General features: G+C 41.0%; 1 long non-coding RNA gene across 2 annotated transcripts; it reads left to right on the top strand.

The window, feature by feature from the left end:
* The first annotated feature begins 26,220 nt into the window (after positions 1-26,220).
* LOC119704253 lies at positions 26,221-56,197 on the top strand. Of its 2 annotated transcripts, none has more exons than XR_005257889.1 (3): positions 26,221-26,448; positions 54,784-54,924; positions 55,071-56,197. It is a non-coding gene; the product is annotated as an uncharacterized LOC119704253 (long non-coding RNA). The 2 variants fall into 2 exon arrangements; XR_005257888.1 differs by lacking the exon at positions 26,221-26,448 and adding an exon at positions 54,478-54,645.
* The last annotated feature ends 15,892 nt before the right edge of the window (positions 56,198-72,089 follow it).

Genomic DNA, 72,089 nt, shown 5'->3' with positions numbered 1-72,089 from the left:
CTTTGGATAGCTTTATCTAATTTAGGAGAATTGGAAAGAAGGGAAGATAGAAGCTGCTGACCCTATGTGTAAGAAGCAGGCCTGATTTCTTTGTACTGAGTCCTGCCAGTTGCACTAGGAATTAATGCATAACAGAGATTACATAATAATACAGACACTTGTAGTATTGCATATTGAGGGGCTTCTCTTTTGAATTTAAATATAGGCCAGCTATAGTGGTTAGCCAGTTTTCTATTTGTCCTTTCAGTTTGCTCACCTTAGGGATGAATGTTGTACAGTAGCCATCCTGCTTTAATTACTGATCCATCACTCTTCATTTTCAAGTTCTTTCTTAAAAATAACTTTTGAAAAATTACCATTATTCCATGGTCAATTTAACCAGAGTAGTAGGTAGTTTCCTCATTGCTGACAGCCAGTGTATAGGCTGTGAATGCTAAAGCCAGAAAAAACCCATCTTTTCTATGGAAAAGTCTGTCCTAAAGACTGTTGAAATTAAAGGTTTCAGTAATTTCCCACCCCTTTAGGTCCTGTTCTGATAGTGTGGGCAATGGTCTCCAGTAGATGAGCCCTGGCCCTCAGTAAGGATGGAATAAATTATGTTCATGGCTCAGGATAAAGCTTCCCTGCTCTCTCCATGTCTGTCCCAGGCACTGCAGCTTGCTACCAGCTGCCACTGGGCCTTGGCACATCAATGAGTGTGGTTCTTCCACCCCTGCTCTCAGCTACCTGTATTTGTGGGCACTGGGAGTATGCAGAGCACATCTGCCTTGTGTCTGGCTCCTTTGGAGCACAGGTAGAGCAGACACTGAGCTGTTTGTGCCTATCCTCATACTCAACTTCTGCAATTTATTCTGTTTACACCATTATGTTGAAGTTTGATATCCTCTGAAAAAACCCAGGATTTAGTTAAGTCTCCTCTACTTTCCCCCTCTTCTTCCCTTTTCCTCCCTCCCTCTTTCCAAACAAGTAATTTCTTAAGACAGATTCAGATAGACTGGAAGCCTTAGAACAGCTTATATAAGTCTAAGTGAATGACTTCACTCCTTCACTTTCCCAAGGGAACAAACTGATAAAGGAATATGTTTCAGTGTTTTATTGCACTGGTCATTCGCATTAATGATGTGTTTTTCCTCTGCGTAAACCTAATGGTTCCCATGGTGCTTTTTCCTGGTGTTCTTGGCAGAAATTTCCTCCCTCTGCTGCTGTCCAAGTTGTGATCATACTGAGTTGTTGTGCTCTTCTCTAGGAGAGAGCTATATCTGCATTGTGCATGTGCAGTCTGCTAAGACATAGTGGAAACTTACAGGAAGAAAAAGACAACATAGATTTAAGACTTATTAGAACTAAAGTTTCCAAGATGTGATGCAACAGTGGACCAGCGTGTTGAAGCAGGACTAATTTTGTGACTGGAACAGAGTAAAAAGAAAACATGCAGTGTGTATATTGTTCTGGTTCCAGCAGATAGTTCACAGACATAAATGCTGGGACCAAAAATAGTCAAGTCAATCTCAGTGTTACTTTATTTAGCCACCAACTGTGCTACCTTTCCTTTTACTGCGCCCTTGCACTGAAAGGCAGCAATTTCGCTTCCAGCCGAGCTGTATTTTGCTATGTGTTCCAAGTTTCCTGGGATAAAACCATCACTTTTCAGTTGTGCACTGCTTGCTGTAGCAATGAGTGCTGTAGCTCTTGCTGCATGGCTCTATTCATGCAGGTGCCAGCTTCTCCAGTGCACATGGTGTACTTTGTCCACCTGCTTTTGGCCCCTAAACCCATATGCATCTAGCAGTCAGTTTTCTCAGCTTCATTCTAGCCTCACTACATTCCTCCTGAAAATTTGTCATGTGACAGAAAAGAAGCAAAAATTAAGTATTTCTAGCAGAGAACAAGGAAACTTATTAAAAAAATGCTCCTGGAAGTCAGTTATTCTGAGAATTTTGCTTGCTTTTCCCTCCTACATATGGATTTGGAAAATAATTAAAGCCATCTTCATAAAGCATCTTTCTACAACATGGTTTCACCCAATGATATGAGGTACCATTGAATAACATTTGGTCACACATCTAGCCAGAAAGGCATTGACTGTTATTTTTGTCTTAAAAAAATACATACTGTGAATTGTTTAAGTGTTTGGGAATTTTTGTTTACTTCTGTCCAGTTTTATAAAATCTAGTTATTTGTGTTTAATTGCACTATTTTTCATTTTAAGTAATACCACTTAAAAAGATGAAGCAATAATCATTGAGAAAGTAATTTTAATGGGAGTTTCTAGCCTTAGGGGACTTAGTGGTTAGTGTTTGCTATATAATTAAGCATTTGGGACATACCAGGTTTCATTTGAAAAAACACTTTGTACCTTCTCTAATTATTTTAAGAAGAAAACTTGCAGTTTTGAGATCCATCCTGCTCTATCAAGCAAGGTAAAGCCAAAGCTATGCTCTTGTCTGGTTTCACATTTGAAGTGATTTTTTTTTTTTTTAGCCATTTTGAATCCAAACATATGTTTTAATAGGCTGAGGAACAGGAAATCCATATGGGTCTTCAGCAATCCTATAAATACTGATATCCTCTGAATAGAATGTCTGTTCCCGTGTCTGGGAGACAAAGATAGAGAAAGATCATTTTATTGCTTGAGTATTTTTCTTTTTCTGGTTTCTATTTTCCTGATTGAAATCAATATTTCAGGGCTAATGGATGAGGATGTCTGCTGTTGCTGCCTAAAATGCTGACCTTGGCAATCAATATATTCCGTTTGGAGCATTTGTGATGTCAATTACTATGATAATACTTCAGAATTTACTGCCTGCAAAATGTCTGGGTTCTTGGGTTGGAGTTCCCCTGCAGCCTTATCTCTCCCTCTTTCTCTCTTTCCATGCTCTGCAACTGCTGGGGACTCTCAAGCCTCATGCACACCTCTGCTAAGCAATTATTTTGCCAGGACTGGGTGAATAATGGTGTGTGTTTTGTGCTCTAATTTGTTGATCACTTTGGAAACACAGAGGAACAAGCAAGCTAAAGACAGTATAGGAACTCAGTGCTTTTGCTACCAGTCCAGTCATTCATCAGTGCTCTCCAAAAAAAACCTACAAACCCCTCCACAAACCAAAACCCCAGAAAAAGGGAAGAAAAGCTGAGATTTTTTTAAATCCTGGTAAAATAGCCCTATGAATGGCTTGAGACTAAAGAGAGAATCTTTCAATACATATGGGCTTGTCCTAGCTAGTGATATCTCAGGTATGCCCTGAGCTGCCTGGGTTTTATGGCCTTGCTGGGGATATCACTCTCATGGGATGACCATCCCTCCCATGGCCTCTGCTGATGTTTCTTGGTGCTGACGTGGATCATGTTGGCAGCTGTGAGTCACACTCAGCAGCTGCATTGGTGTGCTCTGAAGGTGCCCAGACAGAACAGAGTAACAGGCAGACTCCAGGGAAATATTTGCTAGCTGATGCATTCAGGGAAAATAAATGTTGACACAAGAGCAGCCTACATTCCTGCTTCTACCTGCTATGGGTTACCTTTGCCTGGGACTGGTGCAGTGGGATGGAGTTCAGACCCTACTCAGAGCTACTCTCTACCATAAGACCTCTTCAGAGCTCCAACTGTTTCTTCTGCTATACTTGTAATAATCCTAGGAGACTTTGTTGTATTTTTTCTGAAAATCCACAATCTGTACTTAATTCTTTGATTTTTTTTCCTTTTCTTTCTTTTTTTCCTCCTATGGCTTTATTTTTCAGTTTCCATCTTTTAGTCTGTTGCTCACTACTGGCATGCCTGGGTAGATCTGTTAGCTTTGAGTCCCCTGCAGTACATGAAGATGTTATTCCCCTTTGAAATGGATGTTTATAGACTTTTTGTTTGTTTGTTTGTTTTGCATGACTAAAGAGTAAAATGTCTCCAATTCCATGGTTTTTTCATAGGTTGTCAGCCCTAGACTGAGCAAATAACGCAAAGAGAGAGCTTTTGGATCTCCTTCAGGCCCAAGTGGTCACATACACAATGAATCCTGTGCAGTCTGGAAAGAAGAAAAAGGTGGTTTCTTATAATGACATTTCTGCAGGTTGCTCCAGGACTCATTGTTAGCTGTTCTCTGAGCTAGGGAAAAATTCCTAGCTGATTCCTAGCTTTTTCCATGCTGATAGAGACGTCCCTGCCAGTGCTGGCTGTATGAAATAGTCAGGTGTGTCAAAGGATAAGAGAAAGCATACACAACCAAAGCCTACAAAACCCTGGAGCTTATTCACCTTTGTTCCTGGACCTTCATACTTACTTGATTTGAGGCTACCTCATCACCGTATTGCATGTGATTTGCACAGTTCATTAATTAATAACCCAAAATTATATTAAGAAACCATGAGTGCACTGTTAACTAATAGTTCTGTCAAGTTCTTACTGAAGTCTTCAGAGATAACACCCAAGGGGCAGAACTTAGATTAAATCCATTCATATCAACTGCCATTACCTAAAAGGTATGACTTAACTGATGAGTGGTAATTGGTTATGAACCGTTGTGACCAGACCTTAATTTGGCAGAGAAAAAGAAGCTCTGAATTCTGCTGACCTGGAAGACCTTAATAAATACTGTCAAAGACTTCAGAGCACAGTCTTCAGCTTCACCTGATATTTTGTGTGTGTATCTGAGCTCCAACAGTGAGAAAGCTCTGAAAGGCAAAAGAATTTATTTAAATATTGTAGGAAGAGAAGTTTAATGTGTGCTTGTGTGGGAACATAACAGATGCTAACATCTGAACAAAAAACGATCTGGATAGCAGCAACCAGATATAAAACTATCACAAGGTTTGTAGGACAACTGGCTAGCCAAGGATATCTGTGCTTTCACTAGAAGTCTTTTACTTTCTGATCACTGTTGCAGATACAAGCAAAATCACAGGCAAACCCTGAATGACAGTCCCATTTCTGCAAATTGAGAGTAGTAATTGGAAACTGTTCTCCTGGAAAAGCATTTAAATCCTAGTGAATCAAATAAATATTTTTACCTTTTTGAAGTTTTTTGCTTGACTAGAGAATGAATGCCCTCTCTCTCCCCCTCTGAATGCCTGTCATTTAAAAAGGTGATGACTACAGACTGTGGTTTTAGTGTATGTTTGTGTAGATCACTGCAGTACAAGATTTAAAGCAGAGTGACAGTGTCCGCTGAGTGGACAGTCACTTTGCTCTATTGAACATACATGCTGAAGATATAATTTAAAATATTGATGATACATCCTTTTCACTGTCTCCACATTTATGCATTTTTGAATAGTCATACAAAAAATAGACAAGTTTGCTCATCAATGTTTTTTATTCTTTTTACACGTTTGCAGCCATTGTCATAGATGGAATCAGTCCCAGTGTTCTCTCAGGTGATCTTTTAGATCTAGTTGCTTGAAGTATTAGAAAATATGGGTGCCAAACCTGTGTTTTAGTCTAAAGACATTATCTTGCTACAGCTGCCTTCACAGATTTGAAATTCAACACACCTGTGAATTTTCCCATTTTACATTGTCCCAAATATAACTTTTTCTTGATACTATCAAATTAAACAACACCAACAAAAACAATCCCAATTTTTAAATTAAGTTACTACATAAACAAAGGCATTCAATTTCTCAGTGATTTGAAAGACCTTAATGATTTCAAGATTCAAGATTTTAAATGGCTTACCCACTGCTTCCTTAAATATTAGAACTGAGTGCCAGATCTTGGTCAGGTCCTGAAAGTATTTGTTATTCATAAAGGCATGTTGCTATTAAGATGAATCTGGTTGTTATATGTTTTAATTCCCAGAGTAAGAAGTCTGTGTACCAGTACAATGTGACTGAGCCTTCATTCTTGCAGACTGAGCCTTCATTCTTGCAGACTGTACTGTAAACAGTGGTATTTCACACAATCACAGACTCATAAAATGGTGTGAATTGGAAGGAGCCTTGGAGATCACCTAATTCCAATCTCCCTGCCATTGGCAGGACACCTTTAACTGAACCAGTTTGCTCAAAGCTCCATCTAACCTGGCCTTGAACACTTCCAGAGACAGGGCATCCACAATTTCTCTGGGCAATCTGTTCCTGTGTCCCTCCATCCTCACTGTAAAAAAAAAAATGTACCTAATATCTAAGTCTACCCCCTTTCAGTTTGTCACTGTTGCCCCTTGTCCTGTCACTACCAGCCTTAGTAAAATGTCTCTCTTTATCTTTTTATAAAAAACCCTTCAGGAATTTGAAGGCTGCTATGAGGTATCCCCAGAGCCTTCTCTTCTTCAGGCTGAACAACCCCAACTCTCTCAGGCTGTTCTCATAGAAGAGGTGTTCCAGCCCTCTGAGCATCTTTGTGGCCCTCCTCTGGACTCACTCCAGCAGGTCCAGGTCCTTCCTGTGTCAGGGACCCCAGAACTGAAAGCAGCACTGCAGGCAGGGTGTCACAAGAGCAGAGTAGATATGCAGAGCCACCTCCCCCGGCCTGCTGGCCACGCTGCTTTTGATGCAGCTCAGGATATTTTTGGGTTCTTGGGTTGCAACCACATGTTGCTACCTGATGTTGAGCTTTTCTTCAACTGATAACCCCATGTCCTTCTTCTCAGGGCTGCTCTCAATCCATTTCAGTAGTAAAAAAATAAACTGGAGAAGAGCTAGAAAGCAGCATGAATAATTTCTGGCAATTGTATTATGAACTGAGCCGACTTAAATATTTTTGAGTCAGTAGGATTAGCTAAGTTGAAATATTTATCTCCTCTTACTTTGATTTACCACCCCTCACATTGCAGAGTGAATTTCATTTGCTCTGTAAGCATAATTTTGTTTGATTGGGCAAATACATCTTAACACTGCCACAGTGATTGCTCATAAGGCATTATATTGCTTGCTTGTTTTTTTGAAAGTGCATACAGATGCCATTTAACACTTCACAAAATAGATGTTATGAACACAAAATAAATATCAATCCTTCTCTCAATGACCTAGTCATCTCAACATGTGGTGAGAGATGAAAGGCAGTGAGAGGCACAGAAAAGGAGAAGGGACAGATGAAGCAGTGTGTTAAGTGAGTAGGTAGCTGCAACTGCACTGGTTCAGGCTTATCAGAGGGAAGAAGAAGAAGTGAAGAGGGTTGGCACAGTCCCCCCATTAACTCTGCCTAGAGCTACTTGTAAGCCAGTCCCACGAGAGAGAAGACACTGCAGCATCGTTTTTCTGCCTGTCAGCAGCTCAACCATGCCTGACTGTGAACCAGCGCTTCACAGATTTTGCAATAAGAAATATTGCATCCATTGTTTCTGACCAAAGTCTAGATTAGCCTGGACATGAGTGACACTATGTAGAGCAAGAAAGGATTTTTCTGTAGCTAATGCTGCTTTTCCAGTAGTGGAAGTAAAGGAGAGCTAGGAATGTGAACGAGGTTATCTGTATTTTTAGTGTCTCATGAAGCAGTCCTCCTGAAGCAAGGGTCTGACTTCCACACTGAGTTGATGAAGGCAAACAGGTTCCCCTTTGCAGGAACCCAGCCTGCTGTAGGTTGTGAGTTCTTTGTTACAAAAAGAATGAAGAAATCCCATGGCTTTGGCACCCTTCTCTAGCTCTTGATTGGAAAAACTGATACTGTTATAGCTAACTTCTGAAGTGAAAAAGAATTAAAATGAAGGCACATGTGGTATGTTCAGAGATGTCCAAATTACTTCTAAATGTAGTGTTTCCTGAGCAAGGACCCCCAGAACTCAGGAGCCTTCTCCATTCCTTACCCATACCTTACCCTTTAAAGAATGAGTCTTTAATATAGGTCATATTCTCCAGCTGAGTACTAGAGAGGAGAAAGGTTTGGTGATTTGAGTTTGTGGGATCTGCAACTTATGGGAGAAATTTCTATTAGCTCAAAAGAGCTACAATTTTGACACTTAACTCTTGAAAATACTTTTTAAAATTAGTCATACCTCTCTTTCAGAGTGAATACAGGCTAATCCATGAAGATGTGAATGGTATATTTAGCTGTGTGGTGAATGTACTTATCTCTATTAAGTGCTCAGTGCATCCACATTTCTAAATTCTTGATTACCAAAGCAAAGATACTGGAATGATATGTTTCTAGTACACAGTTAGGTCTGATTCATCTTGATGGATGAATAAGATCCAGTCTGCCTGTTAATGGATGCTTTCCCTAGCAGAGCCATTGGAGAAGAGTAATGCATTACTGAGGATTTTCACTTGTAGGTACATTCTGTAATTGCACAGCTACTAAGAAAGATAATTGCTGGTTTCCAGATGTTACCACTGCGGTCAGGGCCACTTACTGTTTAAATTTAATCCTCCTCTGAACCTTCCTTTTCATTAATTAAAAATTATGAAAGTAGTTTCTGCATTTAACTGCACCAAGAAAGACAAACAAAACATGTTTTAAAAGCCTGTTTGGCACTATGACAGTGTAGTGAGGGCAGCTACCTAACAAAGCCTTCTTAGTGAACACTCAGGAAACTCACACGCTAGAGGAGAAAGCAGAACTGAGATTGCTGTACTTTTTACATGATTCACAAATAACAATCTAAAGAGCAAAAAAAAAAAAGCACACTTCATCATTCCAGCAGTGTTCGCCCTGACCAGAACAGACAGGTTTTCAGCTTCTACCTCCATGGTGGGTCTCCGGAAAATGAAGACTGAGAGGCATTCTGCAAAGTCATGCGGAGGAAGTGCTCCCGGTTCACTGTGCTCCCTCGCACCCTGACGGCACTCTCTGTGTGAGCATTTGCAAGAATAGACCATATGTTAATGACTTACTCACTAACCTCAAAGCCAAACCCACATGCTAGAAACCACAGCTATTACCTTTCTTTTGTGCACTGTGCTATTGCCTGTACAAACCCCATAATTTCAGAAAATGTCAGGTGCAACTATTATATCAAGATGCGAACTGTGGAAAGTCAGCTCATACATTTACCAGAAAGCCATTAGGAGAAAACGTGTATGTACTGAACTCAAGATAAAAATAATGTATAAATATATCCACAAGCCAAAAATATGATGTTCTATTAAGATGAAAGATGCTTGGAAAACATTAAGAATAACAAAGCAGATTCTTTCCTACCATAAAAAGCTTTGCTCAGCACAGGAGGGCTTCAGGACTGCTGGAAAATATGAGAAAGGTAAACACAGAACAATGATATCACCCAGACATTTTGAAACAGAGATTTTGTGTTTCAGACTACGTAATTGGGCTGCATATTGGATTTGTTTAAGTACTGTAAAGCTAACATATCTGTACGGTAGGTGAATAATCAGGTACTTTTGTATCTTCCAGTGCTTTTTAAATTTTCTTTTGTCATTCCCTCATCTCTTTTCTTGCAATAGCTTTGATAGTTCCCCACATACACTGCTTCCTTACCCCGCTGTTAGCCATGAAAGGAATTGACAGGTCCCCTCTCTCAGGCTTGTTACGCTCTTGAAGCTTGCTGCATCCTGCATGTAGCATGTTTCTGATTATGCCGGCAGCGCAGACATTTGAGCTCACAGCTGCTGCAGTGCTGCCAGATCAATATACTCACAGAGCACAGCGAGCCTTTTGTGTAGGTTCAGAAATCAAATTTCACTTGTCTATAGGGCAATCTGTAAAGTAAAATCTCCTAACAGGCAGTTGTCCTCTTGGAGCTTCACTGAGAAATGCATTTATCAGTGTATTTAACAAGGCGCTAAGAAGTTCTCAAGGCTGAGTGACAAGAGGGGGCTTCCTTGCTTGAGATCAGTGCCACCTCTGCCTCTCCCCCACTCCACCCCAGACTCCATCGTGGTAAGGCACTGCATATGTTTCTGCTTAGACTTGTCTGTAAAAAATCAAACTCTTAAAAGACGCATCAGCTGCGGACATAAACCTGTCAGAAAACAATTATCAGCTGTATCTCTTTGTGATCTTATTAAGTCACTTGGGTCTTGATAACCTTGCAGATGCCCTCTGCAGTGGAAATAATCAAGGCAGAGATAATGCAATTTATTGATAAAGCAAGGAATCTGACTGGGTCAGCTTGAAGCTCACTCAGCTGTTTGTTTGCAGGGGGTGGAGGCTGACTATTCCTAATTTCTGTGGGTTTGTTTTTGGGGAGGGTGTGGGGTTGTATGCCTGATAAGACCGAATTTGTATTTTTTTCCTTCCATTTGATACAGACAAGCTCATTTTTTCCCCTCTCCAGCTACACTGAGCATTTAGCTTTAGAGCTAATATTCAGGAACTGCCAGATCAACAGACAAGAAAAAGAAAGGGGAGTGGGTTGCAGGGAAGGATCAGCCACAGAATGTTGTGGAGAGCAAATTAAAACCTAATCTTCTCCCAGACCTTTGTCCTGCCACTTGCCTGGAAATGGTTGTGTTAAGGGTGAATCTTGCAGGACTGCTAATGAGTTGTGTTGGACTTTGGATCTGCAAGGTCATGAGAACATAAATCCATACAAACTGAGACACAAAGAAAAGAGAATTGCATGCAGAGGATGTAGTGACCATTTTAGCAATTTGGGCTCATCTTTATCTGTACTTTTTAACTCACTTGTAAATTATTTTCTTAGGGGTTGGATTTGGAGATTCAAATTTTAAAAATTTCACCTCATGTTAAAATTCAGCCCAATAACTCATTTTTCCACAGGGGAAACTGTTACTCCAGAGGAAGAGAGATTGAAGATAGAGAAAATTGCAGAACTTTACTTCTGAGGGAATGGCTGGTCTCAGCAAAAATGTGAAAGTATGGCCTACATTAACTTTTCAGCAATCCTTTTCATTTTGTTTTTGTTTTGAAGAGCAGACTTTTTAAAAAAAGCTACTTTACAGAGTGGTTTCTAAAAACCCTTAAAGGAAAAAAACATTAGGTTGAGTGGCAGGATCTAGCACTGGCTTGGAAGGGCCCATGGAGAGGAGACCCATGTCCTTCACGGGTCATGTGAAGGCTGTCTCAGCTTAGTCTTGCTCCAACATGGCTGAAGCAAGTGTGTGTGAATATGGCTGAAGGAGAGGTTCCCCATGAAAGAAGGTGAAAACTTAAAAGTTTAACGTGAGACTATACAAATGTTTTTAATCAAGGACAACAAATTTAGTATGGCTTCAACAAGAGTTGAACTTTGAAGTATATATATTCAGTAAGGTGAATCCATTTTTATCATTTCAATGCAAACATTTTTACATATTTTGTAAAAGATGTCTGATGGTTCTGCTTCCTTAGGTTATAGTAAGGTGTCTTGGTTAAGATTAGTTGTCTCAATCTACACTACTCTCACTACAGTCTGATGATTCAAAACAGACAGTAGTTAGAGATACTCTTCAGAGATGCTATCTTGAATGTAGTCAGGTGATCACTTCCTCAGAAATCACTGCACTTCCTTTGAGTAATCATTAGAATTTTTTTCACGTTGGAACAGTATCACCTTTCGTCTGGTTTCTACTCTGTAATGAAGACTTGTACATACAGATATTTATACATAATAGCACAGCATTTCTCATCACGTCTGTAAATTCAGAGCCAATCTGTGGAAGTCAAACAGAGATTTGTTGGATCCTGTTAAGTGGATGATGTTATATGAAAACAGATGGCTCTGTACCAAAATCAAGGATTATTTCCAAATGCAAAGAGTGAGGGTCTCAACTCCCAAAGCAAATGCTTTCTGATAAATCAAACCATGCCGGAGCTTGAACTGTTCACACTGTCTCCAGACTCATGGTCTGGTTTGGAATAGGAGCCAAATGAAGACTGGAGGATTGTGGTCAGTTTGTAGCCACATAGAAACAGGACATCTTGGTCTTGAAGGGTTGACAGTCCTGCATATTAATTGCTGGGGCTGCATGGAATGGAAACCAACAGAAGCCATTGTAAAGCATTCCACCATTAAAAAAACAAACCAAAATAACACATACCTTGGTCTGTACATTTCATTTAATGTGTTGATTTCATTAATCTGCTGAGAATTGCTTTATTTTTAGATGGTTAATCTGAACAACAAGGCTAAATACCATGTAGCAGTTAAGAGAAAATGGAGTCAAAGCATTCAATTATTTATGACCAAAAAAAAAAAATCTAAGACCATTCTCCCTTTTTCTCCAATAAAGCTTGGATCTGAAGCAGAAAATTCCCTTAACTCCTGCATGAACACTAATATTTTGTCACAGTTTGAACAGGTCTTGCAAAATTTTATTTGTTGCTGATGAAGAATATTAGGAGATATGGACAACAGCTTTATGAAAGCAAAGTAGAAGCATGGGTCAAAAATAGAAGGGAAAAATAGGGGACAGAAAAAGCAGTATGTGACTGAAAGCAAAGAGAACAACAGCAGGCAAAGTGTTTTGTATCCCCAAGAAATTCTGGAGGATTTGGCCTCTTGCAAGTCTCTCAGTGCTTGATGGGGATTGCAGAGCAAGCTGCACAGCGAGGCCTTGGGGTAAATAAAATTACAACATGAGCAAAATGTTTTCATTTCTCATGCATGAGAAGTAAAAAGGTGTTGATGATGATAAGGCAGGAACCTTGGGTAGTGCCCCTCTCCAGACATGGGCCATTGGTGAGAGGGATACACATTCTGAAGCCTGGATAGTTTTGATGCATCGATGTAGTTGTGGTTTGCCTGATGTCTCACACTTTCTACAGTAAAGATATAACTATATTTTTCCTTTTTTTTTTCTCTTTTACATTGCAGCTTCTGATGATTATGCAAGAAAGCAGAACTATGATGGTCATATCCTGCATGTTTTCTCCCCCTTTCCAAGCCTCTTTGTTTGCTTTTTGCTATGTACTTTCAATGATACATCCCATCTGTATTGCATGATCCAAGATAATACTTAGTGTCATTAGACATCAAGATGGGACACATCAAAGCTTGTTATCAGTGTGTGTGCCAAGGGTCTTAATCTTCTCCTTCAGAGTTCCAAATAATTTCTTATTTAAGTTTTAGTTAAGCATGCTAGGAACTATATTTCCATGTTAGGCCTGATCCTGCACCCAAGCAAGCTTTCTTAAAACAAATTCAGGGACCTTTGTACCAAATATACCATGACTGGGCTGAAGGTCAAGTGAGCAGCTCTTTCTTCCTGAATCACTCAGTTGCATCTCAGCCACCCTGACTGTGTTCCAGTCGTGTCCATTGTCCTGGTACTCTTCCTCTGTAAGGAAGGGGTATTCTCAGGGCCCATGTAGGGCAAATTTATATTGCTGAGCTGTAGGAAAACCAGCTAGTGCAGAGGCGATGGACAGAGCCGGTCATACAAAAGCATTCTTTACACATCATCTGGTTCTTGTGTCCTGTATCTGAGTTTGAAACCATGGTATTTTTAACTATGGCTCACCAAATCTGTTTTACTGCTGATAGTCTGTGGTTGGTAAATTTTATGAGTCTAATCAGTCTGGGAGCTATATGCAAAGTAAAGCTAAGCCAATAGTATCTAATTTCTGCATAGAATAGGAATAGATAAGGTAAGGAGACTTTGTCATGTCCAAAAGCACGTAAACTCATCTGACATTACAGGCCCAGTCATTGCACACACACACACACACAAACCAGGACTTCCTGCTTTTGTGTTCTGTTTCCCATGTAGTTTGTTTATTGCAGTCATTGTTTTCTTTAGTCAGGTGGACACATCGTGCTGGGGCCCTACAACAAAAATCAGTTGTCTCATTGCATCTGCAGAAATGTCTGAGCTCAATCCGGAGACCCCCAAAGGGCTTCAGTGTGGTCACACAGAGCAACAACAGAGAAATCTCCCCCGCTGCGTCCTGTTGAGGATTATACCCTCCTGCGGATGCCCTGGTAATCTCATAATCCCTAACCTATGACTTGCCTCTGATCTCCTCTCACTCCAAATTATTTCGACTTCAAGTAAGAGGAAGTTTAGAGAAGAAGAATAATTATGAAAAGCCATTTCCATTAAGCTCCTAAAGCATTTTTGGCCAGTTTAACAGAGCAGTTAATGAGAGCAGTAGAAAAGGCCTTGGGAGGTAGCGTAGATGTCTTTAATCCTTCTGCACACTTTTCCTTATCTCCACCACATCTGCTGAAGCAAACAGGCAAACAAGATGTGTTTCCAGTATTCACTTAACACTTTATATGCTGCAATTAAAAAAAAAAGCAGAGAAATGCTTTGTTTTTTCATTGATTTAACAGTTTTAACTGATGTAATATATATTAAACTTTCTACACACACACACACACACACACACACACAGAGAGAGAGAGAGAGAGAGACTTGTAAGTGTTAGGCTTGGTTACTACTAAAAAGAAGATCTAGTAGATCAATTTTTTTCCTTAAAAAATGGGTTATTCTGTTATAGCCCTGAAGTAAGCCTTTTACACTACAGTGAGGAGATGGTGGAATAGCCTTTCTGGTTCTGCCTTTTTATGCATTTCAAAGCTAATCCCAAATTAAAATACCCCAGAGTGTAAAAATGACTGGCTTCGGTTTTTTATTATTTACAAAGAGATGTAATTGTAGTTTTCTTTTATTTTGTTATTGACAAAGCTGTAGAATATGGATTATTCTGCTCTGTGTATCTATTTTTACATGGCTCCTATGTAAAGTAATATTTTAAAGAGCTTTTTCTGTCTTGTTTTTAAATTGTAATATTTAAAATATTTGCCATTTTCAAAGCAGTTCCCTTCTTCATCTCTCCCCCAAAATATTGCACTTGTTTTTGTTCTACTGGGAGTTTTTATTAATATGAAAAAGAGAAGAAAAATATGCGCATTCCAGAAATAATATTTTTATTCTTACTGAAAAGCTACAAATAAGCAAGAATTGTAAAAACAAACTTGTGAGAACATTTTATAGAAGAAACATCACATGGTAGAGATTTTTTTTCAGCCTTGCTGAAATGAGGGAATATAGCTTTTTGTGAGAGAAGTACAGTTGGAATTCATTACCACACATTATTGAGTGGTGCCCTTTCTCCTTCAAAGCTATTTGCTATTTGAACTGCATGTTTTTGGTGTGACAGTTGCTTTTTACTCTAAATTCAGCTCAGTGTTGTGATCTGAACTGTGGCCTCAAGGTGTTGCAGTTAGATAATTTGCAACAGGTAAAATGACAAATATCCATGATTATGTCCCACATTTTTTTACAAGGCTATCAATACTGCTCTTTGAAAACTGTCCCAGCTGCCTGTCTGTAGAAGGCAGATTTAGCCCTTCTGGAATGAGGTTCTTGCAATATTTCATATAATGATTTGTGCAAAAAACTGTACAAATATTAAAAACGGGAGTATGTTTTGTTATTTTAACAATCCAAAATAATAAATATCATAATGACTAAAAATGTAATTCATTTAATGGTGTCACATTCTTTTAAAGTCACTGGTACTCTGGATTATGTCCCATCCTTGCTGTTACATTAGAACAGTGATACAAAAATGCACCATTGACTTTGCAGGAAAATATAATTAAAGGAGAGTGCTTTATCTTTTTCATTCCTTTGACCTCTTCCTTCCAGCCATAACTAGTTTTACTGTAGTTATATTCTCCTTCTCCTAAAGCAAAAGTAATTAATCTACTTTCAAGATTTGCACTGCCTCATATTACAAAAAGTACTTGATTTTGCTTTGAATGGCCTAGTCATTGTGTGATTGAAAAATGATCTGAAACACTTTATCAAAGATCAAACAAATGCAAACCGCAGTAACCATTAGCTAACTGTTTGGCCTAGGCTGAGTCACCCACTCATGTCCTGGGCTCCTGAGCTCAGTATGTCCCCTGGAGTGGGGCACCCCCAGCTTTAATTAGACTGCAATATGTCTTTATCACCAAGTTTGAGTTAAATAATAGATAGGTGTGGTGATGTCCTTGCTATTTTGCTGCTGTGGTAAAGAGTGGGCTTTTTGAAAGCACTGAGTAAATGAAGAGGAACTGTCAATCTAGAGGAGATGGTTGGTGATGGATGTGTAAGAAGTGCCTCCTTCTTGAAATAGTGTAAGAAGTGCCTCCTTCTCCTTCCAGCTTGTGGTTTCACACCTCTAAAATGGCAGTGTGCTCTCTCACAGCTAGAGATGGTCAGGGAATACTGCACTAATGTAAGCAAGTGGCAAGGAGGTGATCGACTGATGATCATGTGCTCCAGTTCATGAACCCCTCAGATAAGCACTGTCCCCTCCAATCCTCCTCTTTATTCCTTTTACAGCCCAGAGGCTAAGAAAAATATTAGAACTTTCTAGTTAAGAAAGCAAAACCAAAAGCAAACCCAAACAACCAAAACCAAAAACCAAAACCCACCTAATGTGATTGAGTGGCACCCAGAGAAAGCTCCATGTTCCCTTCCTCTACGGATGAATCCTCCTTGGAATCAATACCCTTATTACAAGATTTTAAACCAGTTTCAGTCACTGAGAAGAGTAATTGATGGGGATGTGGGATCACAAACCAGCAGGAAAACACTTTGTAGGAAGCAGAAACAAGCAAGCTTAGAGGGGCTTCTGCGTAAAATTTCCCAAACTCAGAGCTAATTCTGATGGAGCAGAAAGGAGGTAACTGTGGGGAAAAAGTCCTCAAAATAAGTAAACTCTTTCAACTCTTCACTCTTTGCACTTCAGTATGAGGCTTTTATTAATTAACTGGGGTGATGATGGTGATTGGGGGAGGGGAGAGGGGCAAGGCAGTGGTATTTCAGTACGAAATTTAAATGAAGAAGTTCTGCCTTGAGACCAAGAGCTTAAGATGAATGCAATTCGCAAGCTCAGTTACTACTATGACTATACATATATATATACACACATATATATATCTCCTATTATTCTTGCTCATTATTTCAGCTCTGGTGCGCCTAACTCTAGCTGAACACTAACCAGTTTGCTGTCCTGGGACCTCAAGGACAGACATGTGAGTTCCATCTTCTCTTGGTCCACTGGTCTTTGTCTCAGCCTTGGCACCTCTGAGACACTTCTTAGATAACATATGGATATCTGTTATCTCTTCACAGAAATGGGGCTAAGTGGCCCCTAGGCTGTCCTAAGCTTCCAGACACCACAGTGATTTAAACACACTGAATTCCTTAAATCGAGCCCACAGCATCTTGGATTTATATGTTACTCTTCAATAATACAGGACAGATGAAAGTTAACAGATGCCTAAGATGTATATAGGTTTCTAAATACAATTATCCTCCAGTTCAGTTAGCACAGGAAGGATACAGAACTAGACAAAATAATAAACACACATGCCTCTGCTTACTTCCCCCGATTTTGGGTTTTTGTTGGGTTTTTTTTTTTGTATTTCAGAATCTTTTTGTCTTTACTCTCTGAACTGTCTGGGATTTGGGGTAGTAGCTGTTCTTTAGATCGTCTTCTGAATATTCTTGAATCTCTAGTCTTTACACAGCCATTTTTCTTTTTCCTTGGCTAATTCTACTTTGAAAGAAGCAATACCTTCTCTCCTGAAAAAAAAAAAAAAGTAGTCCTAAGGTTTGAAATCACTTTTAGTTAAAGGGTTGCAATATGACATCTAATTCCTTTGTTTTGCCTTGGGAAGAAATTCCAGTGCTCTGAGCTCCAGCTCCCTAAAAACAAGATGGACAAAACTTACCCCCAGCTAACTTTACTTTTTACATTTCCCCACCTAGTTTCATTTTAATGAGGGTTTCTCAGGGTAATGTGTCAGCGTGCCATTGAATTTCAGCTAAGTATAGCAGCAGAAAGACAGTAATGAAGGCACTCAGCACTGCAGTCACACTGGAGCTTGAAATCTCGCAGAGAACCTCCTAAATTAAATTACAGTCCATAAGGTCCACGTCATAGAAGTAAATCACCACAGAATATGCTGAGTTGGAAAGCATCCATCAGGATCATCAAGTCCAACTCCTGGCACGACACCCCAAGAATCACACCATGTGCCTGAGAGCATTGTCCAAATGCTTCTTGAACTCCTTCAGGGAGTTCCTTGTCTGGGAACCTGTGCTAGTGTCCACCCACCCTCTGGGTACAGAACCTTTTTCTGATCTCTCACCTAAACCTCCCCTGACACAACTTCATGCTGTTTCCTTGAGTCATGGGTCACCACAGAGAAGAAATGAGTTCCTGCCCCTCCTCTTCCCCTCATGAGGATGTCGAAGACCACAATGAGGTCTCCCCTAAGTCTCGTCCAGGCTGAATGGACCAAGTGACTTCAGCTGCTCCTCATATGGCTTCCCCTCCAGACACTTCACCATCCTTGTGACCCTCTTTGGGCCACTCTCTAATAGCTTAATTTGGTTTTTTTTTTCATTGTGATGCTGAAAACAGCAGACAGGACTCAAGGTGAGGCTATACTAGTGCAGAGCAGAGCGGGACAATCCCCTCCCTGTTGATGCTGTGCCTGATCACCATCAGTGCACAACTTTCCACTGCATCATTCCCTCTTCTCACACACACACACAACAGGCAGGTAACATCTTCAGATGTTTTCTGTGCTTGTGTGCTTTCCAAGGTGCTACAACATCACCTTGGAAATCTTATCAATGCTGTCATGAATGCAGTTTAATTTTTTATTATTCTAAAGCAAGTATCTTCCTTAGTGACATGGATATTCAATAGTTCTGGTTTTCACTCTGTTATGTAAACTATTTTAGGTGGTAATTTTCTCATCTGAGTCACTCAGTATAGAAGATAAGAGGCTTCCTCTTTCCTGTCCTTTGACCTACCATTGATATCTATTTCAAATTCTATCTCATACTTTGTAAAGGGTTTTGATTTATTTATGGCATTTATTCTGTGATCTTTCCATCTTTCTAACAATTAATGTCAGGGTGAAATCTATCATGGTGTTGGGAACCTGCAGCCTTGGGCCCAGTGTGAAGGCAGGGGAGAGTGTGGTGCAGGAAACATCCTTCCCATGCTTATGCTGGGAGTGAGCTTAGGATGTGACTGTGTGTCTCCAGCTCAGTGCCTGCAGGGAGAGGCTCAGAAGTCACTGACTTTCCTCACAGTCCCATCCAAGGTTAGATACAAACCACAGCCCTCTCTGGGACCATCAGCTCCTTTGTGCTGGTGCCCCAGCTGCTGATGCCACACTCGACAAAAGGGATGGAGAGTAGATCAGTCCTTCTGCTGCAGGGCTGTCAGGAGGCAGGAGGTGGATGTGGCCTTTTCTGCTCTTCAAAATTTCCCTATCATGTAAAATCACTGTGTTATTTTCTCCAGGCTACCTTGTCTGCCCTTGCTGAAAGAGATTGTGCTTGGCCAACCAATGGTGTACATGCCTGGTATATACTGATCCCTTTTTTAGCATAAGTTTCATTCTGGATGCATGAAGACCTGCTGGGCCTAAGAGAGGGCTTAATAAAATCAGATGTGGATTCCCCAAAGCTGGAGAGATACTGACCTCATCCACCCTCTTGCCCAAAAGTTAACCTTGGAGTGTGAACAGGGGAAACAGGAGCCAACAGACCAGCTGACTACTGATCACTGCTTCAGTGAATAAGTAAGGAGTACTAGAAAGGCCATCAAGAAATATCCCCTTGTGTATCCCACAGCCCATTGTTTAGGCCTAGCTGTTTGTAGAGGGGTTATAGTAATCTTCACTGTCTGATTAAAACATAAGCTCCCACAAAACAGGTGATATTTCTAACCCTGAGGATATATTAGGATGAGACCTCCTCTCTCTTGTTCTGTTTTGCCTATTTCTCTTTGGAAACATAACCAAGCAGTCAATATGTTTTGTTTTGGAACCGATATTTCTTTCCATTTCTTCAGGCTACAATGAGTTGAAAATGATTTAAATTCTCAGTAGTGACTTCATAGGAACTCTGAGAAACAGATGAAAATGGCATATTTTATCACTTGCCTTTTTTAAATTTTGAGAAGCCTCACATGATGACACCAGGGCACCACAGGGACTGGGGACCTCCTGGGAGCACCAGAGACTCCCCATGTCAGGGCAGGATCTGGCAGCTAGGGTCCATCTGACCCCCCAGCCAGGAGCTGGGATGCTGGGAGACACTGGGGCAGCCCCAGCCCCGGACACTGGGCCCCTCCCTGGGGAACAGGATGGGCCAAGGCTGGGATGGATTGTTGGTCCATGGATGGACTGCTCATCAGGACCAGGCCTGGTGGTGGCAGTGAGGGGAGACACTGCCCTGGGATGGGCGCGTGACTGCTCCCAGCATCCTGACCTGCAATGTGCTCATCTGATGCTGTGCTGTCAGAGCATGACTGGCAGCAAATTGCAGATACAGAAGTAGTGGGTTTTCCCCATTTCAGGTTAAGACCAGATATGGATCAGAGCCTTGCACGTCCTGTATTGCGTTATGTCCTGAGCAAATTTAGTGCTGGCTGTGGGCCAGGAAGTAATTTTCCAGCCATTTTTCCAGCTGCACACTGGAGTGCCTTGAATGTAGCCTTTATACTCCTCTAACATCAGGCCCTGAAACAAAAGCTGTGTGTGCTCTACAAAGACGTTTTGTTATAACTGGGTGGATTGTATTTACAATTGGGATTACAGTACATGGGACTCAAGATCCAGAAATAGAAATGAGAAAACCTCTTTCTGATGATATTGAATAAAATATCCCACATAGGATTTGTTGTATACATACATAGTCATCATGTGGCTTACTGGGAAAGCTGAGGGTTTAGTCTTGTAAGGGTCCTTGCATATCTACAATTATGCCAATGAGGTTGTTTCAATATAGTACAAAAAATGCTATGCATGTTACTTTTAGAGCTGCCATAGAAGTACTAGATATTCTGTCATCTCAATACTTACTTTCGTTTCACAACAGGACAAAATAAAGATATTTCCAAACCTTCCTAGGAATGGAAATTATAAAATTCTTAGGAAAAAATATTATAAAAAAAACCTGGAGGTCATTGAAATGTTTTCTTTTGCCTATTCAAAGCACAACAATGGTTTGTGTTTATTCATTTCAACACTGAACTGCAGATCATGACTGTGTATCATCTTGAGGGAGCTGTAGTACCAAATCTCATTCATTCCCACATTGTGAGCAGGGTCCTTGGCTTGAGTCCATCTTCTGTAATGCCTTCTGAATCCCAGGGCTTCCAAGATAAATCCTACAGTTTTGTTCAGAAAGACGTCATGTGTGTTACAAAAGGGGGAAAAAAAAAGTAAGCCAACTTCAGCAAAAGCACAAGAGAAAGGAAGTCCACAGCTATTGACCATAAAAGTCCTGAAGTCCTAACTCTTTAGGAAAAAGTGACTATGCATGTGCTTATTCATGCCAGCTCAAAAAAACCACCCAAACTCAGATAAATCTTTGGAGTAATTCAGACCACAAAGACATTCTGATTGTATCCAACCACTCAAAAATAAAATATGAGATTCTGATTTTTATGGACCTGATGAAAAAGTAGTTCTGCATCATACACCTCTTTAAGAAGCATCCAATACAAAAAGATGTCAGAAGAGATTTACAGCCATTACTTCTGTCCAGGATTTCTGACAGGAAAATGAATTAAATGTTTTTAAATGCAGGAGAGGGGCCTCAGCTCTGGGCAAGCATCCTCCTCTGTTCCTGCCTCTCCCTATACTGCCATTGGTGCTCCTTTTTTGCTGCTTTCAGTTGGAGGCTGCTGCCTGTCATGGTGGAAGGGTGCCTGGCCAAATTACTCTAATTCCTATATAGGAACATATGTTTAAATATATTTAAATAACCTGAGTGATTTTCAGTGAAGCAGGTGAGAAAATCTTAGATGGTAGTGGGACTGGCAAATGGGATGGCTGGTGGATTGCATGGAGAGGCAGTAGTGAGCAGCTAAGAGCAGGGTTTGAAACTTCTTCCACTGGCACAGGGGCAGCTGGGAGGAAATCACATTTCACTTAAGTGCAAGGTGTGTTTGTGCTCATGTGATCCACAGTTTTAAAAGTTCTGCTTTTCTATCTTATGTTACCAATAGGTAAAATAGGATGGCCTGAATAAAATATGTATTTGCAAAAAAGACATGGTGCTCTTCTGTAGGCATTTTGTAGGGGCTTTTTGGGGGGTTGTGTGGTTTCTGTATCTTTGTTTGATTTTTTTTGTGTGTTTTGGCTTATTTTTTTTTTTAAATATGTTGCTGACTGTAGTTGGCAAATGCAGAATTAAGACAGAAACTTCAGGTGTCTTAGGCTAAATCTTCTGAATGGGGTCTCACACACAAAGGTGAAAAACTCCACTCTGCAAACCAGAACATTTTGAATTCAAATCAGTCTGCAGATGCAGACTACATTTTCTGAATATATTTTATTAAATACATGCATATCAATTATTTTTGCAGCATCAGGCTCTTGCATAATGAAGCAGCCTGGCATTTATATCAATGAATGTTATTTTCTTGCAGAGTGAGCTTCTGGTAAGTATAGGTATTCAGGTGATCTCTTGCAATTTGGAGGCCTGCATAATCCTAATATTTATTAGTGTGCCACTGTCTGATGAAAATGTTCCTTATATGGATAAGACACTTACCAGGAATGTATACTTTTAATGACTGCAGTACTCTGACAAATACCAGTTGCATTTGAGTTTTCAGACCCACAGGGCTGTCTAGAAACTTTCAAGGTATTCACTGTAATTCCAAGTTGATAGGGAAGAAGAAGCAAAAGATTCTTTAAGGTCTCAATTTGACCTAAAAAACCTCAGAAATTCAACATCAGATTATTTAAACTAGATTGTGTGGTTATCACTGATGGTAACGTACACTTTACCATCAAATTCTGGGAATTTTAGTATTCTGTATGAGCCAGAAACATTGGAAAATATTATAATGAGTGCCTTGAGATCACAGAAATTACAAAGCTGGTAAGTACTGTAACTTAAAAGAGTTTCAGAAGAGTGTACCTTCCTAACCAGGTCTCTGTTTTTTCACCTGATTTCTTCAGTGCAGCCTTCATTGTTATATGAAGGCATTTTTTTCTGCTTCCCAACATAACCCTATAATCTGCATCTTGTGGTCTATTTTGCCTCATTCTGATACATATTTATACTCATGACTAGAAAACTATCAGGAAGATTGGGACAGTTCCTGACTCTGAGGACCAATGACTCCAAAAATCCATGGATTACTATTTTTGCTTAGGTGTCTTCTGCCTGCAGTGATTTGGGTTGCTGCTTTATTCCAGCCCTATGAAAGACAGCGTATTCCTTTTTATGTTCCACGCAGCAATTGACCATGGTTTTGATTTGTGGGTTTTCTCCTTTTTTTCCCTTCAAACGTAAACTATTACTGGGTGTACAAAAATGAATAGCTGGAAATATTGTTAGCCTTGTAGGCAGCTGTGTGTTTCTGTCACTAGAGCAATGCCTTGGGATTGAGGCAGTGCCAGGGCTCCTGCTTAGGGGAGAATCTGCTGCCTGGCCTCTCCCCGCCCTACAGGCTTCAGCCTCCTCTACTCCTTCTTTTGTCTATATTGGGTATAAGTTCTTTGAGGTAGGGGCTGCTTTTCACTAAATATTTGGACAAGATATAGCATAATGCAATCTAGAGATTTTTTTTGGAACCTCCAGGAACATAATCATGTAAACAAGACTGTTTTATATGCATCAGGATTTTATCATTTAGCTATTTACTGGCACGCCCCAGTGTGGGGCTGAAATGCAATTTTCCTTAGGCTGTAAGCATGCTGCAGAGTCCCTGTGACAAATCGTTCAGGAGCTGGAGCTTTTCCCCTCCACAGAAGAAATATTGAGCTAAAATGAAGGCCAGTAAATGCTTAATTGCTGATACTAAACCGTCTTTCATACATCTACTGTGAACATGAAGCATATTGGATGGAGCTGCTGTCTGGCGCATTTTCATAATATGTGAAACTGGTAAGGCAGAAACAGATGGAAGAATTGCAGTGGGAGAATTGCTCTATTCCCTAATTAACTTGAGAACAATGCAGAAGAATAGCAATATTCAGGTTTTGTGGAAGACCACCAGGTCAATATTCCCCCAGATAGAAGACAGATAGCTAGGACATGCAAATTACTAACCAGGATATACATATATATCCAGGCTTGTATTAACCATTCATATTTATCAGGAGAAGCTTATAAAGCAGCTGTCATTATGGTTCTTTCCTCCATCAGATATTCTGCTCTATTGCATTGTATAATGTGATTTTGCATATCAGCACAATGCCAGGCATAGAGCTGGAGGAAATTACTCTCTTTTCCAAGGATTTTCTGAAAAACGTGGTTTTGTGAAAAAAGTTATGAATTGAAGGTGAAGAGGATCATTACTTTTTGTTATTAAAAATGGATCTAAACCAAGAAAATGGCCGAATGTCTCTTTGGACCAAGTTTATCTTTATCTGGGAGAGCTAGAATAAAATCCTTTTTGTACCTTTAAAACCACACCTCTGGACAATTCAATTGTGTAAACCTGCATGTACAGACGTTTATTCTCCTGTGGCTATAATCTGCTTTGTGCACTTGATTAGAGGTGCAGCTGGCCAGGAACTTGCATTCTGGTGCCTCACACCTTGCACAGTCCTTCAGCTGGAGCAGAGCTGGGGACAGGGGGACGCAGCCTGGGGCTGGGGTTTCTTCACAGCACCCAGGCCACATCACCTGAACGCTCCTGCCAGCAGCCTGCGGTGCTATTCTCGCCTGCTTCTGGCTGAAAAAGCTGAGCATGACTAAAGCTAAAAAGACTGCAATGGAAGGGGAGCAATCTCACATCTATGCTATGGTTTGGCGGCTAAAATCCTTTTCTCAGAGGTAGGGAATGTGAGTCCAAACTGCCACAGGCAGAGAATAAGATGCACCTGGATCTCTTAATCCTGGGCAGAAAGTATGAACAAGGTACTGAACAAGGTTACAGCTATTGTCCAACAGCTTTCTGCACTTAAACCTTCTACTCCTTTGTATTTCTTTTTTCAAATTCTTTTCAAAAGCAATAAGGGGATTTTTTTTTTTTATTGCATGGAAAACCTTCAAATCCACCTTCTATTTCTTGCTTTATTTGGCAAGAAAAAAGAAATATTTAATTAATTTTGTCCAAATCAAAATTCTTTACTTGTGTATTTTTTTCTGGCTCTACATCTATAAACCCAAATATTTTGTCAGTCCCAACCTCAGCAAACGTGAGAGCATGGGTTTAGTACTATCCTCTTTCTAAAGGATTTCCTCTGGTCAAGCTGCTGTATGAGACCCACTGAAGTAAGATTCTACTCTTTGTGTGATATATAAGGAGACTCTGTGATGCATAAATCAAGCTTTCTGAAAGTTGGGTGAGCAGCACAGTGAGCCCAGATGCTCCATTTTGGCCCTCCTAAAACCAGTGCAGTGAGAAAATTTAGTGGAAAAAAGGAGAAGTATTCCATGCAATTATTTTTCTCCTCTATTTTAGAAAAAAAAAGCTATTCTCTTGACACGGCAGAAGGGTACTTGTTTTTTAAATTTCTCTCTCTGCTCCCCATCCCCCAGAATGACATACAAACTCACTTTTAAACAAATCCTGACCCTATTTTCTGGAATTGGCTTTATGGCATTAGAGCAATTCTGCTGTTTTCAAGGGTTAATTAGCTGTAGTCTATGGAGCAATTGCTGATAATCTCTGATGAGCTCTTTGCATCATATGCTTGGGAGTGGTGGACCAACTGTACAATGGAAGAGAGCTCAGAAGGCAAGTGATGGGCTCATGAATCTTGGGGAAGAATGCAGGGAGTGACCACAGTTATGGCACCTCAGTGAGTTCATCTCAACACAAACAAAACAGCTTTTGTTTTGATAACTTCCTGGATCAGTTGAGTGGATCAGCTGCTACACTGAGTTTTCTCTGAGTTAATCAAAAAAAGTGTGAATGTCTTCTTGAGTTTGCAAGATCAGCGTGGGGAAAGGGTATACATGGCTCAGCACAGAGTAGGAAAACTGAATGGTCAATAAAATGAACTTCAAAGAACTGGCTTCCACCTGTGCATCCTTCCCTGTGACTGAGGATGACAAACATGATGAAGGAGTCCACAGGGAGACTGGAAATGGTAATGATACGTGTATTGTGATCCAGTTGTGTGTTGCAATTACCATTTTGTGCTTGTATTCTGATTCAGCACATTGTTGTATCCCTCTGCTAAATCAAAATCCTAACATCAAAATCTTCAGCTATTAAAAGTACTATTAAACATTAAACCCTCTCTGTGCCTAATTTTAAAAATAGACTGAGCAGAGAATATTGCACTTTGATGCTGTGTCTTGGTTCTCCTCCTTATTTTTCGCTGCTCAACCAAGCTTGCAAGAACTGAAAAGCCTGTTTGTTGTTTTCCCACTATTGCTTCCTCAAGGAAGTTACTGGAAAGGTCAGAAAAATTTTTGCACTGAGGAATTGCAGTGTGCACCATACCAGCTCTGCACAAGGACACGACCTACTGTAAGAGAGGTTCTAAAATGTCAATTATTCCAGCTACTCTATTACCGTACCTGAGACTGCACTGCCATGGTGTCTTTGAGAGGAAGGACAATCTTCATCAATGATCACCCAGCTTCTTCCTGGAGTGAGCTATCTTACTGGAGGAAGAATGGGCTGAAGGAGCTCTTCTTCACCTAGCTGCTGTTGACATGTCTGGCCACACATGTGAGAATTGATTCAACTTTCATTCTTCTGTGAAATTTTCATGGCTATTCTAATGAATGAAAATTACTGCATATTTTTTAAATCTTGACAGTTCCTTTGCACCAGTAACTTCCTGAATCAATCACTTCTACTTCTTTATTAATTTTATACTATAAGATTTTGGAATAGGAATATTAAAATCTAATTAATAAATCTAATAAATCTAAAATCTAATTAATAATAAATTAAATCAGGTAAGCTTCAAAGGTAGGAAAAGCAATAATTAAGGCTCTCTGCATCATTAACTAAATCACAATATACTGATTTTTGTGATGCAGTGTTGGGAAAGCAAATCATAAGCCTCACTTTAATTATAGGTATAAACTATTGACATGCTTTAGTTGTAATTGCTTTTTTAGTCATGTTTATCTTTTGCTGAATCTATTTAAAATATATTTTCAGACATGTTCTTCAGATTTGTTTTCTGTCCTGTCCTTTTGGACAGAAGGCATCTGCCAAGTTCTGAGCATAGAATTTGGGAGTTCTTGTCACAGCTTGGTTGTTGATTAACTGGAAGATATGCCTGTTTCTCAGTCTGTAGATAAGGACAACAAATTTTCAAAAATCTCCTTTTAACAGTTTAAAAGGATCAGTTAACATTTAAAGATATAAACTGTGTGGGAGAATAAAGTCTTTTTATTTGGAAGTCTTTTAAACATTATTGCTCACCAAAAGCAATTAGAACATGATGCACCCAGAGCTGTGCTGAACTGTTTATGAACAGTTTATTTCTATAAGAAATAGAGTTCTGATTTTCTTCCAGCATTTCAAGACTTACAGAAGGTTTTGTATGAAGGAATACTATTTTAAAGTTATAACAATGTTATGTCTTTATCAACACTGTGCTTTGTTTGATATATTCCAGTCAAATAGTTTTAAATAGCACTTTTCCATAAAAAAATTACAAGAAATTAGGATGAAGCTGGAATTATTTCCAGAATACCTACAAGAAAACAGTGATCTATAACTGTGTTTAATTACTATTTTCTGCAAGGACATATTGTAAATTACTGAAAATTTTGCTGGTATATGCGTTGGTGTATTTGGGAGTGAAATATCCACATGGAAAAAGCTTATTAGAACAGCCTACCTTCTGATTTCTCAATTACTACTCTCTGACAACTTCAGACTGTTTTCAGTGTACTACAAGCTCAGTTACATTAGTTACTGCATTATTCCCTGCAGGTTTATATTCCTTATGGTCTTCCAAAGGCCAAGAGGTAACATTTGGTAATATTTACATTATGTGGTGGTCATATATGTTCAAGGAAGCAGTTGAACTACCACACTTACTTTGTGACAAGAATAAGAATGACACTCAAACCATCGTGCAAAAACCAGATATAGTGTAAAACATATGCATTCAATAAGCAAATGAAATACACAGAGTAATATATGCAGGGATTTGATGTGCTAGGATCCCTCAAAAACCCTCTTTGTTTACTGAAGCTGTTGAGTCAGTCAAAGTTTAAAATAATGTTAAGTGAGTCTTTAGGTCTCCGGAGACTTGGCAATGCTAGGTCCTGAAAATTTAGTCTAATGTCAAGCCAGCTGTGGTCAACCCTCCCCAAAAATTGCTTTTCCCTGAACTACTCATTTAAAATGTCAGCTGGCCAGCAACCAGCATGTGTGTAATGCATTGTGTATTGACACTGTGTAGCTGATAGGGAGCTTAACTTGATTGTCAAGGCAAACTTTGGAAACTTCCCAAACAATGTCCTAACACCACTGGAAAGACCAGGCTACTGAAATGGAAATAACTCCACAGCATAACATAATTTTTACTTGGTTGTGAAAATATTAAGAGAACCTTAAAATTATGCCATAGACAAGCTCATTTCATTTAAAACCTGTGTTATCTCCCTAGGAAAAAATATGCACTGTTTCTTCCTTTGCACTGGGTCTGAAAAGGAAGTACTTGTAAAAAAAGTATTTGCTTGAGTGTCTGTCAGGGAAATCTACCTCTTCTTTGATGAAAGATGCTGTGAGTTCCCAGAGAGAAGCATGGTAATCCTCAACCCTCACTCTGCACCTAGTGTCTCTTCACAAGCACTGCGTGATGAGAAGGATGTAACTGCTATGCCCTTCTCTGGTGCTACCTAGAAGTGACTGAAATAAAGAGCTGAGAAGCAGACAGAATTTAATTTCTAGTTTTAGGTGTGTGCAAGACTTCACTCATTTCCTTGGAAAGGCCTAAAGATTGGATGAGAGCTTCCATGTGTGCTGAGCATCTGGAGTCAAGGCTGCACACACCTCCCACTGGGTAGACACCACCCTGCTTTCCCTCCAGGGGCTGCAGTGCAAGACAAATCTGGCCACCATGGTTCAGCAGCTGATTCTTCTCTTGCACCTGGCTATGTGACACACTACAATGGAAATGGTCTGTTATCTCCAGGGAAGAGAGACCATATTGAGAACAAATGAGCTAAAGGTGAATTAGGTTCAACAAGCTGTGCTGGATCTAAGGGATTTTTTTTTCAATTTCTACATGTTTTTATGTGAAGTGATTAAACATGGCAATCTTTTCCCACCAATCCTTCTTTCTCATGATGAAGCATTACAGATTTTCACCAGATTCTGTATTATTTGTATTTCCTAAAGCTTTTAGCAGGCTTACATGAATGTCTCTTTGCCTGGAATCATAGTTGTTTCTTCCCAGAACAGTGAAGCTGTTTCACAATCACTGGCAGACATGAAGCCAATAAGATAACATTTCCCACATACTTCACATTCCAATGTCTTGGAAGGGAGCTTTTAGATATGGTTTCTTAAAAGCAGTTGGAGGTTTGAATTAAAATGTCCCTGAATGTGGCTCCAAGTCTCAGTCCATTTCTTTAAACACTGAGTAATACTGATGTGTTGACAGAGTATGGCAATACAAATCCATTAGCAAAAGCCAGCGCCTGTCAATAGAAAGCAAGAAACTCTTGTATGCAGCTGCAGCAGATAAAAAAAGCAAAACCCCAAAATTACAAGGAAAGGAAAACCTAAAAGGTAAAAACTCCTAATTTTCAAACAAATTAAGAAGGGTATTTCTTTTATACTTGCTTTTGCCCAATCTAACACAAACCTTCCCAAGCAGTAGGACTTCACATGCTAATTCCCAGTCTTCTCACAATGTCATTCCTCTATTAATATGGCAATTTATTTTTTTCAAACAAAACCCCCTTTTTTGCTTTCAAAGGGGAGATTGCCTCACCATCCATGAGCAAATAAAGCAGACTCATTTTATTTTAGTGTTTCAAGTAGAACTTGGTGAATGAAACATAAGGTTTTTCCTCTTAGGCGTAAAATTCTGCACTGTGAGTACTGGAAATCCAGGGAAAGGGTTTATATTTCCTCCAGAGTGCACTAGGGAAGAACGCTGGTGATTCCACTTGTGTACAGAAAATTACCATTTCAAAGCACCCCTTTTTAAGGCAAAGTGTTATTGGCCTGGCTTGTGATCACTGTGTGATTTCTTAAAACTTCCAGATACTTATCATGCGTGATAATCTCACATGTATGGAGATCCACATCTGGCTCTGCAGGTATATTGCAATGCAGAGATATTGAATGAAGCTTTTTCTTGCATCTCCTTCATCTCTGTAATATCAGAGTATTTGCACTTGGGCGTTTGGTGATGGAAATCGGTTGTGGGGGCCATTCTCCCTCAGGGGAGGTGTTATGTTTCAGTATGGTGAGTTGGCTTAATAAGGTAGTTAGGCTTTTACAGTGGTTTTTCTTTTCCTGTTTTCAATGGCGATACGTGTTTACCTTAGTGAGAGCAAGGTCAAAAAAAAAAAAAAAAAAGTGTGGTTTGCTGTGGTCAGTTGTTAAGTTCCTGAGGAAGTTCATTCCATAGTTTGTGCGTTATCTCCAGGAGAGCTCTCCCCTGCAGAGCTACCCTCTGCTACAAAGGAGGAGTTGCCCTCTGCTACAGAATTCCTTTCTGCTTAAACCCTGATGTTAGCTGCAGCTCTAATTTGAGCTGGGTTTTTGGATTTATTTAACCTGAGCCACAAAGTGCCTTGAAGGTTTTGCAGTTGCATAGGTTGTCCATGGGAAGTGATGTCAAAAGCAGCCCCTATAGCCTGTGCTGATGAAGAGCAGATCTATTAACAGCAGATCTCTTCAGCTTATCTTTAGTGGGTGTTGTTTCAACAAGCAGGGAAATTCCAGCAAAACACAAAGACAAGGTTTTACCTATCTGTTAAAAAGTAGTCATTTTTTTTCTCAAGGCTCAAAACCTTGTGAATTCTTTGTAAAAAAAATTGAGTAATTAAAAGGGCATAGGCATCTTGCAGGGCACCTCTATGCAGAAACATTGGGGCTGGGATCTGATGGAATGAATCAATGCAGTGCCATCTTTGGCTAAAGGCAAGCATAGGGAGACCTGAAGGCCTTGGATGGATGGCTGCCTCCAAGCTGCAGACCAGGTAACTCCAAACAGTCAAGGGGTGGTATGGGAATACCATAGAATTCCATGGGAATTAAGAGACCTTACTGTCTAGGTCATTGTCTTCCACTTAGAAGACAATTGACTCTGAGGTTTCTCTATGAGACTTAAAGCCACCTGGGCAAGAGGAAGGCTAAAGTGTGCAGGCATCAAAGACTACATAAGAAAATGTAAGCCTGCTTTTGTAACCTGATGAGGAGGCCACTTGCTGCTGAAAGCTGGTCTTGCAGTCAGGTTAATCCCAGTTTAGCTTCAGAGTTGAATGCTTTTGATATGGAGAAGAAACCCAAGGTAAGTAAGCTCCTTGCTCAAAGTGGAGGCAGTGGTTGAGTTTTAGAGTTGAGTGTTACTCAATTACTTCATGTGGGTTATCTGATGCTTTCAGGAGAGAGAGTGAACTGAACTTTACCTCCCACTGTCAAAAATGGCAAATTCTGCTCTCATCCTAATGATTCTGTCGCTTCCCCTGACTTGAATCTAGCTCAACTGTCTGCGATTTGAGTTAGCTCATCAGTTCCCTCTTTCCTTCCAACATAATCCATCTGGGCAAGTTTTTACTGTGCAAATGAATTGGACTGGGTTATGGAAGGTCCAGTGAGCCCCAAAGCTGGCATGAAGATATGGTGGGACCATGTGGCTGTGAGAGTGGGAGAGGAAGAGAAAGAAGAGAGATAATTTGGAGGGAGGGCAACAGGGAGACAGTAGCATTTACTGTCTCAGAGTTATTAGATACACTTCACAGCTAAGACAATGTATTGGTTTTGCAGAGAGGGATTAGGATGCTCTGTATGTACCAGACCACTGCAGGTATCCCTGCAAGTGGAAAATAAGGGGGGAGGACTGTTCCTTGCCTGTACAGACTTGCTGCATTTATTTCTTGTGAGCTTCTTCCAAATATGGGGACCAATATGGCTACTGTTCTTGACTTTTGCCATGTTATATACAACCTTTTATGAGGTTGTGTATTATGCTTTATTCTCAGGGTCTGTAAGGACCTTCATCTCTTATAGACATGAAGTCTGTGCTGTCCATTCATTCATTATTGGTTACATTGGCCCACAAAACACATTTCAGCTCTTTCCCACTTGTTTTGGTTTGTCTACAATTTGCTCTGTCTTCTTCCATTCACTGGCCATAAGTGATTGGGCTCTGGCACCTCTGGGAACAGAGTCTTGCTGTATTGATGCAACAGGTGTAGCCCAGCAGGATGCCTCTGGCACAGGCACATTTTCTGTGAGGTTGCTGGCACCATGGGTGACTCTGGCAGCCCCTCCTCTTACATGTTCCAGCTATTGCTGCCAATTTTTGGTTGTTCTGTATGCAGGATCCCTGTTGCCTCTAACTGTTGGGTGCAAGAATGGATGAAATACAGCCAAGGTGTGTTTTGGAGTTGGAAATTTCTTGGCTACTTCAGTCTTGGGTACTTTCTATCTTTTATGCATTGCATCAGGGCAACTGATTTTTCACTGTGAAAACATCCCAGAATGCTGAATAAACACCCTACAAGTCTTAAGAACTCAGATTTTCTGTACCAGATTGTTTTTTTTCTTATGGGATTTTATCACTCAGGTTGAAAGGGCCTTTAAAACAGAAAGTTTCAATTTCAGTTCTCATATGAATGGCAAGGTGTTGTCATAAAAGCACTCACAAAATAGCCACAGCTGCTGATCGTCATAGACTTGGGCTGCCATGGCTCAGAATCACTTTGGAAATGCTTGGAGGTTTTCAGCACTTACAAATTTGTGCTGAACCTCTTGCTCTGAAGCATCTTTAGCCCAAACATTGAGCCTTTGACAAGATACATACTCTGTACTTTGGGCTAACTCTGAACATAGTCTACATTACCTCCCTGTAAGTCATAGTGAATCACTGTCTTTCATTTCTGTTTGATATTAAACCTTATCTAATTAAAATGTGAAGGAGAGCATTTTAGAATCATGGCTTTATTCAGCTGCTCTTAAAACCTTCATATCACCAAATTAGCCTTTATTTATATTAAATCTCTTTATTCATGATTGCAGATTTTTTTCTTCCCCCCCCCCAGAATTTCTTCATCTTCAATCCAAAAATTTCAAGTACTCTGTTGCCACTATGCAGTGCAGTTTGGAGCTGATTTGACTGGATGTGGACATTCATGCTACACTTCTGTTTCTCTCACTGCATAGCCCTAACATCTGGAATCATGTTTCTTGTGTGCCTGCTATCAATTCCAAACGTAGAATCTGTGTTCTGCCAATATTAAGAGTATTTGTTTGCAGTTTGGTACTCGCATAAGCATTTCTGCCATGATGTTTGCTAGATTTTCAGGGAAAGGAATGTATGTGGGTTCTGAACATGCTGCTGCAGAACTAGCCTTCAACACTTGTGAGACCTTTTATTTTGAGTTACTTATCCAAATGAAATTCTCAGGGATCAGAAAATCACTGCCTGTGATGTTGCACCATTGCCTCACTTAGGAGAGCTGAGAATTTACTGAAGCTTGACTAATTACTGCATAATTGAAATTGTCTTAACACAAAGGAGACTGCACTATTCATTAAAAGGAGACTGACACAGGTCCCTTTCAAACATTTTAGCCTTTTTGTCTTCAGTGGCCTTTAATGAAAGAGAGAGAGAAATGGAAAAGAAGGAAATATTTTCCTCCAAGGTACACTCTGTAAATAAAAATTACTATCGCTTACATAGGGGAAGGATCTTTATGCGCAGTTGTTGTTACAAGACTGGAGTTTCTAGAACATCCAAAGTAAAATTTATCATTAAATATAATGAACATATCCAGTGTAGATTCTAGGTTTTTTGTACTTCTTTTTTATGATGCCAAATGGCAGTAACCAGTCAGGTAAAATGTGACCAGCAAAGAAGCAATGTCTTATTTGTTGCTTTGCAACACAGCACAGAAGACTAATTAGAAGAGAGGCAAAAAGTAGTCCAGAAGAACCAGCCTATGGGTGTGAGCAGCATCTTGAAAAGGTCAAAATGCCAGAGTTCCTCTACTTTCTGAGGTTCCAATTATGACAACACAGTCCTGCACTTTGCAGCTTGTTATCAGAATAAACACTGTTTGCAGTACAGGTTGCATAGGAAAGCAGCAAGACATTTCATTTGCTTATCCAGGGATGTCAAAATCTGGGAAGGAGTTGCTGATTTACACTGAACCTCAGGGAAAAATGCAAGTGGACAGGTGCAACCCTTGTACTTTAGAATGGTGCAAAGGAACAGTTTATAAAGTCATTGTGTTACAAGGCAGTAGAAACCAGTGTGCTCTCTGCCCCAGCACAAGAACACAGTCCAAAGCAATGACACCTCTACAGCATATGCTGCTGCTTAATGGTGATTCATGAGTAAATGGGAAGGAATGAAAGAAGATGAAGCAGCAGACTAGAAAGAGAAGGCTAGTGCTAGAAAGAGAAGGCAGCATCACTGAGCATAGAAAACATGGCCTGGCACTATCACCTAGAGGAAGATGCAGGTGGCTTTTAGACAGAGCACTGACTATGAAAGACCCTTGGTACAGCAAGGAGAGAGAAGGTCTTGTGCTCTTTTACTCCTGCTGTCTTCAAGAAAATCAAGCACTATAAGCATCTTGTAAATAAGTAGATTTTTATCATAGATATGGGATCCTTAAATTCTCACGCTCCAGTCAATCCTGCAGGGCTTGTATTTTTAACTGCCCTTTATCGGAACCCAGGATTCTCCTCTGGGTGTTCTGGATGGCCAGAGCCGCTGGCAGGGGGCTCTGAGACCCTGGCATGCAGCCAAAGACACTCTTGGGGTTTTGATCTTAGCCCGTGGAGCAAGTTACTAACTCTGTATGAAGAATTACAAGCCACACACACAAAAGTTCAGATAGTATAGTAGAAGTAGTCACGAAGTAAAGGGTAGGATTTCTGAGTGCTGTACAGGGGGGTTTTAAGCCTTGTACGCAGGGGTCCAAGTTTTGTACATGGGGGTAAGGAGTTCTAAGATGGAGGGACTTGGGTGTGCCCTGTCCTCTTTCTTTCTCCTTCCTAACCTCCATGTCTTTGGTGATGTTAGCACTTACAGATTGGTTTAGAGTAGAAAGTCACCATTCAATATAGATAGTAGGCATTGGAGAAAAAGTATAAACATGTAGTACGTAATATATGATATAAAAGATAGCACCAGCCCCCTGAGAGGGCAGAGAGTGCCTTTGTCTGAGCTGCTGAACGGGCCACAGCAGTTCAGGGAGAAGAATCTTGTAGATAACCAACAATAAACAACCTTGAGAACAGACAACAGAAGACTACTGAGTCTTTCTTCGAAGGCACGGGTTGGAGGAGGGACTTTTCCATCTTTTGGGGTCATCCCAATCCGGGGGTGAAACCCCACAGCCCTTGGAGAGCGAGAGGTTAGCAATGTTAGGGTTAACAAACTTACAGCCAGGAGACAGATTTTCTTTCCCACATTTAAAGACAATTTAAAGCAGGAATATTGAAGGGTGATTTCTGAGCAGTATTAGAAAATAGCCTGTTAGTGTCTGTGTATGTATACTCACTGTTGACAGTCCATTGTAAAGGCAAACAGTGCAGAGCCTCATCACATTCATGTTTGCTCCCCCTCACAATATCTCTATTCCCTTTCAGCTCTGCCATGCATGCAAAACCTTGGCATTCTGCTGACCTTCTCCAAGGCTCAGACTCGGGGTATGACAGGTCCCTTTTAGTGTCAGTGAGAACCAAGCCCAAGACCATAGCAAACCATCACTCCTCACCTTCAGCATCATCTTCCCCAGTCTATCATTCTGTACATTTGGGGTGTTTTCCTGGGAAGCAGCTATGGGAGCAGCTATATGTGTGTTCATCTGGCATCCCCCTCAGAGATGCAGAGAGGAGAAGGAGAGGTGCCTGCATGTGCCCAGCCTTTCCACACCTTCAATCACGTCTTTGTAAATTCACATTTCCTTCTCTAGAGGCTTGCTCCAATTTGTCATGCAGTGTGGCATGTTAAAAGCTAGGCCTTTAAAGCTGTATAAATTCAGTACAGCTACTTGGGGAGCTGAAATCATGATGGGACAATATTGTGGGGCTTGGACTTAGCAGTGGCTACAGCTGCGACACCTTGCTTGGTCCTGGGGCAGAAACGACTCTGCAGAAGGGGAAGAGGAAGAAAGGCGCAGAGGCAAGACAGAAAAAACATTTACAGTCCAAATGAAGAGACACTGGAAAGACTGAGATTGTTTTATCATGGAGGAAAAGTCAGCATGGGTAATACAATGGAAATATAAAAAACAATGAATTAATTAGATATGCTATTCCTATGTTCATGGCTAGGATGGTAAAATCTGAATGATTATTTGGTACTTGTGGCTTATTGTTATTAATTCCAGGCTCTTTTGTAGCAGTCTTTCTATAAGTAGGTCTCAAAATGCTTAATAAAAATGCATTTTTTTTGAGGCTAATGAACATTGGATATATGTTAGGCATATCATGAACTGTGTAGTAAAAATCAGTGACTCTGAAATGCCTGAAGAAAGGTACAATTTTCTGTGTCAACAATAAACAGCCTCATTATAGAGAGAAGAAATTTTTGTAAAGCACTTACTTAACAATATTCAGATTTCCCACTTGAGACATGATCAATTGCTGAAGTTTTAGAATATGCTAAGCCTTTACTTTCTGAAAATAATGTACCTTCCATCTGACATCTGAAAACAGTGATCATATTACAAAAATTTAGATCAGAGAATTTATGAAAGAAATTTATATTGTTTATAGAAAATTCCTATTGTGAAGAATGAGCAAACATATGGATAACATAAGAACAAGTTTGAACTTGAAACCTGAAACCAAATGTTGAACTGATCTAAAATGTTTATTTAGCTTAGGAAAAAAAATCTATGCCTGCATCTATAATTTCTAGTCTCCATGCACAACAGAAATATTCAAAATAACACAGGAAAGAAATGACAGCATTGATATTCCGATACAAACAGAACATGGACATAGCTCAAAAAATATGTGCTCTTCTGAAATATAATGTGATTCATCACTCAGTGCATGCTAATCTAAAGTGTACCTCTGCACGCTGCAGATATGATCCAAAGTAGAAGGGGAAAAAAAGCTGTATGGTAAGCAGCACAGTTTGCAACAACACTGGCAGATTTACTTTGTGAACCTTTGTAACAAATATATATTATTTAGCTTTTAAGTTCTTGCTATTATAGCTTTTTTTAATATACATTTTCCGTTTTGATTAGTTTATTTTACATACAACAGGAATGAACAGGAATCAAAAGAATGGTTTGCAGCTTTACTCCCAAAGAGAGACTGAAATGCTGAACTACTTTATAACCTCTGAATTTTAAACATTTTAAGCCCTTGCTCACCAAAGCTGATTGTCTTTGCATCAGGAGGCTCTTGGAAAACACACAGGGTTTTTACAGGAGCATGTGTGCATCAGGAAGTGGGTCACTTGGACAGCAGAATCTCTCACTGCACAGTGGGAGCACAGCACTGTTTTATGTGGCACATTTTACCTGCCACTGAGCAGCAAGGAATGCCTCTATGGTCTATGGAGACATCTCCAAAATGAACATGGAGTTGTATCTGTGGCCATTTGTGACATGGTCAGAAATAAAATGGCATCATACACATTGAGCTTGTATTAATCTGTTTGCTGACTTTCATGTGTGTATTGATAATTATCCATTTTATCAATTTGGTAATTAGCATTTACCTAGGCCAACCTTTTGACTACTTAGAATAAAGGAAATTCTAGTTCTGTACTTGAATGTAAGATTTTAATTGGTTGTCCTCAACTATTTTTATGTCTTCTCACAGAACAACATGGGGTCTGATTTTATCTTATTCACAGTGGCATTAATCAAGGCTGTGAATATTGAAGCCAATAGCATTATAACAGGATTAGACTGGGGAAGGTGAGATAAGAAGCAAGCCCTGTATTGTTCAGAGCTGTTTTTCTGACATAAATGAGTATTTAAAGAGCTACAGGAGCAAGAGTGAGCCCAAGCTTTTAGAAAGAGCTATGAATGGAGTGCAATAGTTACACAGCAAATATATCTGTAGAAGTATAGAGACAAAAGGGTTAAGTTCCCTTTTTGTAGTCATTACTAGAATGTCAAGTGTTACAGAAATTACCGTCCTGAGCTTGATTCTGATCTCCTGGTTATGAACTGGGAGAGCTGCCTGGCTGTGAACTTGCTGGAAGATTAGACTGAGGCTGTTTTCCTAAAATATGTAATTCGTCATAATCATGCTTCAAAACGCCACACCCATTCTTCTAAGTTGTTTGGGTTTTTTTTTTTTTAAGTTATCTGCCCACCTTAATGTTACTGGGTTTTCAGCATTTCAATCTGTAGAAAACAGTTTGTGGGTCACAGGGACAGTAATACTTTCCTGCATTTTATTACCATTTACAGAAAGAGGAATAAGAGGAGGCAACTCCTGGAGGCCTAGCCTGTGAGTGCTTATGCTTAATGAAGACAAACAAAGTATTCTTTTTTTTTCTGCATTAACATATTGTAGGAATGAAATACCCTGTACCATTCACTCCTGCACCCCACTGGCACTTTCTGACATTTCCCAAGATTGTTTTGCAGTCAGCAAGATGCCCTGTGAAGGCTGATGAAGCTCTTGCTCAGTTCTGTCTTAATGTGGAGCGCCTCTGCTCTGTGCCCAAGAGAAAGCAGAGGACAGGCCAGGTCTGTACACAGTTCTGGGCAAATACAGCTGGACTTAAGCAGCATTTGCCAACAATCCCCTTTGACACCACACAATTTAGCTGAAGGCCCCAACATTTCTATATGCTAAGCTGAACCATATTTTTGAATGATACAGCCTCATGTGGATGCTGAATGGCAAATCCTTATGTAGGCAAGGAGAGAAGCATTTTCCAGCTAAGTATAGTTGCTCATAGCTATGTATAGCACTCATTCTGTTGTACAAGCCTCGTTTGTTAAACAGTGTTTGGACTGTGCTTTTGGTAACAGAGATACTACAAGACCCTTGGTATATCACTGGGTGTTACAGCAGCAGTGGAAAGGAAAAAGACGAAAAGGACTACAGAGGCAAAATACCTTCTGGGTCTGAGCATGTGGAGAAGCCCTGGCACCAACCCCTCTGCTTACAGCTGCTAATACTAGTGGTTTTTATACCCCTGGTATTAAGTGGTAATATATAATATAATACCCACAGCTCTGAGCACACAGTCCTGTGAGCATCAACCGTGGTTTGCAGCTGGGCAGAAATATCTGTTTCAACACTTACGGTGAAAACCTCAGAGGGAAGTTTTTCCTGCAGACTGATCTGATGGTCTCCTCTGGCCCTGCCATGAAGGTGCAGCTGTTTCTGATGCAGGCCTGGGCTGTTGCCTTCCTGCACTTAGACAATTGAGCCTTTCCCATGTCAGCACCTTTTTATTTCAGCCTGTTTGATAGAGCTGTGGTACTTCTCACATGAATGTCCATTACCTGGGAAATTCAGACTCCCTGGGGAGGGAGCACAAATGGAAAAATGGGTGGATGTGTGTGAGAGAGAGGTTCACCCCTTTCATCTGGCCAGTTGAAGACAGTGATGTTCCCAAACTCACTCAGTAGTTAAAGGGATACTTAGGCAGCCTGTCAGTACTAGAAATGTGGATGTCATTTTCTCAGTGCTGTGAAATATTCCCATTTCCCTCAGGCTGCAGGGTGGAATCTCAATTGCCCCTGGGTTTAAAGGAGGCACTTTGTATTTGATGTTGGTTATTCTTCTGCTAATATTCTTTAGTTTTCATGAGTTTCTAGCTAATTTCTGATATGGAAAGCCACGTGTGTGTAGATGTGAATTTAAGAGAGTTAAAATTCAAATCTAAGTAATAAATGGGCAAAATCATGGAACATTAACATAAGTAGAATTAATATGGCTGTTTCTAAACTACTTCCTTCTTCATTAGCTCCTGGGAAGGAGCAGAGGTGTACAGTTTTAAAGCATGAGGAAGCACCATGCAGTTGGAGGGCAGGCAGTTGATCAGGCTGCAGCTCTGTGATATGGTTCCGTGTGAGCAGAGATCAACACCCATTACTCCAGCTTCCCAGATCAGTCCCCACTCTCCTGCATGCTCTCTAACCACTCCCTCAAAAATATTTTTTAAACTCCAGCCTGGAGTTTAAAAAACTGGAGACTCACAGGCTTCATGTGACCACAAAACAGGCAAGACCTATACACAGGCGCATATGCATAAAGAGCAATGAAATGATAACTGTTTCACTCTGTAATTTAGTGCTTATAATTTATAAGAGATTATTCATCTTGGTTTTGCTTTGACAGAAAAGCAGTGGATTTAAAAAAAAAATTAATATATTTTCCCAGTTCAGATGTTAAAGAAAAATCCTGTGCCTGTGGGGAGAGAAAGAGGAAAGAACAAGAAAGAAAGGAGGGGGGAAGGAAAAAACAGAAAGTGTGTCCAATGTGTGGATTTCAGGGGGATAACTCCAGCAGCCTCATTCTTCCCTCGTTCCCTTCTCCCTTCCTCACTCCCCCACCCCTTTGTGTGCTAAAGTTACAACCCAAGGACTTGGAGGCATTTCAAAGGAGCATCACTAATGAAGGCCACATGTGTTCTGCTCCTCTTGTTCAGTGCAGAACAAAGCCAAGCTGTAAGGGCCTTCTCTCTATGGGGCAAAAACCAGGTCTTACTCCTGTCCTCCGTTACCCACCCACAGTTTATGAATGAGGCTTTCTCAGGTAAGCACCACTTTGCATTAGAGCAGTTTCAGGAGGAAATCAATCCTCATTCCAATAGAACAGAAAGGCAGAGAGTGTGTGTCTGCTTCACCAAAACATCAGTGGCAACACCCAAACACCCACGCGCTGACACTGCTGCAGCCTTTGGCCTTCGTCCTTGCACAGCAGCAGCAGCAGCACCTTCATTGGACAATTTTTGCCTGTTAAATCCCTCCATAATTTTGCTCCCAAAACCTTTTGGCATCACGAGAAGCCAGCAGCAGTGGACAAGGATATGTTAGGACACAAAGGATCTGTCCAGAAGATATCTACCCACAAGCTGACAAACTCAGGAAGGATTGACCATAGTGCAAGATAAAAGCACCCACAGATAAAAGCCCAGCCATGGTGGCAGCCCTCATGGACATAAGCCTGCTGCTCTCTCTGACAGCTGAGCGCTCTGATGGAATAAATAAAGATGAAGAAAAGATAAAAAAAGCAAACAAAACTGAAACACTTCAAAGCCAGTGTGCAGTAGTGGTTGCTGCTAAAGCTGTACCTATTTTCTGACAGGAAACTCTTCCGCCACAACTGTCTTTCAGCGCCATTTCTGGTTACCAACAGTGGAGAGATTTGTTTCTATAACAAACATATGCCTGTGGATGAAACCACTATTATGAAAAATAAATGGAAAGCGGGAAGTGGATTCTATGAAAAAGTGACTGCAAAGGAAGAGAAGTGACCTCTCTGTGTTGGTTAGCAAGAAAAAAAAAATAGTGGAAGCATTTGAAGGATCATATGACTATATAAAATCACTTTTAAGTACAGGATTAAACCATAATATATATGGAAGATGACATAGTCTGAGGATGTTTGTTTGTTCATAAATGATCTAAGGTTAACTAAGCATTCCAGGGTTTTATGAAAGTACTTTTAAACAAATAAATATTACCCTGGAGTGTTTACAAGCTAAGCACTTCAAAATAATGCATGAGAACCTGAGAGAAAAACTGATTGAAATCTCATGATAAACTATTTTGTTTAATTGCCTAACCTAATGGCACCAAAGAAAAGTAGATACAATAAATAATGAAAAAATGTCAAATTTTAAATTTCTGATATATTCGATCACTCAAAGTGCAATTAGGTAATCAACATGGAGCTCCAAAAATGTTTCCATCCTGGAAGTTTCTTTTTAAAGTGGTATGTGGTCCTTTTTTTTGAATAATATCAAAATGGCTGAGGTTTCTTTTTGCAGTGTAAGGTGACATTATTTATGCAGACAGAGGAATTGCCACGGCCCTTGGGCAGTTGTTTGAAGCCTTGCCAGGCTGCAGTCTGTTCATCAAAAAGGCATCCTAAACATTTCTGCTGCTTCTGGATGTCTGGATGGCTCTTCTCACCACCGTTGGTTTGTTTTTTCTCTTTTTCCTTTTTTTTTTCCCCTGAGTATCTTGTCTGACTTCCAAACACATCGTGAGGTCCTTAGATCTAAACCAGCTGTGAATTCTTTCAGCACTGATAAAATTAGATTGTACTTCTGGGGAAAGGAGAATACAGTTCTGGAGTATGGTCATGAACAGAAGGCAATGGGGAGCTCTTCTGGAATCTTTCCCACCTGGCTAAAAAGGATCTTTTTAGATCTGTTCTAAAAGCCTCTTCACTCAGGAGTCCAGGACTGCTGCCACACTGCTGTCAGGGAAGGAGCAGTGGGCTCAGTCTCCTGGCTGGTTTTTCACTCTCGATCTCTGAGATTATGGGGTAGACTGATGCTGCTTTTCTGGTTTGCTCAGTGAGCAGAGCAAGGCACAAGGAGTCAGAATCAAAGTAATCCTGGTTGTCATTGACTGCCCCAAGTTCACTCATAGTAGCATGGTTGCCCTTATTTCTTCTGATTCCAAATGAACCTGATCTCTCATGTTTTTTCAATATTTAATATTTTTAGGGGTGACTGGCTTTCCAGAGAAGTTTGTCAGTGAGTAAATAAAAGAAAATATGTAAAGTTGAGAAAAAGAAATACTTTTAGCCCAAATTCCAAACTGCTTCTTTGAATATTCTTGTTGTGCAATAGATATAGCTTTCACTGCTAAGTTCCACCTCATTTTTAAGGTTGACCTAACTAGCCTATTTTCTGCAGTGAGCTGAGGCCATAGAAATGTGATTTCTGCGAGGCCAGCCCTAGGCACAGCTGTGCTGGCTGCCAAGAGCTGCTGACACCAATCCCATAAGCATTGTCCCAGCATGGGCTGCTGCCTCTGGCACAGCTCCTCTGGGCCGTTTTACACACTGGAATGAGCAAGACACAAACTGACTCCACAGTCTGCTGGATCTGTGTCAAAATTACCCTCTCTCTGAAGAGCTGTGTAGACCCTTGAGCAGCCATGCTTTGGGTGTTGGCAAAGTCCCTTCTGTTGCATGTCACAAGCATGGCTACGCACAGACACAGATGACACTGCAATGCACGTGTGTGAATGCATTTGCCACATCCACAGCAGATTCAAATGTATATGGCAGGAGGCAGGTTTGTTTGAAAAAAGCCATCTTTTAATGAAGGGGGGAGCTAATATTACAAACTACCAAGGCACATTTATTTTGCTACTGCAGTAGTGATGTGCAAGAGCTTGCGAAGTGATAAAGCATTTTACATCTTTAAGGACAAAGGTTGTTACAGCAGTATTGGCCGTGGAAGCACCCCAGTTGATTCAAACAGCAGTAACACTTTCTTTAAGTGAAGATGAACTTTGAAGTTTTGTTTTGTGACTCTTCAACCCATTTTTGTCAGAAATTCTATCTTGCTTCATAACAGTCACTAGCATTCCCCTATCTCTTTAAACCATGGTACTGACTCAGTCTGTTTGGAGACAGAAAGCTATTTTGACTTATAGGTTCAGTTCCTGTTGACTCAAAAGGGAGGAAGAAAATGCTGAAACTGAGAATGAAAACATTTTTTATTCCAGGAGTTACTAACAGACAAATGCCATTAAGGAACGTATGGCATTTGTCCACAAACTTTTAAAAATATTTTTTCATGTCTGAGGTTCAGTTCTGCATGTATTTTCTAGCAGATGCTTTCATGAAGACAAGTGAATCTGGATGTGCTCTTTGCTTCACCAATCACATGAGGCAGCTTTCTTCTTGCCTGGGATCTCAGAATGGAGCTAGAGCAAGGTTTATGTGTCATCCTATCCTCATCAAGGCATCTGCAGAATGTCTGTCAAAATGAGAACAAGCTCTCACTTCCTCAACCATTTGGCCAAATGGGGAATAATGCAGTTATGCTGGCAGGGATTTCTTTCTCCAGCAGACTGTGGTTTTTGCAGTTCACATTATGGTCTCAAAAATCTCTGTTGCAGATGTATGTAAAGATGATGCAAACTGAGAGGGGAAAAATGCTGCTCAGACAAGATAAGAAAACTGGTCACCATCACTGGTGACCAGTGTGGTTCAGATCAGGGCTGATGTCTGTAAAGCAGGAACCCCTCAGAGAAAGGCTGACCAGTGGATTGGATGCAAACCAAGACCTCTCTCCTCCCACCATCACACCATTTCAGCAGCTCAGTTCTGGAGACCTTTTAGCTGAGGGTCAAAGCATCATGGGGCTGAGAAGGGCTGTTTGGATCTCTCCTCTTGAGCCATCATATCTTTCTTGTTCCTGGCAGTGGAAATATTTAGTTCAGTTGGTTATAGCATGGTGCTGATAACACCAACATTGTGGGTTTGATGCCCATATAGGCCTCTCACTTAAGAGTTGGACTTGATGATCCTTGTGGGCTTGTTCCAACTCAGTGTATTCTGTGAGGACCTCATCCTTCTGCTGCAGGAGTCCTCCCTGTGCAGATTTTGGTCTCATCCATGTATGTATCAGAAATGCTTCAAAGTGTGACTGTTCCATTCCTACCTCCTCAGCAGAAAAACTGATCTCCAGGGAGATGGGAATTTCATATGTGATAATTTAGCTGTCTTCCACCAGCCTTTGGGCATTGATTATCAAGTATAGCAAGTGTTCTGTCCCATGTTAATGTACTCACTGCCTTTCTACCCTCCAGCACTGTTTGTTAAGGTATTTCAACTCCCTGTGCTGCGTGTCCATGAACAAGGAAAATGAGGGGTGTAGATTGAGCAAGGCTTTTTAAGCAACAGATCACATCCTGTGCTAAAAATGAACTTTCATGCTGTGAAAATGCATATTGAGGTGGTCATTTTAAAAAGGAACAGCTCTGTACATTTTTCATCCTGATTGCTGATGGCTGTGCTTGAAATCCTAAATCATCTGCTGCGGGGCAGAGAGGGAGACAATGGATGGATGGACAATCAAGCCAGCTCCTTGTCAAAATCGAGCATTTGCTGGAGGGCTTGCCAAGACCAGTCCTATGAAAAGTTCCACAAAGAGACCCTCCCCCCAGGCCCTCCCCCATAAGTAGGAGATTCTGTAATACCAATGGTGAGGAGAGATAGACCACAGGAGGTCAGGTCTGGGTGTGCACACAGCAGCAGCAGGGAGTCCTGCATGACTGAGGTGAGCCCTGGAAAAACAGCCACATTTCAAATGATCTTCAAGGCCCCCTCTTAGCAAGTATAAGAAATTACATAAAGGCACAGGATCTGATCTGGGGGTTTCTTTAGCACCTGCTTATTTAAAAATCAGACATGTCCTTAATCTGAATTCAAATGAAGCCAGCTATTAATGTTTCTGTTATCCTCAATAGAAAATATTATTTTTAATTATTTTGCAGCAAAGTGACCTTTGCAAAGAATATAGGGTCATAACACAACCTTGACACGAAAATGTGAAGAGCACAGCATTTTTAATTAGTAAATAGTAAGTAATTAGTAAGGTATTCTTTCCCTGCATGGCTATAGGTGTAAAATGAAGGTGCACTAATTTCAGCGGTCACAAGATAATTTTAAAAGTTTTTCTTGCCGTCTTTTTGTCCAGTTCTCAGACTTGTTTTGAGAAAAAAACAAATAGATGCTGCAGTATCTGAGTCTGTATAGAGGAGTTTGGATTGCTTGACTGTAAATTTAGCTTAGTAATGTGAACAGAAGGCAGCTCTAAATCTCTTGCAAAACTTACATTTAGGTGTCACACCACCATAATTGCTAATTTGAATTGTATGATTCACTTTAAAATTGCTGGATCCTAAAGGTTACTTGTTGAAACTTTTAAAGCTTGTTTACTTTACTTTTCTAAATGCAATAACTTAATCTATAAACTGTGTAAATACAAATATTCCCATCCCAACACAGAATATAACCTAGACTGAACTCTATGAGTTTAAATGGAAAATGGGGTGTTGTCTTCAAATACCCCTTTCTGGGTCAGCAGTGGTGAAGGGGATTATGTTCCTCATTATAACAGGCTCCATCACAGCTGAAATCTAACTCTGATTTAGATATAATAGCCATTGAAAATCAGGTTAACTTTCAAGCTTCCCACTCCTTCCTGAGTCTACATATTACTCTGTGGTGTTTGAGTCAAACTGCTCTTTCCTTCCCATCCCTTTTCTCCACAGCCAAAATCCTGCAAGGCCGAATTTGCACCCATGTAACAGCTAGGAGCCTCTTGTAATGAGTGACTGGGGCTGAGGATCTGATAACCCTCATGGCTATAGAATAGAGCAAGACATATTTTAGCCATTATAATGAGATAAGAAGCATTAAGTCTGATCCAGCACAAGATTTGGATGGGCTGAGAAGGGGCCTTTTGGCCACAGAGCTTGTATTCTGATGTAGAAAGAGCTGAACAATTACCACACAGTAAAACCTCCTTGGAGAAATGTTCACATTGCAAAACCCTAATAAAAGGGCAAGAAACAAGCATAAAACAGAATAATCTGCTCTGAAAACCCTGTACATCTGAAGCAAATAAAAACTCATTTCCAAGCTGTGACTGTAGAGGTACATGTAAAGAGATGTGCATTTTAGATCTATGCTCTATGCTTGTGTGTTTCCTTTGGGACATGGCAAAAGAATGATGACTCTTCATATCCTCTGCACTTTGGTTTGCTAGGCTAATTACTAGGAACTACATGAATGTTCAATGGATTTGCCATAAATAATTTATCCAACATATTGAAATCTAGTTTTATATTCACTTAGTGCATTATATCTGTAAACAAATGAAGGACTTAACAACTGTGCACATATCTTTGAAGCTGTATGTAGGTTTGGACCCCAACCCTGAATCTCAAGACCCTCCCAAGAGGCCAGTAACTGCTGAGCTAGGAGCTGAACTGCGTGCTGACAGCTCTGATCCCCCTACCCCTGGGTGTTAGGGGCCACTTAAGCCTTCTCTAAGCCTCTGAAGCAGCTCAACCTGGCCTGAGGCAAGAGTTAGCAGAGCTTTGAGTTAGCAACCACTCTATGTGGTTGCTTTGTCCAGGCTGGGTGAGTCAATTGGCTTTGAAGTACAGAACAGTGTAAAGGACCCTTTCTGCAGGCCCAGGTTTTTTCCACTCATGAGGAAACATGCCCAGCATGAGCATCCTCCTCATTGGACTGGCTGGGGACAGACAGGGTCTTTGATCTTATAAGGAGCCAAATATGACTGCATTAAAATCTAAATCCAAGATCAGCTGTTGATTTGAAATGCAGACTTGACAATCTCTGCTCCAGTCTGCATCTAGACAGCATTTAATAGACTCATTGCCCTCATTTGCATTTTCTAAACAGATGCTTTAGGTACAGGCTTCATGATGGCCTTTCAAAGCAGAAACAAAACCTTATGAAATCCTGATTTGTCACTGGAAAAAGCCAAAAGCTGGGTGAAAGCCAAGCCTGTGGGAAGCTCATTTGATGAAGGAGAGTAGAAGGGTGATGACTTCAGAGGAAATTTCTCTGTTTCAGCAGTACACAAAGCTTGGCCACCCTTTGCCATGGACACTGGCATCTGCACTTCACTCCTCCCTGCTGGGGTCATTAGGACACTGTGAGTGATTTGGAGCTGGGCAAGTATTGATCTTAGCTCTGATTAGCTGGAGTTGTCTTCACAACACTGCCAGGCATTCACAGAGGTTTCCTGTGCAGTGCTCATGGCTACATGCTGTCCTCATGTGTTGCCCCAGTGCTGCTGCAGAAGCAAGAGCTGTTGCGTAGAGAAACGTTTTCAGAATAACAGCAATGGAGGTGGACAGACTCTCTTTGTACAAAAAAGTGATAGATTTGATAATCAAAAGCGATATTCAAAAAGTTGCTTAGTGCAACTAAGCTCGATGCCAGAAAAAAAAATATTGCTTGGCTCTAGGGAAGGTCTGATGTGCAATGAACTGGCAGATGCTCTGCCTCCAGGAATCGGTCTGTGATTCGGGCAACAAGTGGAAAAGTTGCCCTTTGAGCATGCAGGCTGACTTTATTGCTGAGTCAAAAGAAATGTCACCTCTTTCAGATCTGGCCTCCTTCCTGTCCCAGAGTTGTGTGTGGTCAGGTCAGGAGGAAGCAGAATCAGTGCTGCTTTCATGGCTGCTGCCAGGGGAGGGAAGATGAGTGGGGCTGAAAGCAGCAGGGCAGACGCCAGCCTGCCTCAGCTCATGAACCTCTTCCTCTGGGATTTTTACAGTGTATGGGAGTGGGAACCCTTGTGTAGTTTTTGGGCCCTAAAACATCTCTTTCTGGCAAGGAAGCAAAGGAAGGCCGTCTAAGGCAGGTTGACTTCTTTCCATAGATATTGCATTGGTTCAAAGGTGATCTAGGATGTAGCATTTAACTGATGTATGTGGCCTGTGCTTTTGAATTGGAATTAAGACCTTATTTTAGATCTGATTTACAGTGTGACAAAAATAAATAAAACAGAAAAAAACAAATCAGAGGCAATTTCTCTCACCATCTCAATTTTCTTGATGCAGGTTACACCATACTAATGCTGGTCCTGTCACTCTGGAGAGTGGGCAGAAAGCTGTCTGCCTGAATGGGGCAGCCATCAACATTCCTGCAGACCTTGGGATGAGGGTGGGGTTTGATCAGCCAAGGGAGAAAAATGTCAACATCTGTCTGTCACTGCACGGCCAATGGCCAATTATAATTTCTTTCCTGCCTCCCTAAGCTGCAGTCAGACAAAGACTCCGAGCTCCCAGCTTTGTTGCCCGTGCCATTTCCCACCACTGCTCCACCTCTGATATGCTAATGGCAAAACTGAACTGTTTTGTGTGGCTGAAAAGGATCTTTGGGCACATTCACTGGGTCAACAATCCCAACTGCTGTGCTGGGGCTCAGCCTGCTGTGCCAGAACCCAGTGCCAGGGGGCTTCCCTCCCCTCTGCTTCTCCTTTAAAAAAAAAACAAACCACAAAGTAGTGGAATTAATCATCTGGCTGTCTTGGTGCTCAGAAACTTAGCTGAACAAATTACAACACAATAATATGATATACTCTCCTCAAATACTTTCTGGATGACAAGTGACAAGCCAGGCCGTTCTTTCCAGCTTGAATTGCTGTCTCAGTAGATGCAGCCTAGGAGCTGAGAGAGGGCCATCTCCTCTGAGCTTCAGAGCACCACAGAGCAGTGAGGTGGTTACAGAAATACTGCTCTATTTATACAGTTGGCTTTACATGCGTTAGAGCAACAGTAACACTGACAAACAGCCTTTTGTTTGGAAAAGAAACCCTGTCATACATGCAACGCCAGACACAGAAAGCAAACTTGATGACCTAATCCTATCTATTGTGTGGCAATACTAATGCACTTAAGTAGTAAGCAGACGAATAATTACCGAGTTTATTGGGTGATGAGTTTCCCATTCACTGATGTTATGGAAGTGCCAGGGGAAATAGGCTGTAGCATCAGAGACAAGGTGCTTGGAAGTCTGTGATGAATTGATCTTGAAGTATTTATAGTTTAGAATTAGTCACCTGAACTAAGTGTGAATGCTGTGAATGATGTGACAGTTCTTTTGCTGATGCTGTAGTAATACCATCATCGCTTTATAAAAAACACTAGTGAGGTGGCAGCTTCTTAGTAAAATTTGAAGTACTTTTACAAGCGAGCTAGTGTCTATAAGCATAGTATTTATACCATCATTATTCAAAACAGCTATGACATGTACAAGTGTGTCAGTTTTGACTGCAAGCACCCTGTGAAAATTGTTGGACATAAGGCCCAATGGCATGAGATAAAAGCTAAAGAAATTTAAAAGCTGAATAAACAAAGCAATCTAACGGTCTGATGGCTTCCAGTTGACCCTGAGCAGAGACCTGGATAAAGTTGGATAAATACTCCAGGCAAGAAAAAGGTGAGAGTTGTAAGTATTGTTTATGAGACTACAATTTAATATAGTTTGCACAGTAAATAGTCCTGTAATAAAAGCTGACCTTTGCACAACTTGCAGGATCTCCTCTTCTTAAAACATGCTTCCAAGCAGTGAGAGAAAGATCTGGTGGACACAGAACTAGCTCATAGTGAAGCCTCACACTTAATTATTCCCACACAGGAGAATTATCAAAATGAACATTTTCTTCTCATTTTTAAAGGTGTTCATCTTTGTCAGCTTTCCCTGTCATGGTTGTGCTGGAAGGTGCTTAGGCATCATCACTTATGCCATGGTCTTGCAGCTCTTTCTTGCGTGTTTACACTGGCTTCCCACCACTGTCCATCCCCTGCAGGGGGTTTACCCAGACCCTGGGAAGTTCTGCTGGCGATGCCTTCTGCTGCTTTCCAGGGAAGGACTTTTATGAAAAGCATGCACAGCATGAAGGAGGAAGCAGATGCAGACTTGCTCTGCACACTGCTCTCCAGTTCCTGGCATATGGTAGGTGGTTTAAAAAAATGGGTCTGAATGGTGTGAAAATCTATTCATCCTGTATCACAGAGAATAAATTATTCTTTCTGGTCATATGCTGCATGTTGTCCTGGCTGTGCCTGCCTGTGCTGTTATGAAGGAATGCTTCAGACCCACAGGCTGCACAGATCAGAACAACCCTTTGTGCTGAGTTTCTGCATCACAGACACCAAAGATTTTCATTTAAGTACTTTTTGTCTGACTGTGCTTGTACCTTTAGTGAAAGAAACCTGAGCCTGATTTATGATTATAAAAGGATAGAAAATCCAGTATGATTGCAAGTATGCTGCTCCAGTAGCATGTTGCCACTTGTGTTGGAAAACTTTCTGGTCTAAAATTTTCTGTCTCCAGACTATCTGCTGGCTTTTGCTACAGTGGAACGTGGGTCCACAGTCTATGCTGTTTCTCTGTCCAGGAGCTTCTTTCCTGGTTCCCAGGACCAGGAAGCAGCTGCCCATGTTCAGGTGTGTGGAGTGGCCCAGTGTCCTTCTGGGCATGCATGAGGTCCCATGAAGCAGTCAGTGCTTGGGAAAGTGGGCTCCACCCACCTTAGTCCTCTTCCATTCCCTGTAAGTGTGCCCCTGCTCAAATCAACTATCTACAAAGTCTTTCTTTGATAAAATAAATAGGCTGAGTTTAACTTAATCTATCTGGCACAGTTTCAGGAATCATTTTTGAATGAAACTTCCCTGAAATGTCTTTAATTTGCCAACAGCCTTTTTAAAGTCCAGGCATTGGATTAGGATATACACTGTATATTTGTAATGAAGAAAGGTGGAAAACCACTTTCAAATTAAGCTAAATTAGGCTCAACTTTGCTATTTAATTTTCAATACTTTTGTTGGGTTGTTTGACTTCTCCTGTTGCCTAAAACTGAGGAGTTTTTTTAGCATTGACAAGTCCATATTCTCTGCCTATTTCCCAAGGATTCAGGCATAGTCCTCACACACCAAAACATGTAACTAAGGTAAGCAGTTAATCACATAATGAACTTGCCTTCTGATACATTCAAATAACAGTTGTTTCTTTAAAATATTATAAATACTATAAACATTTCTCTTTACTGAATGGTACCAGTGGACAAACAGATGTGGACAAAAGCAGCACTCTCTACTACAGATTATTATTACAATAGTTTCAGGCCTACAACCTTTCTTAGCTTTTGCTTCCCTCCTCCCTAAAAAAAAAAAAAAATGGAGTGGAGGAATGGAATGGAATGGAATGGAATGGAATGGAATGGAATGGAATGGAATGGAATGGAGTGTGTGTATTTTTGCATGTGTGTGTATGTAGAACTCTGCATGATGTTGTGATTTCTGTGAGTCTGGCTTCCCCAGCTGGAACACAGCCCATCCTTTTAGTTAGACCTTGTCCTTCTCAAAAAAGGCATCCCAATCTTTCACTTCCAGGCAGATTCTCTCAGCCACATCACCTGCACATCCACTCTGTTCATCCTTTAGGTCTGAATAGATTCTGCATGTGATGTCCTCCTTTTGGGAGCTGGAAAAAACCATACTCCTCAGATTGGTTCCTGAAAAAGTGGGGATTTACTTACAATGGGAAGGAGCAGCCTGGGGGAAAAGGGGCAGACTGGTCATCAGGCTTCTCCAACAGCATCACCCAACAGGGAGATCCTGTTCCCAGTTTTGTCCCACACTTAACAGTACCTGGCTGCTGTTTTCCCCTCCCCATCATTCACACTGCAGATAGAGCTACCTTCCAAACAAAACAGAACCTGTACTTACAAGAACTGAAAACAGAAGCTGATCTATATCATATACTTCCAGAGCCTGGCTTTTAGAAAGAGAAACCAAACCACCTCACATGAATCAGACACTGGGAGAGTTACACCCTGGGACAGGTGTAAGGCTGTACCTGTAGCTGATATGTGTGGTACACCCTCACAGACACTGGAGAGTGATGTCTCTGATGGTCAGCTCTGTGCTGCTCACATGTCTGTGCTGATGCAAGCAGAGAGAGCGAGTGCAAAGTCTTTCCTCCCAGGCATATTTTACACTGCTTTGTACACCTCTGTCTGCCTACACTTCACAGTGGGGAATAAGAGCTACCTGAACAAATCTGGACTGTTTTCTTATCAGCCAGACACTGATGTGTGGTGAGCCTTTCTCCCTTAGCTTCCTTTAGCTCTTCTGCCAAGGTGAGTTGGGACTGCAGAGACCCTCTGGTGGTTCTGGCCTGTCAGCAGGAACATGGACCAATCTGTGCTGCATAGCAGTCAGTCCTGCAGCATCTCTGTGAGGAGTCATGGGCAAACATTCCTGTGGGACTTCCCTGCCCTGACAAACCCACCTGCACACACAGCTCCCACAGCTTCCTCTCCCAGATGGGGGAAAACCTTGTAAAACCAGGTGTGTTTCTGCCCCTTTGTGTGTGTACTCCAAGGAACAGCTCTGATAGCAGTCTGCTTTGTTGTACTAGAAAGTGGAGCAGATCCATTGCAGTTTGTGAATCTGCTTGCCTTTTTTTTTTTTTTTTTTAAATTAGCCATTGGGGTGAGGGACAAAATCTTGGGCTGATGAAGTCCTATTGAAGTTCAGACTGGTAGGAGGGAAGTGGGCAAGGCATAGAAATGAGCAGTAGAGCAGAGAGGAATGAGCCAGTGAACTGAACCTCTCCTCCCAACCTTTAAAAATATCCCTAACAATGTTAGTCTTGCAGGAGGCCTGTGCTGACAAAGACCAAACCTGTAGGAAGAGGAAACTGTTGCCTGTTGTGCAGAGAGTGCTGAGCCCTGGCTACACACAAAATAGCCTTGTTCATAGCTGAAAAGGCAATTGTTTTTCAGTAGCTGCTATTTTTGTGCTCATACAACAGTCAGAGATAGATATGATGTGTAAAAGGACTGCACCCTCTATTTTATTTGCCATTGCAGTAGCTCTAACTACTTGTGCTGGTTTCAGCTGGGGTAATTTCTTTCACAGGGGCTGGTATGGGGTAATGTTCTGGATATGTGCTGAACACAGGCTTGATAATATAGAGGGGTTTTTGTTATTAAGCCCTGAGCAGGGCTTACACAGAGCCAAGGCCTTTTCTGCTTTTCCTGCTGCCATGCTGGTGAGGATCTTGGTGATGCATGGGAGACTGGGAGGAGAAACAGATGGGACAAGTGATCCCAACTGACCAAAGGAACATTCCAGACCATCTGACATTATGCTCAGGATGTAAAGTGGGAAGAAGAAGGAGAAAAGGGGGAATGTTTGGAGTGAGGGTGTTTCTCTTCCCAAGTAACCATTAAGTGTGATGGGACCCTGCTCTCCTGGAGATGGCTGAACACCTGCGTACCCATAAGAAGCAGTGAATTAATCCCCTGTTTTATTTTACTTATGGGTGTGTCTTTTCCTGTTAAGCTGCATTTATCTCAACCCACAAGTCTCCTATCTTTTACCCTTCTGATTCTCCCCAGGATCTCCCTGGGGTTGCCATAAGCAAGCAGCTGCCTGGGCTTTGGCTGCTGTCTGGGGCTAAACTTTGACATTACTATAGGATCACAGAAAAATCCAAACATTTGTTCTTCCTCTTCATAAGTTTAGAATAATAATAGGTGGGGAGCAGCATTCATACAAATATGTATGTATGCAAATGTGAACACACATGTGTTCTTACAATTTTTTTCCATCAAATACATCACAAATGTAGCCCAAATATGGAGCAGCTGAAATAAAATAAAAGGTCTATTGCATAAAATCACATATGAGATGCTGAAGTCAGTCACATTGAACCAGTAATAAGCTGAAAGCAAAAGAACAAATAAGTATATATTCTCCTCTCCTTTTTTCTCCTACTTAATATAGACTGCAATTGTATCTAAACTGGCAAACCTACTCTTGAAAATTGAAGCAGGAGAATACTTTTGACTGTGGTGTGAAATAAGGCATAGCACTTCAAAAGGAGGATGTGTAATGATTTCAGAAATCTGCTTTCCTTTTTGTACATCATACATAATACCAGGCTTTAGTCCAATTTCCATTTTAGTGAATATTGGGGAGGTGAGAGGAAGTGTTTATTTTAGCAACTGAGCAATTCAAAATATTTTTTTTCAAATGCAGAGGCTCTGAGAAGGCTCCACAGCCAGAAATTCAGTGTCAGCCAGACACCTGACAGAACTGGGAATCTGCGTGGTGTGCCTGAGAGCCCTGGCAGGGTTTGTCTGTGGGCACAGGACAGTCAGAGCTGTGCAGAGAAAGTCTTTGCCTCACATCTTTTGCAAGCTGGTGAATCTGAACTGGTTGAGAAGGTCCAGGAAATCAGGTGACTAGAACAAAAGTCTTCTTGCAGGGAGTAATTCTTTGTTTTTTTGTACAATAGCTTTCTACCATATATAGCAACATGTAATTCATTCTAGACCAAGTGAAAGCCTTTAAGGATCTCTTTATTATTACTTCACAGGTTTTGGACTGGACCTGATGGTTTAGTGACCTCAACTCAACATGAAAAATCTAAACTGTGGCTTTTCAGGATATACTTGTACTGGAGCAACAAACATTTTGGTTTTGTTCAGGAATGGCATAGGGCCTTCAGATGCTGAAGGTAAGAAGTCCTTCTCTTCAAACAGAGGCAGGTAGACCAGGGCCTGAACTGGGAAGAGTATGTTTGGGTCTCTCATGTGTAGGAGATATTGCAATACCTGTTTAGGAAAGAGTCCCTGCCAGCTGCCTGCTCTGCCTCTTTTTCAGAGATCATCACTGTCCTGGAATCAGTGAAAGGAAATCTTCTCCCACAGCATCCTGGGTCTAAGTTCAAATCACTGATGAAGCTCCTGCAGTATAATACTGGGCTTTGCCTGAGGCACTGTGTGTGTGCACCTCTGCCAGCCCTGCAAGGGGACAGCCAGATGGGTAAAGGGTGGTGAATCACCAGAAGGTTGAGGATCAAGAGGTGCTGTTCATCCCAGACATGGTACCTGTGAGGAATCTACCTTGTCCTCAAGGTAGCTCCAGTTTCTCATGGTATCTGCTTTGATTTCTTATTGTTATTGCAAAAAGCAAGGAATCAACTTTACGTCTACTCTTCCTGTTCTCTTGCTTTCATGCCTGGGGCTCTTCTAGCAGTAACTCCCTGTGTGCAGTTTCCAGCATTCAAAGAATAAATTGCACTCCTGCACATGATGTGAAATTTCTCTCTCAAGCACCTTTTTGCTATGCTTCTTCCTAAAATTTTCACTTGCTAGAATAGCAGATGGCCTGGGTACATAAATTTTATTATACAAAACAGAAGAGGGACTGTAGCAGCTGAGGTCATGCAGGACTCATGCTTCTGTAAATGGCCCAGTGATGTCTTTAAAATAGGAAGAGAAAAGGTCTGGCTTGTACTGAGAAAGCTGAGACAGTCGCCAGGTTTAGGTGTAACTTGCACCATGAGGTGTAGCATACAGTGATCTTACGTGACCATGTTTTATGCCTGCTCTGATTCTTCTCTGTTAATAATGGAAGAAGGAGCTGCCAGAGGAGAAAGGACAACTTGTACTTTTATCTCAGCTCTATTGGCAATTTCTTTGTGTGTAACTCTGCTTTCTTTTCTCTTTTCAAGTCCTTTTTCTTTTCTACTGGGTTGTTTTTGATATATAAGAAAAGAAAATGTATACGTTCTCTTCCCCATTATGAGCACCCCAGTTGCCATCTCTGTGTTTGTGTGCACCAATGTGAGTGTTGTGTTGTGTTCAAGGACTGTTAAATGTCACATAACTGAACCAGAGCATTTCAGTCACGTGACACTGAAGAGCTCCACTCATGCTTAGCACGTGCCTTTCCTGAGCTCAAACCAGATGTTTCCCTTGACAGATCCCCCCTCTGGATTGCTGAAAATAAAGTTGTGTAAAATTGTGTGTGCTTTTTTTCCTTCTTTATTTGGTTTTTTTCTTTGTTTGTTTGTCTGATTGGTTTTGTTTTTTTAATTTTGTTTCTATTAAAAAGCTTCAGGTTAATAAGTACTTTTACAAACTGAATGGGAGACATGAAAGACAGCAAATAGAAGTTTCTGAGTTATTGATCTATTTCCTCTCCAAAATAAATTATGGTAAATAGCTATTCTTAGGGCCGTGGCTTTAATGAGAAACACTGCTGTGGCTGCATTTCCCTTTTCTGTAATGCAGAGGCCCTGCAGCTGATTTGCTCTTAGGACTGGGAATGTCATCCTTTCTCATGACTGCAATATTCTTGATGCTCAGCATCTTTCTTGCAATGCCATTTAGACTGACATGAGGATAATAAAAATATCATATGCCTTGGCTTATCTAGTTGCATGTCAGACTGATTTTGAGCATGCTCATACAGACAGAAATGACTCTCACTAAACAATTACCTAGTGCTGTTCTGATAAACTGCTGCTGGGTGACTGAGATGGTCACTAAAGGAAACCTTGTTTTTAAAACATTGACAGGAAATCTAATTGCGAGACTGAATTGTCATCTGTTTCCAGTGTTACAATACTATTTACACAGAGAGGGATACTTAGGCTTGAGCGAGCATGCTGTACTGGAGCAGGGAAAAAAAAAGTGAAAATATTTGCATGCCTGGGGAAAAAGACATTTTCCAACAGAAGAACTTAGTCCTGCATCTGTGGCACATATTTCACTTTGCCTTAAATAGAAACAGATACTGTTTTGAATTATATGAGATGTTTGCAGGATTATATACAAGTGTTTCATTATATTGATGCCTTGAGAGACTACCTAGAACAGAGGCTAGACAGTGTTAAAGAAATAAAGCAGGTATTTATTGAAAAGGCCTTCAAAGGATACACCTTGGGCAGAACAAGAGCCTGGCCGAAGCTACACCCAAGATAGATGATGGGTCATCTTTCACACTTTTATGAGTTTTGGGCCATTTACATACTGGAATTAATTGTCCAATTACAGCTTCAGGTTATGAAGTCCTACCCTCTCAGATTGCTCTCCTCAATTCACTGGTGTTTATACTTTTTGGGCCTGAAGCTGCAACGGTGTTCTTGGTTCTCAGGCTGGAAAGGAATTGTTTTGTCTAACTAAACTGTGCAGAGAACTTGCTAACACTTTATATGAAGTTCAGAGTTATATACTAATGCAGTACAGAATCTCGATAACATGAAAGCTAAAACTTAAGGCTTCAGTATGGGATTAATAACAGGAAGGATTGAGGGAAAATATGAAGGGGTTAAGTATACTTTTGGCTGCCAGTACTTATGCTTCTAGGCAATTTAGCAAAATTGGCTTTAGAGTTGTTTGTCTGCAAAATTCCTTCTTCTCCTGTGTAGAGATTCCCTTTGAAATATGTGACCATGAAGGGCTCTTGCATCTCTCTCCTCTAAGTCAGTAGAAATGCCATCTACTGTAAAGGCAGGTCTCTTTTCATGAGACTCATTGCTGTGAAGACTCAGATGGATTCACTTGCAGGACAGAGCAGACGTGTACAGCTGAGCACACTCAAACCAGGAAATTCAGAAGAGCTGAGCTTTGCTGCACGTTGCTGCCTGGCCCGTGGCTGCAATAGGCTGGGTTCAGTGCCCAGCATCTTCTGGATGACTTGAAATTTGAAATTCCTGAAATATGAACCTTAAAACCATCAAGCAGTGTTGTAAAATCATCTCTCGTTCTTCAGAAGGCATGGCTTTCATTTGACTAAGGCCTTTGAAAGTGGCATTGTCAAAGTAAATGAGCTGATACCCTAAACTGTGAATCATCATGTGAATACTGCTTTATTGTAGCTCCACTTACCTTTATTGATTTGATTATACAGAGTTACCATACCTGGAAGACCAGAATGACAAGTCCAGCTACATTCCTGGATAAACACAGGCATAATACACAGAGGAGGATGCTGTGTTTAAAAGTTTAAAAGAAGCTTAATAAATTCCATACACAAACACTCCTGAAAAGATCATATTAACAGCTAATAACTCCTGTTGCCAAGTTTTAAACATATTCCTCCTCCACATAAAACATCTACAGAGGTGATGACCATCTTAGATACTTGGATTGATTTTATAACAGGCAGTGCACGTGAGTCAGTCTGTTCCCATTACAGCTCAAACTTAAAATAGCTTGCTGTAAATAATCTTTTATGCATAACAAAAGCTTGTACAATTCTTGAAAATTGATTCATCACCCACACTGACATTCAAAAAGCTAAGATAATTTCTGGTGTTGTCTGGTTCACTATGAGGGCATGTCCAGAGAAATTACTGAAGACCAACTTTTTTGAGGTAACTGTTTATTTTCTTTGGGCCAAATTCAGCACTTGCGCAAACTGGCCCTATTTCCTTCAAAATCAGCTGAGAATTTCTGAGCACAAAAAGTTAATTAAAAGTCTTACAGCAGTCCTGTGTGTTCCCTTTTTAAGGTGCAAAATCAGGTGGTCCATAAAGGTGGTATTTCATGTCCCAGTCCTGTGGGCACAGCGAGGGATGGCTCCCTCACTCACAGTGGAGGCATAGCTGATGAACCAGGCTGTTAAAGTGTTAGGACAAGCTCAACAATGTAGTGAGGGAAACCAACCCTACCATTCCCTCTTTCTTGTATTAGATGCAGTTGTCTGTCATAAAAGTTAATTCCATCAGTCATGACCTTTCAGAAAGGAAAGGAGGATGTGATCTTTCAGTGCCTTTGTGTTCCCAAACACCCTGGCAAGAGCCTGCATTTTACATGTCTGGGACACCAGCTTAATCCTTGTCATGTTGTAGGCCTGCAATTCCACTTGTAAAGTGGCAGAGAATGCAGCTGTAGATCCAGCACCCTGCCCAGACACAGCTGCTGCTTACAAACCAGAAGCACAGTGGTGATGCCATGTGCTGCCTTCTCCATCACTGTGCCTGTCCATAGCCCCAACCTCTGACCAGAAACAGGTCAACAGGCACAGAGTAACCTCATTGAGAAAAACCTGTCTAATTAGAACTGGAGATACAGGTAAACCATGAGCTGCACGCAGCTTTAGCCACTTTGTAGTTGTTTTCTGACTGGGGTGGAAAAGCAGACATGAGAACTTATAGTATCTGACTGCCAAATCTCAGCAGAAAGTGCTTGTTTCTTCACAGCTATTGTGCCCTTCTGGGGGAGTGTGAGGCATATTTACTCTGTGGGGAGAGCAAAAGCTGGGTAGGTGGCAGACATGAGAAGTTATCTTCCTGAACATGTAATGAAGACGCTATTTTTTTGGTAGAAAAACATAAGAAATGCTATAGTGGGAAGAACAGATACTAGAGCTGTGACAGAAGAGGACCAGTCGCAAAGCGGGACCATAAATGGAACATGTGGACATGAAGGAGGAAGAAGGATGTTTGCCCTTCTAGTGTCAGTGAATTAATGGGTACAGCAAATTTATGTCTTGCAGTCAACTTTCAGGAAAAATCAATTGCCAACAGCAGGAGCAACAACAAAGAGTCATAACAAATCCATTCACAAGACCACAGCAGTGGTCTAAGACCTTGGACTTAGCTGTGTTTTCAACTGGTGGAGAGTGTTGATGAAGCGATGCAGCAGGACTATCCCAGCATCTGTATTCAACAGTTCTCTTCAACAATTCATGATGGAATTAATATCCATATTGTTGCTATTTGATGAGATTTCCTCCCTCAGCTGCCTATGTGAACCCAGGAAAAGCCCTATGGAGGCTCAGAGTCAGGAAATCTGGCTGTTGGGAAAAGACCTCAATCTTCAGAAAACTACCATAGAAAGCTTTTCCTAGATCCTCAACCCACCAGTGTGGTGGAACTGGCGGGCCCTGCCCCTGGGGAAGCCCTGGCTGTGCCCTGATTGCCACTCTGTGCAAGTCTGCTCTTGCTGCAGCTCAGGGCAGGTTTTACCTGTGCAGGTGGGGAATGACTCCAGGGCATCCTTGGGCTGGGGTCACACATGGCATGGTTCATCTTATGGCAGTCAGGATAGACCACTGGAAATCTCTATTAAGATCTTGTTTCACATGGAGGAGCTTCTGGTGATTCTCCCCTTCTATGGACCAGCTCTCTCCCTGTGGATTACCTAGGAATTGAGCAAAACCAAATATAGCAATGCCTTAATGAAGTTGCAGGAGGCATGAAGCCACAGCCTTGGTAAGTGAACAATCTCATGCATCTCAATGGAATTGTTACCTCCTGAATTCAAAGATAGCAGCTTAAGTAAAATCATGATGAGCTATTTCACTTTTGATCACTTAGAAGATGCATCTATCTCATCCCATGGTATTGAGCTGCCTCTCATGTCTGCACATGGTCTCAAGCAGAGCTGCACAAAATCACATCTTTCCACCAGACAATTTAGATGTAAGTGTATCTTATCAAGGAGAAAATCAGTGTCACTCTGCAAACTTAGCATGTAGGCAGTATTAAAGACATCACAGTTAACATCAGAAAAAGCAACATATACAGACTGCTGAAAAACTCTGGTTTCCTTTAGGGGGTTTTCTCCCATTTGTCTGCTTTTATTTTAATCAGCATTTTAGATGACTAGAGTACAGAAATTCTGTGTCATCTGTCTCTGTTGTCTGTCTAAATCTAGGCTTTTGCTGCAAAGACAGACAAAATCCTAATGAATTAGCAACAAACTCATTCCTCCTGAGAGGGGAAATGAATTTTCTTGATAGTAAGAAAGGGCCTAATGAGGTTTAGGTGCTATAATCTAACTTCTCTAGCTCGAAAAGAGCCCAGACCTTCTGTAGATTCCTTGTTGTATTTGCCATTTGAAAGTCTCAGACCAAAAATAACATTATGGTATCATTAACTACTGATGTTAAAGCACCTGAGTTGCTCCCTGTGTAGGAGGTGGCTGGGAAGATTCAGGTTATAGTTACATGTTATGTATTGCAGTCACATGTGGCTGGAAATCCATACCAATGGTGACACCCAAGTATGGCTCTGTGAGACGAAAACATGTGGAATCATAAAAAATGAATTTGCAAGTAAGCAAATGCAGCTTTGATGGACGTTCTAGTCAAATGTGGCAGTTTCTCTGAAGAATATGGAAAACATCAAATACAAAAGTGGTGACTGATTTTCAGTTTTAAGTCTCATACAGATATTTTTCTTCTTATCATAGGTTCATTGAAAGGTTTGGGTTGGAAGGGGCCTTAAAGATCATCCAATTCCAATCCTTCTGCCATGGGTAGGGACACCTTCCACTAGCCAGATTATTCAAAGCCCCATCTAACCTGGCCTTGAACACTTCCAGGGATGGGGCATTCACAGCTTCTCTGGGCAACCAGTTGCACTGTCTCGCTACCCTCACATTCGAGATTCTTCACATTCTTTTTTCTTTTGCTCACTTCTGTTGCCTTCAACTACTGTTAAGGCCCCTCTGGATGTGTCCTTTGATAAAAGTTTTGCATCTCACAATAACAGCTCTCCTCTTGTTCTGGAGTGGCCTCTACTTCCCCTGGAGCAGCCTTTCTTCCTTGCTCTGTAATGGTTCTTCTCTGTAATGGTCACACACACACACACACACACACACACACACACACACACACACACACACACACACATACATTTCCCAAATGTAATTTTGTGCAGTGACCACTGCCTGGCTCTGCTATGTTCATTCTCTAAGGCTGCTAAAATGAATTCTGAACACTTCACACTTGGCTGTCTGCAAATCAGATATCTGTGTTTTTCTGTATGTTTTTCAACAGGTGATCTGGAATGTAAATAGACAGTTTTCTCACTTAATGTTCCTTAGTGCAGCACCTCTTGCCACAAGCTGTTTTCATAATGTCCCGGTGCACACGTAGCAATATGTGAGTGTGAATGCATTGCACTAGTGGGACAATGTTTCAGGTCAATGTACAGATTGAGATGCACCAGGAACTCCAGCCAAATTGGTTTTCCAAGCCTGTGGATGAGGGTGCTGAAAGATGAAAAAGCAGACCAGAGTGTTATTAAACTGTGTGTGTTGAATGGAGATGTAGGGATGGATGTTATTTGACTATGTCTGTTGTTTTGCTACAATGAATTACTGGTTGTGGACAATCTAATGAACTAAACAGCAGCTCTTTGGTGCTGGGATGATATACCTCTTTTACACCACTTAGAAGATCAGCTTTGAACTCCACTCAGTTATCAGTGAGGGAAAAGCTTTAACAGAGAGGACATACCAATTGTTTCTCTCTCACACCTGCTTTTTCAGAGTCTTCACAAGCTCCTGCATGTGATTTACAAGAGGCAGCAAAAAGTCTGAGTTGTCCAAGACTCTCATTTGGATGTTTGTCTTTAGGTCAGGGGAAACCCTTTGACCCAGAGCCTGTCCTAGTGAATCACTGCTGTACAGCTGTGATATCTGTGTGGAGTCTCACACTGGCCACATCACCCTTTCTCAGGAAGTCCCTTCTATGTCTGTTTCCCCAAATCTTTCAGTTTCCATCAGGGTGCACCATTCACTGAAGTTGCTGATGGCAACATATTTTAGTGCACACTTAAAATAAAGGCTGTTTTCAGTGGATTCTCTGAATTAGGATTTAAGAACTCAGCCTGTCCCACATTCCACATTAGAAATGCTGTGATTTTACCTCCAGTTGCAGACATATTGATTTACACTCAGAAGAGAAAAGGAGAATTGATTAGGAGTGGAATGACTGCAGGGTGAGCTGCACACGAGTGAGGTCTGCGAGCGGAAGGCTGGAGGAAAGCTGCAGCCATTTTGAGACACTCAGAGTCTCTTTTCCCCTGAACTCAGTCTTGAGAAAAATAAACATTCTTATTTTAATCAAGAGGTTTAGTGCAAACCTCTGTACCTCTGCTGCTAGCCTCACAGGCTACCTCGCAGTTGTGAGAGAGTGACGGCAAAGATTGATGAGTTCTGTGAAAGCAGCCGCTGCTCGGGCACACCGTGCGCTCACATTCCACTGGCGAGGCACCTGTCATGGCAGGTATTGATTTTTCTTTCGTTTGTCAAAGGCACAGTTTATGTATGGAAACTAATCCTCTGCTCCCTACAGGAAAAGGAACAAAGTTCCTTTGTTTCCAATGAGCTTTAAATGAAAATCCACAGCACCTCAATAGGTAACTCAGCTCCCCAGCACTGCAGCCTGTACAGCTTTGTTTCTTGTCCTGCTGACTGCTGAACATTGTTTGTCTGTCTGCCTGTGATCCTCTCAAAATAAGACATAGAATGCACCTGTCTCCTGCCTGCTAACACCCTGGTGTCTCTTGCAAGAGCTTGGGATTTATGATGTGCTGGTGTACAAGCCACCCCTCTCTGACAGTTACTAGCCTAACCAGGTAGACACACCAACTCTGAAAAATTTCCAAAATTTTTGATCATTCTCTATGTAGCAAACACAGGAGATGTAGATCTTGACCAAACTGCTGCAGATTTCCTTGTTTCCCTTTCCTCAGTGGGCCAGGGCTTTTCTCATGTTGATAGGAAAGCCCTGTGCCATGCCCTGCTTCTCCTTCCCTTGCTGCTGGCCATTTTCTTTTTCAATTTTGTCTTTTCCCTCTTTCATTCCAAAATGCTGAATTTCCCCTCTAATCTCCTGTCAGGTGAATTCCTAATCAGCCTCATTGAGCAATTCTTCTGCCCAGCAATGCATTGCCTGACTTCAATCTGTTTGTAGTTCAGAGCTGAAAAATTGCCTTCCCCCAAGACCGAGACACAGCTTTGTCCAAAGCATGTCACCTAAATGGATGTTATCAAAGTTTAATGACCTCATTAGTACTCATTTGCAGAGTGCAAAAGCAAGCACTTTCTGTGAGATATAGATCCAAAGAAGAGCGAAAGGAAACAGCAAAGGAGATTCATTTTCAAGACAACTTGCAGCCCCATCTGAGCATAGGTGAACTGCCTTTAGCAGACAACAATCATAGATAGTTTTCTGCATTGCTTTGCCATGTATATAAATCCCTGTAAATACACATTGTACATGAGTGTATATACACAGTGTATATGATAGACCACTGGGAATACACAACCCAATTAAAAAAAGGTATTTCTCCTGTTTCAGATGACAACTAAATGGCTGTAGGTGTTGTGAAAACTTATGGATGTTTGATCTTTGTCTGGAAGGTCATGGGGGAACACTCAAAGAATGACTCCCACAGTGAGAAAACTGTCCTTAGGCTGGACCATGAAACATAAACATGAAACCCACTGTCATAATTTTAACTCTAGCTGTGTATTTCTAGGCTACTGTAACACCTATTTCATTGGTGTGGAACAGAGTGGACTTCAGGGGTAGGTGTAGAATAAAGTCATGTCTGGTGCAATGTGTGGCCTTGGGAACAGTTCCTAAAGACCCTGGGGATCACTGGGGAGGTTCATCTCACCTAACCTGAAGGAACTGAAGTGTAGGTGCCCTAAGACCTACTAAGTTGCTAAGGTCTTCTCTCTAGTCAGAAAAGAGAGACAGGTAAAAGTCATGCTGCAAAAATCCTAACCAGCAAGTTCTGGCTAGAGTAGAAGAAATGTGTTAATTCAGGCACAGTATAGCAGTGTAAAAGCAGAGAAAGTCCTAGGGTGGGTGAAAATAAACCATGTTTGCTTTTACCATTTGTATTTCAGAGCTGAATGTCTGAGAAAACAGGAAAAGAAAACTGAGAGTCATCATGTCTCTATTTAGTATATGGAGCTGGGGTTTTTTTGGAGAAGAGCCATGAGAGAACTTTCTCAGGTGGTAAGCTCAAAATGCAACACAGATGGGGAAGACAGGGCAGCTGGTCCATCTACTAGATCAGCTGAGGCCCTAAGCACTTTGGAGAAATCTGTCATGATGTTTAAACATAATTAATTACTCCATTTTACTGGTATATATATTTTTCCTGCTTTGTAGCTTTTGTCTCTCATTTTTTCTTAAAGCAAGATGTTTCTTGCTTTATTAGAATAAACTTCTTAAGTTTTATTGGTGCTAGAAATTAACAGTCATACAGTGCTTTACTACTCCAGGACTGACTAATCTAAAAATAAAATGGTGTGTTCTGGTGAAACAGATGCAAATCCCTCAGACTTAAAGAGCAGAGCATGCAGGCCATCATGGGGGTTAGCACTGTCAAAACTCACCATGCAAAGTGAGAAAAATGAGGTTAAAAAACATCCTTCTGGCACAGCACAGACCACAAAAAGGCATCTGCTGCCCTTATCTCCTCCTGTGACCACTTTTGTGACTTCAAAAATTTTCCCATCCCATACAAAGACAATGCAAGTCTTTCAGAGGCTGTCACAACACAGAGGAGAAACCCTTTTAGCTGGTACCACCATTTGAGAGTACTGAGTGGTGGTACTGGGTGGTGAAAATCAAGGCTCTGAGCAGACTCAGGATGAGCACGGGCTCGATTCGTCATTGTCCTCTTCCCTGGTCAGTACTGTTGCTGAGTCTCCCCAGGTGGGATCTATGTCTCGCCCAGTGGAGTCTGTAAAGACTTGCCAAAGAAAACTGATCCAAATTGCAACATTTTATGAATATTTGGAAGTGGTTTGTATCCGTATTCTGTTTTTGTATCCGTATCTCTTGAAAGAAAAGAGCTGTACTGAAAATTTAGTGACGTGACCTAGTCATGCTTTTGTTGTCATTTCTATAGAGTGCCATGCTCCTCTGAGTGATCCGGGGGGATAACTCAGGAAAGAGAATTGGTTTGCAAAGAACCACAGCTCCAATGGAAAATCCTCAGGGATCCACACGATGATAAAGGGTTGACAAGGGTTGATGTTAGCTGCTATGCTAAAATGAGAAATAACAGTCCATATCCATAGAGTTTCAATTGCTCTCCTTTAGATGACAGGAACATCAGGTATGTCTTTCAGTAAGGCAGGCTTTATGGTCTCCATAACCTAGCATGCTCAGCTATGCTCCTTAGTGTACAAAGGAAGAGTACTGCCTTCTGCAGAGAAAAAAACCAAACTAAAATAAAATAGTGAATGTTTATAGAATGGGTTTTATGTGATCTCAGACAAAATTATAATAGCTGTTTCTTGCTGTCACTCTCTGTTTTGCACTAATGACCCTGAAAGTGATTTCTAAATATGACACTGGAAGGAGAAACCAGGATGGTCTCCTAGAATGGACATTGAAATATTTGAGGTGCAGCTGCACCTCTAAATTCTTTGAGATTCATGCTTCAGCTTCAGCTGTTACTTGTGGTGTCAGTTGCTTAGTAAGTACACACATGCCAACGAAATGCTTAACAAGGTGCACATGGGCACTTGTTTACCTCCTCCATATGACAGAGACAGCCCACATGCCATTTCTTTTCGAAATACAATTTTTAATTTTTTTTTTTTTGCCAGCAGTGAGAAAGAAGCCTGACAACAGCATCCCTCGTAAGAAACCTTAAAGAGCTAAGCAGCTTGATTAATTACTTAGGGATTCCCTAGGACTGTTACTAAGGTAACAAGAGTAGAAATGTTTGAAGATGGCTGAATATGCTGTGTGAGCTAGAGAATACATGGTGGCTTATGAGCAGTGCCCTGCACCCTGAGTTTTTACATTATCAATGTAGAACATAAAAAGTGTGTTCATATGTGCATGTACTCATGAAAGTGCAGAGCCCACACAGCCCTATGAATCCCCAGCTGCATCTGCTGAACACAGAAAAAAAATCTGCTTTGGCTTTCAGGAAGACGTAACAGGAAAGGAATTTAAAGAGTGCCAGCTCTTCCCAGCTCTACAATGCCTTTATTTTGGTGGCTGATTTAAAATATTTTCTCCTTCCCCCTTACTAGACAGCACTGACCCAAGACTAGATTCCCACTCCCCGAGGCTCCTCTCAGAGGTGGAGCCACCCACACTGCTGCCTGGCTCCCCTGTGGTACCCACCACTGCTGACTTTGCCCAGCAGTGCAGTGTCCCTGTGCTGAGCAATGGTGCTGCAATGGTGGAGCAATGCTTGTAGTTTCATGCTCTGCAGAGTAATGCATTTTCTAGTCAAAACTGGTGAGAGGCAGCAAGAGGTGATTGTGGTACAGAATATGCCCTCGAGGAGGACACTATTACCTGGAGGTAACTGCAGTGCATTTCATGGTGTGGGAGAACGACTGTCTTTAGTGACATCCATGCCAGAATTTTACCAAAGTTAACACCCAAGTTAGTTAACACAGGACACGGAGGTAATTAGAAATTTTGTGCACTTACACAGAAAGAGAAACCACCTCCTCACTAATTGGTAAGGTTGCATCCTTAGGAGAGAAGAATTGAAGACAAAACCAAGCAAATGCATAGCTCACAAGACTGCTTTGGGATAAAAATCTTATTCTGCTTTTAATGACAAACCTCTAGTGCTTTGAGTTCTGCCCAGTGATATTATTTTTTTCTCTTTCAGAGACATCTCTCTTTTCTGCAGAGCTTTTGCACATACCCCACTGCCCCCTCCCTGTCTCTGACTTCTGGCAAACCTCTGTGCAACTTCTCCAACTCAACTCCACAGCTGTGCCAACCCAAAGGCTAGAAAGAACTCATGCTGATTGAGTAATTTCTTATTCACAGACATAAATTTGCTTTTTATCATGTTCCCAGCAGTGACCACAGGGAGAAACTCAAATTTCCAAGAGGAACCACTCAAAAACATGACACTTTCAGGGCTTTGTAGTGTGAGATGCTGAATACACATAGTTTTCACTTGGCATTTCACGGGATGCTTATGGCTCAAACTGTGCAAGAAATTATTTCTTCTGTTTAGAGACACTGCCTAAAAAATAACTAAAAAAACCTTGTAGAGGAACTGAAATAACTTCTGAAAACATCTTTAGGACAAATTGTGGAAAAAAATCAGTCTGACAAGACAAGTCTGGAACAAAAGGCCCTGGTGTGATTTGCAGGGAGTTTGATATCTGTCAGTACTCTTTGAAAATGTAGTCACAACATTGCTTTGTGTTACTGCATCTGTATTTTCCTCCTAAAATTGTTTAATTTCTATTGTTGTTTAGTTCTGCCGGTCTTCTGGCAACCTATGGCTACTGTTGCTCTGCTAAACCATTGAATACCTTAAAACTGTCTGTTGGATGGTGCTGCTATCATATAGGTGTACACATAGCCCAGATAATTTATTAGAACACAGCAAACAGAAAGATTTTCATCTCCATTTTTCTATGTCTTCACAAATTACCCACTTCAGGCATATTCAGGACATATTCATATTCTTGTTAATGATGTCTTATTAACAAGACATCATCACTATTGTTTTGAAGCATCTGTCCACCCTTGTGTGGTAGGCAACCAAGATGCAGAAGTGTAACTGTCTTACATCCATATTCCCACAGCAGGCATTGTTCTTTTATAGTCTTCAAATTTTGACAGGACAAAGCTCTGCAGGAAGGATAGAGAAGTGACAGGGTTTCATCCTCTCTTCCAGCTCCACTTTTTCTGGGTGCAATTTTTTTCCCATTGAGCAATCCTTCATCTCATGATCTTATTTCTTCCCCCTGAGAATTCACAAAGGCATTTCAACAAGTGAATCACAGGGAAGAGGCATCAGATGATTTTTTTAATCTCTTGGGAAAATGAGAAAAGTGGGAATTTCTTGAGAAAATGAGGAAAGTGTTTGGGTTTTGTTTTTCTGCAGCAGTCCTCTATGCTGCAGAAGCACATTTCAGCCTCTAATCCAGCCACACTTCAGGAGCTGTTGCCAGTCCTGCCTCCTGCTGCATCTTAGTTTGGATGTGTGTCTCGGACCAGGGGCAGCAGATCCTGGAGGGTTCTTCCCTTCAGGAAGAGGTGAGCTGATCCCCCACACCACATCTGCTGTCCCTGCTGGGGCTCTCTACAAACGACTGCCTGGAGGCAAGACAGCCCACTCATCCCACAGCCTGCAGCTAGGCAGGAGGCTGTGAGGATACCTCTAGCCAGCTGAATTCCCATGTGAGCATTGCCATGAAAATAAAGGTAAAAAAAACCCCACAGTTTCTAGGACCTTCCTGTATTTACCTTCTTGAAAGGTAACTACACTGAATTTTTGCCATTAACTAACCAAGTCCATGGCAAGAGAGTCCATCAAATACATCGTGTCAGGCAGGGAGGCAGTAAGACCACCATATTGGGATGGCCAGGTTGGTGTATGTTGTGGGACAAGGTGAAACATTGCTAACCCTCTGCTCTGCATCTTCCAGTTGAAGGATCCAGCCATCCACATAAAGAATGATTTCCAGCAACTTTCCCCAGGGTGTAGCAGTTCCCACAGTGTAAAAAGGGAGATTTTCGCAGCACATACCTGCAGAGCCAGTGGGAATCGCCAGCAGGGGCATCAGTTCACATTCATGTGGATTAGTTTAAACTGGTGATGAAAGCAGACCGAGCCATGACGTGGAGCATCTGAGCTGCACATGCATCCAGGGTATGTATCCAGTACTGCTGACTCTTTTGTACAGGCGTTGGCTCTACTCAATAGCAATAACAAGAAGTGTGACATGTCAGGTTTTGAGTGCATCAACTGTTTGCTCCTTAAACTTGAGTCAGATCCTTAAGATAAAGAAACACCCTCTTCATGAATCCATAATAGTCCTCAAATGAGTTTTGAGTTAAAGAACCATAAGAAACCCTCTGCTTCCATATCACAGTGAAAATGCAAGTGCAGTTTTAAATTATTTTAAAAAAAGGAGGGAACATCAAGTTCATATGGAATTGCAATAACACTAGGTTGAATAGCAGTAATGACTTCCAACTGTTTAAGAAACAGATGTGGGAGCTCTTAGGCTTCATATTTACAAATCAGATTTGAGGTTTTTCAGAGCAACCTGTACAGTTCTGGGGTCATACGGGACAGAGAACAAGAACTGGTGATGTTTTTTGTGTTGATGTAGCGGAAATAGAAAGCAAAAGTAAAATGACCTGCCTTTGGCATGTATTACTTTATTAACTTTCATTTACTTAAGGCTTATTTTCGTATTCTGTAAGCTAAATCTCTTGGGAATTGATAAATAACAACTTCCTGGGATATTTTCACCCCTGTAAAATTTTGGCATATTGTAATGATCTCTCAGTGAACATAAGGCATTCAGACAGTTTCCCACCCTCCCCACCCCCACAGAAAACTGTTTGGAACACACTCATGATGAAAGAAAGGCCAGTTTGTGCTATGGAGCAAGAAGAAGGGGAATAGCTTTTCCTTGGACAATTATGTTTCTGTGAATCAGGAACACAAAGTTATCAGACATCGTAGGTCACTCAGAAACATGGAGAAAAAGCAACATACTATTAACTGTTTTATTGCTGCTGGGCTGCTGGGGTAGAGCTAGCTAGACACATGCAGCTCCCCGGATACACTCTGATGGCCTATGGATAGGAAAAAAAAAGAGAGGCAAGGGACTATGGAAAACTACCAGCAAGTTAAGTGAGAATCCATTTGTGATGCTGTGTCACTTCTACTATAAATGATTCTACTATATATGTAACTTCTACTATAAATGATTCTTTCTCCCACCACTACCCCCTTTAGTTTTCTGTTTAGTTTTGTGAGTTTTTTTGGTGGTATTTTTTTGTCAATATGAAAACTAACATGTGTAAGTTACCATGGTATAAAGGCACAGTGAAGACATTTATCAAAACAAGATCAGCTCTCTGCTCCTGCCCGAGGCCTACCTTGGCAGGTTTGCCTCATGATAAAACTAAAATTGCCTCAACTTCACTGCATTTTTTCCTCAGGATAGCTGTGTTATTTAACTTTTTTTATGGTGCAGATAAACTTTTACACTGTGTTTTTCAGCAAACTTTAAAGTGAAAATCCTATTTATAGCTTTGGAACTGAAACTAGGAGATCATTTTTGCAAAATGAGTAATAATAAATACTGATTACTTATCAATGGTCAGTGCAGAATTGGTCCATTATTGGTCACTTCTTTCTTGACTTCTCATATTCCTCTTTTCATCCAAATTTTATATCTTTGTTTTGGCTATACTAAGCTGTATCAATGTGGAAAAGAATGAAAATTAACTCAGTAGAAGATATTTTCTACAATCTTTCATCTCTGGAAATGCTTTTAATTACTAGAATAGTTTACTCTTAATGTAGTAGGTATTTTGAGCTCTAGACAGTCTTACAACATTTCATCTGAGGCAGCACACTCACTTTAAAGTGCTGGTGATAGATGTTTGCTGCTGATGTTATAAGTAGTTTAGAGCCAGATGTAAGCACTGCTTTTATGAAAACCATTTTCCTAACATGTGTCTCTCTAAAAACAGAAACGTTGCAGGTGTGGATCCCAGACAGGAACATCAACCTGCTGAAGTACCATCACTGGGACACCATTAAGAAAAAGGAAACCTGGATTTTGGCAAACTGTAAAACAACAAAAAACAGGAGAAGGAAAGAGATGAGATCATCCCTCTGCCTTAAGCGACAACACCTCCTTCAGTGACAAGATGTGGCCACATCTAACTGAAGATAGCTGACATTCTTCTGAAAACTTTCAGAATAATGATACCTGTGGAAGGAGAGGACAAGAAAATTAAATATTTTTTCCATGCAGATGATGACTGATAGCTAAATGATGGTCTAAGAAAGAGTTTAAAGGCACAAAACCACAGTTCTGGGCATCTGAGCATGTGCGATGAAGATTATTATTTTAATGGTGCCACAAGACTGGTGGTCAAGGCTAGAGGGAAAAGATGTGTGATTTGTGTAGATCTTAGAAAAGATGCAAAAAAAAACCAGTGGTCATGAATGCTAATGTGAATTTCTGAAGGCTGCTTGTGTGAAAAAGTGAAGATTCCCCTTTGGGAAATGGGCAGTTATGGCATGGCTTACCCAGGTAGCAGTTTCTGAGCTGGGTTACCTTGCTTGAGAATCTGAACAAGTTGGGTGTTATTGCAGGTGTC

The sequence above is a fragment of the Motacilla alba genome, chromosome 1 (genome assembly GCF_015832195.1).
Source record: "Motacilla alba alba isolate MOTALB_02 chromosome 1, Motacilla_alba_V1.0_pri, whole genome shotgun sequence".
Taxonomy (NCBI): Eukaryota; Metazoa; Chordata; class Aves; order Passeriformes; family Motacillidae; genus Motacilla; species Motacilla alba.
The sequence above is the reverse complement of the archived record's forward strand: the minus strand, read 5'-3'. Positions and strand labels throughout refer to the sequence as shown.